The 72,089-nt window shown below is 40.5% G+C and overlaps 3 protein-coding genes and 1 long non-coding RNA gene across 5 annotated transcripts; 1 reads left to right on the top strand and 3 right to left on the bottom strand.

Moving 5' to 3' along the window:
* Positions 1–14,189: 14,189 nt before the first annotated feature.
* LOC138899567 (uncharacterized) lies at positions 14,190–14,778 on the top strand. The gene is made up of 2 exons (XR_011411276.1): positions 14,190–14,328; positions 14,534–14,778. It is a non-coding gene; the product is annotated as an uncharacterized lncRNA (long non-coding RNA).
* Positions 14,779–45,132: 30,354 nt separating this feature from the next.
* LOC104110657 (uncharacterized) lies at positions 45,133–50,734 on the bottom strand. 2 transcript variants are annotated; one of them, XM_033659831.2, is made up of 6 exons: positions 49,994–50,734; positions 49,644–49,771; positions 47,679–48,269; positions 47,214–47,478; positions 46,403–46,749; positions 45,133–46,005 (listed from the first exon to the last, which is right to left on the bottom strand). In XM_033659831.2, exons 1-6 carry the CDS (start codon positions 50,400–50,402, stop codon positions 45,358–45,360), a joined length of 2,388 nt encoding a protein of 795 aa, XP_033515722.1. In that variant the 5' UTR covers positions 50,403–50,734; the 3' UTR covers positions 45,133–45,357. The 2 variants fall into 2 exon arrangements, with proteins under 2 accessions (XP_033515722.1, XP_009618486.1); XM_009620191.4 differs by having other exon boundaries at positions 47,679–48,203.
* A 10,958-nt stretch (positions 50,735–61,692) lies between these two features.
* Positions 61,693–62,355, bottom strand: LOC138898500 (uncharacterized). Its single transcript, XM_070184569.1, has one exon. It carries the CDS (start codon positions 62,353–62,355, stop codon positions 61,693–61,695), a length of 663 nt encoding a protein of 220 aa, XP_070040670.1.
* A 96-nt stretch (positions 62,356–62,451) lies between these two features.
* On the bottom strand, positions 62,452–62,940 carry LOC138898499 (uncharacterized). The gene has a single exon (XM_070184568.1). It carries the CDS (start codon positions 62,938–62,940, stop codon positions 62,452–62,454), a length of 489 nt encoding a protein of 162 aa, XP_070040669.1.
* Positions 62,941–72,089: the final 9,149 nt, after the last annotated feature.

The following is a 72,089-nucleotide window of genomic DNA, read 5'->3' as shown; positions in this document are numbered from 1 at the left end:
ATTCATTCACCCTTGATCAAAGATTAAATAGTAATAAATTTAGGATTTAAATTCTACGGATTCAACCTTTAAGTTTCTTAGCGTTAAATTCATTGTATTGTTTATAAGTTCAAATCTATTACATGATTTTTATACATAAATTTAAGTTTGCATCGAAACTACTTAGTTCAGATGAACCAGGTGCCCCAGCACTATATTTGCCTCTTAGCCTATGGTCTCAGGTTCGAGGCCCAGAATATAATAAATCTTGGGGATTTTTACCTTCCTATACTACATATGAAACTTTATTACCCTCCCTAATCAAGTTTTAACTTAATTACATGGTATATACAATTTACCAATTATATACAAATTAGTATTAATGAGTATTCCTTTATATTAGAAATTTATTAGGAAATCGGTTATTTCTCATCCCTGCTCTCTCTCTCTCTCTCTCTCTCTCTCTCTCTCTCTCTCTCTCTCTCTCTCTCTCTTTCCCCCTCTCCCCCCCTCCCCCTCCTCCTCCTCCTCCTCCTCCTTCTCTGTTCTTGTAACGATCCGGCCGGTCATTTTGAGAGTATTAGCCCCGAACCCCTAATTATTGCTCCCTTTATTTCATTTTGTGGTTACATAACTTGCGGGAGGATTTATTTTTGATTTCGGAGTAGAATGAGACACATAATCCCTAAATTGAGAGTTTAAGTTCTAGGAATTGACCGTAGTTTGAATTGGGTGAAGACGACTCCGGAAGGTTCCAATAGCTCCGTATGGTGATTTTGATACTAGGAGCATGTTCGGATGTTGAATTGGAGGTCCGTAGGTCATTTTAGCGTCAATTGGCGGAAGTTAGAAAATTGGATAATTTTTGGAAAGATTGACCGAGAGTGGACTTTTTGATATCAGGGTCGGATTCCGATTTCAGAAGTTGGAGTAGGTCCGTAATATCAATTATGTCTTGTGTGCAAAATTTGAAGTCAATCAGACTTGATTTGATAGGCTTTGGCATCAGATGTAGAAGTTTGAAGTTTCAAAGTCCATTAGGCTTGAATCAATGTGCAATTCACGTTTTTACCATTGTTTGATGTGATTTAAAGGCTCGACTAAGTTCGTATGATATTTTACGGCTGGCTGGTATATTTGGTCGAGGTCCCGGGGGCTTCGGGTGGATTTCGGATGGCTAACGGATTAAATTTAGACTTGTGAGAATGGCAGAAGTGCACCAGTTCTGGTGCAATCGCACCTGCGCAAGATTAAATGCAGGTGCGAGCTCACAGAAGCGAGCATTTAGGCGCAGATGTAGGGCTGGAGGAAATGGCATGTGGTCGCAGGTGCGACGTAAAGGCCGCATAAGCGAACGAGTGCTTGGGAGGCCTGTCCGTAGAAGCGGACGTGTTTGCGCAGATGCGCACCCGCATGAGCGAGCTTTGAACCGCAGTAGCGGAATTGGGCAAGGAAGTTGGGACCGCAAAAGCGGCTTGGAGGCTCGCAGAAGCGAATCCACAGAAGCAGAGTGAGGGGACGCAGGAGCGGAAGAAGCCGCAGATGAGGGTGAGCGGTCGTTTCTGCGACGCCGCATAAGCGGTTAAGTTTCCGCAGAGGCGGAAGTGCTGGCAGGACACTAAAATACTAGGGTTCGCGATATTTGCTTCATTTTAAACATTTTGAGCTCGGGTTTTGGCGATTCTTGAGAGAATTTTTGGAGGGATTTCTTGAGGTAAGTCACTTGTGATCATTCTTATCCAATAACTTGTGATCATTCTTATCCAATAACATCATTTCCCCATTGAATTTTCCACCTAGTTTGTGTGTATTTAAGGTGAAATTTGGGGGGTTGAGGCTAGGGATTTGGAGAGTTTAATTTGGGGATTTGAGTGGCGATTTGGTGTTGAATTTTGGTAAATTTGGTATAGTTGGACTCATGGTCGAATGTGTGTTCGTATTTTGTAATTTTTACCCGATTCCGAGATGTGGGCCCGAGTTGACTTTTTGGGACGATTTTTCAATTCTTTGCAAAAATTATAGTTTCATTATTTAAATTAGTTTCTTATAGTTATATTTATAGTATAAAATTATTTTGGCTAGATTCAAACGGATCGGAGTTTAAAAATCGAGGGAAAGGCATTCTTAGTGACTGATTGAACTTATTTGAGGTAAGTGACTTGTCTAACCTTGTGTGGGGGAATTCCCCTTAGAATTTGGTACTGCTGTAACAATTTGTGATGTGTGAGTGTCGTGTACGCGAGGTGATGAGTGCGTACACGGGATAAATATGAAAATTCTAGTTCTTGATGAGTAGTCTTCTTTTAATTCCTTAACTTAGTTGCCTTAGCATGTATAGTTATCATGTTTAGCCTAGTATCACATGCTTACATGTCTTAACTATTACTTGCAATTTGTACAGTATGCTTAGTTGAATTACCTGCTTCCTTGATTTTGTATTCAGTCTTTAACTATAGGATTCCTTGCTGTAAATTCGTTGTTCCATAAGTTATGAATTGTGTATTTACCTTTGGGACTACAAGGCGGTACCTCGCGAGTTTTCTTATCATATATTTACTTTTGGGACTACGAGGTGGTACATCAGGAGTTTCTCCTGTTGTGTGTTTACTTTTAGGACTACGAGGCGGTACCTCCGGAGCTCCCCCTGTCGTTTATTTACATTTGGGACTACGAGGCGGTACCTCGGGAGCGCCCCCTGTTGTTTACCTCTATTTGTTGTGTTGTTACCTTCCTGAAATTTCTCATTGTTAAATTCTCAGTCGTTTTATTATATTATTATATCTTTTGCTTTGTTTCCTTTTTATTCCAGTAGAGCCCTGACCTGGCCTCGTTACTACTCTACCGAGGTTAGGCTTGGCACTTATTGGGTACTGTTGTGGAATACTCATGCTACTCTTCTGCACATCTTTTTGTGCAGATCCAGTTTCTTCTTATCAGGCTAGATACCAATGCGATAACCGTTCGTGGAGACTCCAAGGTACATCTGCCAGCGTCCGCAGATCTCGGAGTCCTCCTCTACCCTTATTATGTTGTTTTTCCTTATTCTTCTTAGACTTTGATATATAGAGACACTTAGTATTTCTCTTAGAAGCTTGTGACTTATTTCTACCGGATTTTGGGAGTTGTAATTATTTGAATCGCAGTTTCTATTTATATTTCATGTGTTGAGGTTTGAGTTTAGTTTATATTCTATTATTCCACACAAATGTTAGGCTTAACTAGACATAAAGACTAAGTATCGTCATGACATCCTACGGAAGAAAATTTGGGTTTTGACAAGTTGGTATCAGAGCACTAGGTTCATAGGTGTTATGAGTCACAAACAGGTTTAGTAGAGTCTCGCGGATCTGTATGGAGACGTATGTACTTATCTTCGGGAGGCTATGGAATAGTTTGAAAATTTTCACTTCTTTGATTCCTTGTCGTGCAAACTTGTTGACTTCGGGATTCTAAACTTCTGTCTTTCTATTCTCTCACAGATGGTGAGTACACATATAGCTGGATCAGATGACCAAACACCCGCTCCCCCTGCTAGAGCCGCGAGAGGCCGGGGACTTGGTAAAGGCCAATGGCGTCCACGTGGTGCATCCAGAGCACCCGCACAAGCTGCTACAAAGGAGCCACCAGTAGCTCCAGCTGGAGGTCAAGCACCTGAGATGCCTATTACTGCACCAGACCTCGATGAGACTCTAGCCCAGTTTCTAAGCATGTTCAGTACTTTGGCTCAGGCAAGATTGATGCCACTTGCTCCTGCCACATCTCAGGCCGAGAGAGAAGCACAGACTCCCGTCGCTGGTACCCAGAGCAGCGGGTCTAGGTCGACCAGGTTCCAAAGGTCGTACCAATGCAGCCGGTAGCTCCAGTTCAGTCCGGGGTTAGGGTAGCAGTTTCTGAGGTAGAGCAGCTCAGGCTCGAGAGATACAAGAAGTACCACCCTCCTACTTTCAGTGGCTTGGCGTCAGAGGATTCCCAGGTTTTTCTTGAGGAGTGCCACCATATCCTCCGTACTATGGGTGTTGCGGAGACTAGTGAGGTTTCTTTCACTACGTTCCAGCTTAGAGGAGCAACTTATAAGTGGTGGCGAGCTTATGAGTTAGGTAGTCCGGTTGAGGCATCTTCACTCACTTGGACTCAGTTCTCGGATATGTTCTTGAGGGACTATGTCCCTCATAGTCTCAGAGATGCATGACGCGCAGAGTTTGAGCAGTTGCACCAGGGTTCTATGACCCTGTCAGAGTATTCAGTCCTATTCAGTGATTTGGCTAGGCATGCACCAGCTTTGGTTGCTACTCTTCAAGAGTGGGTTCGTCGATTTATTGAGAGGCTCAACCCCAGTATCAGATTTAGCATGGCCCAAAAGTTGGAGATAGATATTGCGTACCAGTAGGTAGTGGGAATTGCTAGGGGGTTGGAGGGTATGCTGACCCGAGAGAGAGAGAGGAGATAGATGCCAAGAGATCTCGAGAGGCTGGCACTTATAGTGGTAATCGTGCCCCAAAGACAGCTCGTCAGGGTAGGGGTTATATGGGTCACTCTGTTCATTCAGCACTTCCAGCTGTCAGCGGTGCTCCGGCCACTCCTAGGCCCTAAGATCCCTATTATGCACTGCCAGTATCTAGTGTACCTCCTGTTCGGGGTACTTTCACCGGTCAGTCCAGCCGATCAGACCTGAACCAGTCGCAGAAGCCACGTCCCCCGAGAGCGTGTTTTGAGTATGGTGACACTCGCCATATGGTGAGGGATTGCCCCAGACTTAGGAGGGGTACACCTCCACAGATTTCTCAGGCACTGTGTCCTCCACTCGGTCCTTAGGCTATGGTTACAGCACTAGCTACCACCCCACCTGCACAGCTAACTAGAGGTGGAGGTCGGACAGGTAGAGGTCGCCCTAGAGGGGGAGGCCAGGCCAGAGAATCCAGGCTCCATTTATTCCTATGTGTCATCTTATTTTGCTTCATATTTGGGTCTATCCTATGATTCTTTGAGTTCTCCTATCTATGTGTCTACACCCACAGGTGATTCTATTATTGTTGATCGTGTGTATCAGTCGTGTTTGATTGTTCTTGGTGGTTTGGAGACCAGAGTCGATTTATTATTGCTCAGTATGGTGGATTTCGATGTTATTTGGGCATGGACTGGTTGTCTCCCTATCACGCTATCCTTGATTATCACTCCAAGACGATGGCATTGGCTATGCCAGGTCTACCGCGTCTAGAGTGGAGAGGTACCTTAGATCATGTTCCTAGTAGGGTTGTCTCATTTCTAAAGGCTCAGCGGATGGTTGAGAAGGGGTGTGATGCATATCTGTCATATATGAGAGATGTTAATGCCGATACACCTACCGTCGAGTCAGTTTCGGTAGTGAGGGATTATCTAGACATATTTCTGGCGGATCTTCCGGGCATGCCGTCCGATAGAGATATCGACTTTGGCATTGATTTGTTACCGGGCACTCAGCCCATTTTTATTTCACCCTATCATATGGCCCCAGCAGAGTTGAAAGAATTAAAGGAACAGTTACAAGAGTTGCTCGATAAGGTTTCATTCGGCCCAGTGTGTCGCCTTGGGGTGCTCCTGTCTTATTTGTAAAGAAGAATGATTGTTCTATGCGAATGTGTATTGATTATCGCCAGTTGAACAAGGTTACAATGAAGAACAGGTATCCGTTGCCAAATATAGATGGCCTATTTGATCAGCTTCAGGGTGCCAGAGTGTTCTCTAAGATCGACTTGCTTTCAGGATATCATCAGTTAAAGATTCGGGAGCCAGATATCCCGAAGACTGCTTTCAGGACTCGGTATGGTCACTACAAGTTCCTTGTGATGTCTTTTGGGCTGACCAACACCCCAACAATATTCATGCACTTGATGAACAATATATTTCAGCCATATCTTGACTCTTTTGTCATTGTGTTTATTGATGACATTTGGGTGTACTCCCGGAGTCGGGAGGATCATGAGCAGCACCCGAGGACTGTGCTTCAGACCTTGAGGGAAAAAAAGTTATATGCAAAATTTTCGAAGTATGAACTATGGCTAGATTCAGTGGCATTTTTGGGTCATGTAGTATCGAGTGAAGGGATCAAGGTAGATCCGAAGAAGATTGAAGTAGTGCAAAGTTGGCCCAGACCATCCTCAGCTACGGAGATCCAGAGGTTTCTTGGCTTGGCGGGGTATTGCCATCGATTTGTAGAGGGTTTCTCGTATATTGCAGCACCTATGACTAGATTGACCCAGAAGGGTGCTCCATTCAGGTGGACTGAAGAGTGTGAGGAGAGCTTTCAAAAGCTCAAGAGCGCTTTGACTACAACCCAGTATTAGTGTTGCCTACTAGATCAGGGTCTTATACGGTGTATTGTGATCCATCACGCATTGGTCTCGGCGCGGTGTTGATGCAGGACGGTAGGGTGATTGCCTACACATCTAGATAACTGAAGGTGCATAAGAAGAATTATCCGATCCACGACCTCGAGTTAGCAGCTATTGTTCATGCCTTGAAGATCTGGCGGCACTATTTGTATGGTGTCCCTTGTGAGGTCTTCACTGATCACCGGAGTCTACATTATCTGTTTAAACAGAAGGATCTTAACTTGCAATATCGGAGATGGTTGGAGATGTTTAAGGATTATGACATCACCATTCTCTATCATCCCGGGAAGGCCAATATGGTGGCCGATGCATTGGGTCGCAATGAGGAGAGTTTGGGCAATTTAGCATATCTACCAGTAGCAGAGAGGCCTTTAGCCTTGGATGTTCAGGCCTTTGCCGACCAGTTTGTCATATTGGATGTTTCCGAGCCGAGCAGAGTTTTGGCTTGTGTGGTTTCTCAGTCTTCTCTTTATGATCGTATCAGAGAACATCAACATGATACTCTTAGAAACTTGTGACTTATTTCTACCAGGTTTTGGGAGTTGTAATTATTTGAATCACAGTTTTTATTTATATTTCATGTGTCGAGGTTTGAGTTCAGTTTATATTATTTTATTCCGCACAAATGTTAGGCTTACCTAGACATAGAGACTAAGTGCCGTCACGACATCCTACTGAGGAAAATTTGGGTCATGACAGTTCTTTCCCCAATATTTCTTCCTTAATTTTTCTATGCTTTTTATCCTCTCTTTTTCCCCCAGGAAATCCATCAATGAATTTTAATTGTTTTAATATAGAGTTTTAACTTAGCAATTTCCTTTCATGTTTTATAATTGGTGTTCGAATTAAAATTTTCAATCAATAAATTTTGATGGTGTTTTGATTCTTCACCATTGACATCCATTAAAAAGCTTCAAATCTTTGAATTCGAATTCGGATTTTTAAAAACTATTGTTTGTTTGGATTGGTTGTTGTTGCAAATAATTGAGAATATTTTTAGAGTTTGTATCTTAATTTTGAGGGTATTTGGTGAAGATTAGACTTTATTTTAGCTGAATTGCATATTGAAACTCGAATAAATACTTACGAAATTGTATTTAAATTGTATGTAAATTGTATTTTAAGTTGTATTCTGTTGTTATTATATATTTTTATTTGAATGTTGTATGAAAGTTGATAAATAGTTGTATAATGTACGAATCATTGTATGAAATTTGTATTTAAGTTATATATACTATATTTTTACATAAAGTTATTGATATATATCAAAATTATTGTAAGAGAGAAAGTTCTAGTTGGAATTTCAAAGAGGAAGAAGAACACACCACTTACAAAATATATACAAAATACATACAAAAGACATATTTTACAAAATTTGTATGAAAATTGTATTTAAGTTGTACGATGTTGTAGTTGTATTTAACTGGGCAAAAATAATGTATAAAAGTTGTGGATAAGTTATAAATAAGTTTTATACTATATAATTAGTTACATAAAATTTATTTTTAGTTTATATGTTGCTGTAGATGGATCAAATTTGTACGATTTTTTATTTTTAATTTGTATGTTGTTATACCATTCAAATTTGTATGCTGCTATTGTCACTTAAAATATCATTTGTCGCGTGAAGTTTTTTTTATTTCACAAGTGGGTGGTAGAATAAAATGAAAATAACATTCTCGCGCGATGATATTTTTGAATAACTAAATAATATGTAATTAATGGATAAAAAAAAAAACCAAAAACCAAGAAAGAATTATATTCAATACAATTAATTATCTTTATCATTCTTTTGAATTTTACATGCATTATTCAAACATAATACAATTAATTCCTTTTGTAGGAAAAAATAATATAATTGAGAAAGCAAGAATGAAATGCAAGGACAGAGTGCTAACGATGTATTGCACAAGAACAAGCTTCCTGTTGGGAGAAAACAAATGAAAAAGCAGAAAAGAAAAGAACAAAATAACGAGGAGGAAAAATAAGTGAATATACTTATTAAAAAGAGGGGAATCTATAATGGAGAAAACGATGAGAATCAAAAAGTTTTGAACGGTTTTTGAGTATATCACAAAAACTCGAGTAAGAGTAATTCAACTCCCCAGAATTGAGGCAGAAAAATAAGAAAATTGGAGAGTTAAAAAAAGAGAGAAAATGGCGTAATTGAATCCCCTAATTTAAGCCACTAATTATGAATTGTATATAATTTATAAGTAATTATTGTTTAGTTCGGATAATATACAAAACTAGGATAATTTTGATAAATAAATTTTAAATATTGTATAGGAAGGAAAAAATCCTTAAATCTTGGTAGGGGAGGCTTGGGTCTTGTGCGAAGCCAATCCTAATTAATCGGGTCCCCAAAATGAATATTAGATACGGAAAATAGTTAAAAATACCCTTAACCTATTAGAAATGACTCAACAATGCCATTCATTCACCTTTTGGCCAAAAAATGCCATTAACATTTTTTTTAGTATCAAAATTGTCCCTTGAACTAACATTTGACTTACGTGGGGCTTTATTGCAAATCCACGTGGCACTCTCTGATTAGTCAATCTTAAGAAATAAAATAATTAGACCAAACCCACATATTCTAATAGGGTTCTTCCAGTTCGTTACTTAAATTTTTCTTTTCTTCTTCTTTTAAAGTTTATTATCACAATTTCATTTTTTGCTGCGTAAAAAAATTGATTCTTCTGGTGTAAGTATTAATTTGTCGAAGAATTTTGCCGAATTAACTTTTCATTGAGATCTCCGAGAAAATTGGTATGGATGAATGGAACTAACGGGTAGTGCCCGTCTGTAGATATTGTTGTGTTAGTTGAATGAGACATATCTTTTGTGGCATAATGCATTTTAAAGCTGCTGTTTTTTGGTTGAAAAAATCTGCATTTTAGCAACTGAAAAACTATAGTTTTTGGTGTTGAAATGCTGATTTGACGGTCATTTTTAACACCATGGAAATTTGCTTGTTGCTTGTTTAGTGTTAAAATCTATATTAAAACACTATGAAAAACGGCTATTTATTGGGCTACAATTCTAATATATTTTAGCATTTCTAAAGCTGCTATTTTAAAGTTAACTACCTGCATTTTAGGCAACTGAAAAGCTACAGTTTTTGGTGTTAAAATATAGATCTTGACACTCACTTTAACATCATGAAAGAACCAAACATTAACTCAAAACAGTAACATTGCAAACTATCACATAACCTGTAGATTGCTCTTAAAACAAAGGCTTGCAACTGCCTTACACCAGAAGAACCAACCCTTTTACAAAGCAAAAAATGAAATTTTGATGAAAAACTTGAAAAAAAAAATGAGAAAAAAAAACTGAAGTAACGAATTGAAAGAAAAAAGAGGGAGGTCAAGAACCATAGTTTCTTGAAATGTGTCGTGAAGATGAAGATGAAGAAAGGATATTGGGTTTAATAGAAATATGGGTATCATATTGGTTGGGTCTAATTAATTATATTCATTAATTTGATCAATCGAAAAGTGACACGTAGATTTTGAAAAATCCCCACAAAGCCAATAAGTTAAACATTAGTTCAAGGGGCAACTTTGATACTAAAAGAAATGTCAATGGCATTTTGGTCCAAAAGGTGGATGATGGGCATTTTTGAGTCATTTCTAATAGGTTAAGGACATTTTGACCCTTTTCCGTATCAGATATTGTTACGACCCAAAATCACGCCTGTCGTGATTGCACCTATCTCAATATTAGGCAAGTCGACAACCTCAATAAATCACAATTTCTTTTAAGTTTGAAAACATAATATTTAAATTCAATACCAAAAATCTCACCAATACCGACATAAAATACTCCCAAAACCCGGTGTCACTGAGTACATGAGCATCTATTTGATAAGAAAGTCTGATTGAAAAAAAACACTGTCTGAAAATATAGAACAGTACAAAAACTGAAAGGAATAAGAGTCAAGGTTTGCGGACGTCAAGCAACTACCTTGATAATCTCCAATAGATAAAGCTCCGAAAAACTAGCAACCGCTATGTCCGGAAGTACCTGAATATGCATACGAGATGCAGGGTATAATATCAGTAGAACCAACTCAGCAAGTAACAATACTAAATAAAGAACTCAAAGTAGTGACGAACTTCACAACTAAGTCCAATTACAGTAATTTCCAACATAAGATGGTAGGCATGCTTTCGAGTTTGACAATTACGGCCAAAACAGTAATTTCATGTCAAATTCAACTGAAATAGAAGATAATATCTCTCAGAAATTTTCAAAATAGTGATATATGACAACTGAAGTGCAACAATAATGAAATCAATGCATTCTCTCAGATCAACAGTCACTCAGTCCTCCCATTCACTCAGTACTGGGCACTCGACACTCGCACTCAGTAGGTACCTACGCTCACTGGGGTTGTGTACAAACTCCGAATGGGCTCCTTCAGCCCAAGCACTATAATCAGCACGGACAACTCACGTGCTATAGTATAATATCTGGATCCGCACGGACAACTCACATGCTGCACAGACAACTCACGTGCCATAGTATAAATATCTGGATCCGCACGGATAAATCAAGTGCTGCACGGATAACTCACGTGCCATAGTATAAATATCTCACAATCAGGCCCTCGGCCTTACTCAATCATCAATCTCTCCAGTCTCTCGGGCTCTCAGTAATCATAAAAACCAGCCCAAACAGAAATGATGCAATATATCAACAAGGAACAATAGAGACTCGGATATGATATACAAATAAACTGTGACTGAATACAAAATAATAATTTATCAGATAATTCAACATGTACACGACCTCTGTGGGTCCCTACAGTGCCAACACATAGCCTAAATATGCTTTCTAACATGATTTGTGGTTCAACTTCTCTAATACTTGGAAAATGTACAGATTATTCAACTACACAGTTTCATAGAATTTGACCTAGTCAAAATTCCTACGGTGTACACCCACACGCCCGTCACCTAGCATGTGCATCACCTCAAAATCAATCACATATCACAAAATTCGGGGTTTCATACCCTCAGGACCAAATTTAGAACTATTACTTACCTCAAACCGTGTAATTCTCTATTCTGCTATGCCTTTACCTCGCGAATAGGTCTCCAAACGCCTCGAATCTAGTCACAAATAATTCGATTAAGTCAATACCACTTATTGGAATTAATTTCATATGAAAATACTAATTTTCCAAAAAAATTTAAAATTGCACTAAAAAATCGCCCGCGGGGCCCACATCTCAAGACCTGACAAAAGTTATAAAATATAAACGCTCATTCGACCACGAGTCCAACCATACTAAATTTATCAAATTCCGACAACAACTCGAGCTTCAAATTCTCAAATCTATTTTTGGAATCCCCAAGCCTAACTCCTCAAATTACACCTCAAAAACACGTAATCTAATCGGAATACTCAATAATAATTCAATATTATTGACTAATAATGATCACAAGTGACTTACCTCAAGATTTTCCGTGAATTCTCTCTCAAAAAATGCCTCAACACGTGTTTGAAAGGTCCAAAATGACAAAAATATCGGACCCTTCTGTTTTTGTAGCCTGCCCAGCGTTTCCCCTTCTGCGGAGCACTTAACCGCATCTGCGGTCTCGCAGGTGCAAGGTCCACCCCGATTCTGCGGCTTCTTTCGCTTCTGCGGACAAGAGGTCCGCTTCTGCGGCCTCACATTTGTGGTTGCCCAAGCCACTTCTACGAAAACGCCCCTCCCCTCTTACTTCTACTTCTGCGATCAACTCGTCGCAGATGCGAGTCCGCTTCTGCAGTCGTGCGTTCGCACCTGCGACCCCTGCCTTTGCGAAGCCAATTTCGCTTCTGCGAGCTCGCACTTGCGAGCTAAATTCTGCATGTGCGATTGCACCAGAATGCCAAAATTTCCAACAGCTGTTTAAATCCAAATTTCGATCCGTTAGCCATCGAAAACTCACTCGAGGCCCTCGGGACCTCAACCAAATATATCAACAAGTCCTAAAACATCATACGAACTTAGTCGAAACCTCAAATCACATAAAACAACACTAAAACACGAATTATACTCCAATTCAAGCTTAAATGAAGCCGAAACCTATCAAATCAAGTCCGATTGACCTCAAAATTTTGCACAAAGTCATAAATGACACAACAGACCTATTCCAATTTTCAGAATTGGATTCTAACCCCAATATCAAAAAGTCAACTCCCCGGTTAAACTTTCAAACTTAAATTTTTATTTTAGCCATTTCAAGCCTAATTTAACTACGAACTTCCAAATAATTTTCCGGACACGCTCTTAAGTCCAAGATCACCATACAGAGCTATTGGAATCATCAAAACTCTATTTCGGGGTCGTTTACACATAAGTCAACATCCTGTCAACTATTTCAACTTAAGCTTTAAACCTTGGGACTAAGTGTTCCAATTCATTCCAAAAACTTACCGGGCCCGAACCAATTGCCCCGGCAAGTCACATAACAACTATAAAGCATAGATTGAACAGTAAATGGGGGAACATGATTGAAATACTCAAAACGACCAACCGAGTCATTACAGATATTGAGTGGGAAGCCCAAAAAAATTGTACTCCACTTTGCATTATCTGTTTTTTTAAAGTTTTTGCACACTTCAATCTAAAAGAGTAAAGGTAAAATTATATATCTCACTAAATTAATATTTCACTAATTAAAATAGTAAATATAAAAATAAAAATAAAAACAGTACTCCTATTATAGAAGTGTTTTATTTTTTTAGAACGACGAATATTCTAAAAAAAATTCAAGTTGCCAAAAAATGACTAATATTTGGAATCGAAACACTTGTTATTGTGGACTGATTTCATTTTTTTTTTCGATTTAGTGAAAGAAAAAACCCTCATCGAATGATCGAATTGTAGTTGTTGAGTTTCGAAATTCGAAGTTGTCCTGTCGTTATTAATTTATTGAACATTAGACATTTGAGTTAGTAGACTTATCGCCCGTTTAACCATAGATTTTGGCTTTATTTTTTTTAAAAAAATTAAAAATATTATTTGTTTATAAAATATGATCATGTTTTGGGATTTTTTTAAAAAATTTCTAAGTTTCCAAAAACTGATTTAGGGCATTTTTTGGGTGAAATTTTTTCTCCCACTCACAAAATTTCATTTTTTTTTCAAATAAAATACATGTTCAAACACAGCTTCAACTTTCAAAAATTATTTTTCAATACAATTTCAAAAACTCTTTTTTCAAATTCTATTCAAATTTATATTCAAACGCTAGCTTGATTTTTAATTTGTTTGGTAGTTGCTCGCTTTATTTACTGTACATGAGACAATAAACTAATAACACCGAGAATTCTCGTTTTTCTTATCTTAATTGCGTGTACTAAAGTCATTTTATGTTTTGGAATTTGGAGTATCAGACTTGATCATACTTTATAGAGTTTTTTAAAGAGAGAATGTAATGTTTTAAGCAACGATAAATTTGTCTTTGCGTAATTTATATATTACGGATTCTAGCCATAGAATCAGCCACTAATACTTGCATTAGAGCAGACTGTCTGCGTCACACCCCTTAGGGTGCGCCCTTCCCCGACTGACTTACTTTTTATAAAAAAAGGAATGAAACATTTTAGTCCTTCATAGCTTAGGAACGTATAGCCATGTGAGGATCACGTGAGGGGGCAATTTCGTTAAGTTTCTTAACTTGGTTACATTTACTAAATGCTCAACTTTTGCATATTTGAAGGATTATTTTTGTTAAAAGTAATATTTTAAGGAGCAAATTAATACAGATGTCATACTTAAAGGACTATTTTAACTAAAAAACGCAATATATATTAATTATGCTACCAAAAGAAATTGCTTAAAACTATCTTCCAACCCTATATCATTTGTACCTCTGAGTCCTTCATATAATTGTAGAAATGGAGATCGGAGTCCTTTTTTCTGTGTCTAAGAAAATTATAAGGAGTACTATACTCCTTCTCTTGCTTCTCTCATTTGGTATGTAATTATCAATTTAATTTTTTCCATTTTTTATTTGATTAACATTTATTTTCATAATAATAAAAGTCTCCTCATAAGAAGCCTTTTGTAAATCAAATTACTTGGCGTCATATTTAATTAGTATATATATAATATCTATTTCTGTTTATTTTTTCCTAATTTGAAATCCTCTTTTAATTTTTTTTTTTTTTTGGGTCAAAAGTGTTTGTGGCAACAGGTGATCATAAAGCTGCGCCTGAGTGCCAAGGAAAATGCGAGGATTTTCCAGATTGTGATGAATTTTGCAAAAGAATAGGATTTAGCTCAGGACAATGTATTCCACCGCTTCACCAATTCTGTTGCTGTGATCCATAGAAATAAATTTTACAGTTTTATGTGCTCCTAATAAGCATGCCTTTTCTGCTACATTTAATTGGGTTTTAGTTATATACTGAAAATTAATTTACACTATCAGTGTATAAAAATTAAACTTTTCTGCATTCAGCAAGCATTGAGCTTTGTTTTGGCCATATTTCTTCGTTGGGGAGGGAGGGGTGGAGGATTGACAAAGGGGTTGTTCTTGATTCACATTTACAAGACAAAGTATCACGAGCGGCTCAAAGCACATGTGCGACCTAAAGTCAAAATTTAATGTTAGGCCTAAATTTTAAAAAAAATGTTATGATATGTAGTATATTTTTTATTTGAAATCTACTTTTCTAGCTTTTTGAGATACAAATTTGTTAATATTTTTTTTTTATAATTGATTTTCTTTAATAATTTCTTTTCAATTGATAGTATAGCCAACCTATTCTTGAGACATTGTTAGTGTTAGGTAAGATTTTATCGTAATTTTGAAAAACTTATTTTCTTATGAGGTTTTTTTAAATATCTTTAGATCTACTATTTCTAAAAAAAATAGGCCCCCAAAATTTGGGGCCTAAGGCACAAACTTTACTTGTGATAACCTTAGAGCCTCCCCTGCAAAGTACTTGTCATAACGTTTTATCGTGTCCTTCGTAGATCGATTGATAATTGCGTATATAAGGTTTTATATAACTATCCATAAAAATCGTGGTAAATCATATGATAATTGGAAGTCGGAAATGATGGCATTAAGGTTTCACGTTTGATGTGATTTGTGTCATTTCACTTTCAAGAATAAAGCAAAAAAAAATTAAGAAAAAAGTATACAAGTTTCAGAATATTATAGAAGATTCTAAATTCGTGCTTCTACCTCTACTTGACACGGGGTGGGGGAGATCGTTCTTATCTACTCATTCTTAACCTTTTTTTCTCTATTTAATATAAACTTTACAAACTCTGTTGAGCAAATTATCAGTTATAATAAGAGTTCCGCTATAGTAAGGATGCTTGACGGAGAGAAATTGAATTCTGATTTCTTATGTTGGCATCAACAATCTCGAGAGTTCTACAGTTGGGGCTAAATCGAAGTCTGATGAGAAAATTGGGGCTAACTTGAAGTCTGTCGAGGGATCTAAGACCGAAGATTAAAGACTTGCGTATTAGGCCACATGCTAAAGAGTATTTATGTATTGGGCCACAAGGTCTGCTGGTTCAACATAACCCAACACATAAATAGAAGAAGACAAGCCATTTAGTTCAAATACAAACTAGCTTTAATACAACTTTATATTCCTGAATATACCTATAACGGTATATAAAAAATTGTACATAGTACGTAGTACATATAATTGTATTTTGTTTATATTAGACAGCCAATACATAAGAGACAGATATAAGTTTAATTTTCTATCCTTATCTATTGAATACTTATATAAATATCCCTGTACAGATTAAATGGAATACATAGAAAAATTCTCAAAATTTTGTAGCTCATTAGCTCTACATGGTATCAGAGCAGTAACTCTAAGATCGATCCTATTGCCTTCCTCTTCATCAGTTTCTCTTTTTTTCTTCATTTTCATTCGTCAATCTTCAATGGGTTCTACACCTGAATCTACTGAGGCCACTTCAACAAACATCACCATTTCTGGGAATAATGGAGGTGGAATAAAGGACTCAAGCCATCCCTACTTTCTTCACCACTTTGATTCACCAGGCATGAACTTGGTAAACACAAGCTTTGATGGTAGAAGCTATGGAGGTTGGCGCAGTGTCACGACCCAAAACCTAACCCGTCGTGATGGCGCCTATCGTGATACTAGGCAAGCCGACCTTTCCAAAACACTTTTAGAATTTAACAGAAATAATTTAAGATATTTAAAATAACCGGAGTTTTTCATAAAAAATGGGGGTAAAACCCAAATAAAACATAAGTGCGGAAAAATAGCCCGACATCAGGGTGTCACTAAGTCATGAGCATCTAATAACCAATCTCGAAACAGAGTCTACTACAGTCTGTGCCAAATGCCAATACAAGAGAGAAAAAATAACAAGAAAGGAGAAACAAGGACTGCGGACGCCGGCAGCTACCTCGTAAGTCTCCGATAATCAGCTCGTGCATGAACTTAGCGACCGCCAGAACCGTACTCACCTGTATCTGCACATGAAATGCAGGGTATAGCATGAGTACAACCAACTCAGCAAGTAACAAAATTAAATAAGGAATTGAGAAGCAGTGACGAGCTATAAAAATACAGTTCATATCAAAAGTTTTCAGTAAAGAGTGAACATGCTTTCAAATCCAGTGGTATAAGTCAAATTAGTTCAAGCCCAAGTAAAAATGATATGAATCTTCCAGAATTTCACAACAACATCGGACAACAACTAAGTGCAACAATAAATAAAAGCAAGTAAAGCCTCTTAAGGCAACAATCACTCAACTCATCTCATCAGCTCATACTCTCGGCTCTCAACCCTCAATACACCCTCTCAATAGGTACCTGCTCTCACTGGGGGTGTACAGACTCCGGAGGGGCTCCTTCAGCCTAAGCGCTAAATTGCTGCGGCGCGCAGTCCGATCCAATATTGTTGCGGCGTACAACCCAATCCAATATTATTGCGGCGTGCAACCCGATCTAATAATATATATAGCCCGAAGGCTTGTTGCGGCGTGCAACCCGATCCAATATTATTGCGGTGTGCAACCCGATCCAATATACCTCACAGCTCGCAGCTCGGTACTCATGCCCTATCTCAGTCACTAACCTCTCCAGCTCCTCGGGCTCACAGAATTTCATAATAATTAGCCCAAACAGAGAATACAACAAGTTTCAACAAGAAATGAGAGGGAACAGAGACATAACACACAAGTAAGACTGTGACTGAGTACAAGACAATAATTACCAGTCAATTCAACAAGTATTCGACCATTGCGGGTCTCAATAGTGATATCATATGGCCTAAGCATGGTTTCTAAGATGAAAGACAATCAATTGCTTAAAGACAAGGAAATACAAGTAATAACAATGGCTATTCGACTTTACAGCCTTACGGGACGGACCAAGTCACAATCCCTCGCGATACACGCTCACACGCCCGTCACCTCCAAATATTCACATCATACAAATTCTCGGGGTTTCATATCCTCAAAATCAGATTTAAGACTGTTACTTACCTCAACCGCGCATAAATCCAACTCCGAAATGCCCTTGCCTCTCGAATCGGCCTCCAAATGCCCCGAATCTAGTGACAAATATTACGAGATAATCAATATTGCCTAAAAGGATCAATTCCACAAGAAAACTACTAAAATATAGTCTAAAATCAGAAATCGGCTCAACCCGGCCCCCCGGACCCACGTTTCGAAACCTGACGAAAGTTACAAAACCCGAAAGACCATTCACTCACGAGTCTAACCATACCAAAATCCGACCTCAATTGCCCCTCCAAAACCCCAAAATTCACTTTTCAATTCCCAAGCCCTAATCTCCCAAATCTCACATCAAACACTTACAAACTAGATGTAAAATCAGTGGAAAAATATTATTATTGACGATAAAAAGGCACAAGGAACTTACCTCAGTGATTACTCCAAAATCTCTCTCGAAATCCCCAAAATCCGAGCTCAAAATGATGAAAATGGTAAAAAATCTTGAAGTGTTCTATTTATAGGTTCTGCCCAGACTTATCGCACCTGCGGCTCCATTTCCGCATCTGCGAGCAACGCCCCACTTCTGCGGAAAAATCCCTAAACTCAGCCTCCGCTCCTGCGATCCAATGACCGCATCTGCGATCTTTGCGGGTGCGGGAAATACATCGCACCTGCGGTCCAATCTCGCACCTGCGCCCCTAAATCCGCTTCTGCGACCATCGCAGGTGCGGGAATGCCATCGCACCTGCGTCCTCTACCCTGATCCTCCTTAGCCGCATATGCGGCTCCTCCTTCGCTTCTGCGGGCTCACACCTGCAGTTCCCACTCCGCAGGTGCGGTTACACCAGTAGCAGCAGCTTCAGCTGTAATTCTTTAACTCCCATCAAGCCGTTAGCCACCTAAAATCACCTCGAGGTCTCCAGGACCTCAACCAATCATACCAACAAGTCATATAACTCTATGCGAACTTAGTCGAACCTTCGAATCACTCAAGACAACATCAAAATACCAATTACACCCGGATTCAAGCCTAAAGAACTTCTAAACTTTCAAATTCCACAAACTACGACGAAACCTACCAAACCACGTCCGATTGACCTCAAATTTTACACACAACTCAAAAATGACACCACGAACCTATTCCAACTTCCAAAAATCTAATCCGACCCAGATATCAAAATTTTCACTGCCGGCCAAAATTGCCAAAATTTCATCTTTCGCCAATTCAAGCCTAATTCTACTATAGACCTCCAAATCACATTCCGGAAGCGTTCCTAAGTTCAAAATCACCTAACAGAGCTAACTGAACCATCAAAATTCAAATCCGAGGTCGTTTTCCCACAAGTTGACGTCCGGTCCAATTTTCCAACTTAAGCTTCCAATTTAGAGACTAAGTGTCTCAATTCACTCCAAAATCACTCCGTACCCGAACCAACTAACCCGGTAAGACATGATACAACTGTAAAGCAAAAAAGAAGCAGAAATAGGGGAAATAGGGCTATAACTCTCGAAACGATCGGCCGGGTCGTTACATCCTCCCCCTTTTGAACAAACGTTCATCCTCAAACGGGTCTAGAAACATACCTGGAGTCTCAAATAGTTGTGGATATCTGCTCTGCATCTCCCGCTCGGTCTCCCAAGTGGCCTTCTCTACAGGCTGACCTCTCCACTACACCTTCACTGAAGCTATATCCTTTGACCTCAACTTCCGAACCTGCCGCTCCAAAATGGCCACCGGCTCACCATCGTAAGTCATATCACCATCCAACTAAACCGTGTTGTAATCTAAAACATGGGATGAATCGCCGATGTACTTTCGGAGTATATAAACATGAAATACTGGATTCACACTCGACAATCTAGGTGGCAAGGCAAGCTTGTAACCCACCTCCCCGATCCTCTGAAGTACCTCAAAAGGCCCAATGAACCGAAGGCTCAACTTGCCCCTCTTCCCAAACCTTATAACACCCTTCATGGGTGATACCTTCAGCAGAACTTTCTCCCCAACCATGAAAGACACATCACAGACCTTCCTGTTCTCAAAGCTCTTCTGCCTAGACTGTGCTGTGCGAAGCCGCTCCTAAATCAATTTCACCTTGTCTAATGTGTCCTGGACCAAGTATGTACCCAAGAGCCTAGCCTCACCGGCTCAAACCATCCCACCGGAGATCTACACTGCCTCCCATATAAAGCCTCGTACTAAGCCATCTGAATGCTCGACTGATAACTGTTATTATATGCAAACTCCGCGAGCGGCAGAAACTGGTCCCCTGAACCCCCAAAATCAATGACACAAGCACTTAACATGTCCTCCAATATCTGGATAGTGCGCTCGGACTGTCCGTCCGTCTGAGGGTGCAAGGTTGTGCTCAACTCAACTTGAGTACCCAACTCTCGCTGCACGACCCTCCAAAACTGCGATGTAAACTGTGTGCCTCTATTTGAAATGATGGAAACTGGGACACCATAAAGGCGAACAATCTCTCGGATGTAAATCTCAGCCAACCGCTCTGAAGAGTAAGTAGTACCAACTGGAACGAAGTGCACGGACTTGGTCAGTCGATCCACAATCACCCAAATAGCATCGAACTTCCTCAAAGTCTGTGGGAGCCCAACTATGAAATCCAAGGTGATCCGCTCCCACTTCCACTCTGGGATCTCTGACCTTTGAAGCAAGCCACCCGGTCTTTGATGCTCATACTTAACCTGCTGACAGTTGAGACACCGAGCCACAAACCCAACTATATCCTTCTTTATCCTTCTCCACCAATAGTGTTGTCTTAAATCTTGGTACATCTTCGCGGCACCCGGATGAATGGAATACCGCGAGCTGTGGGCCTCCTTAAGAATCAACTCCCGAAGCCCATCCACATTGGGCATGCATATCCAGCCCTACATCCTCAACACGCCGTCATCACCAATGGTCACATCTCTAGCATCACCTCGCCGAACCCTGTCCTGGAGGACGAGTAGATGGGGGTCATCATATTAACACCCCCTGATATGATCATACAGAGAAGACCTAGAGACCACGCAAGCCAATACCCGACTCAACTCCGAAATATCCAATCTGACAATCTGGCTTGCTAAGGCCTGAACAACCAATGCCGAGGTTCTCTCTGCTGCTGGAAGATATGATAAACTCCCTAAACTCTCCGCCAGGCGATTCAAGGCATCGGTCACTACATTGGCCTTCCCAGGATGGTACAGAATGGTGATATCATAGTCCTTGAGAAGCTCCAACCACCTCCGTTGACGCAAGTTAAGATCCTTTTGCTTAAACAGATGCTACAAACTCCGATGATCAGTGTAGATCTCACAATGAACCCCGTACAGATAGTGCCGCCAAATCTTCAGGGCGTGAACAATAGCTGCTAACTCAAGATCATGGATAGGATAGTTATTCTCATGGGTCTTCAACTGGTGCGAAGCATAAGCAATCACTCTACCCTTCTGCATCAGAACACACCCAATACCGATACACGAGGCATCACAATACACTATGTAAAAACCAGAAGCTGATGGTAGAGCTAGAACTGAAGCCGTGATCAAAGCAGTCTTGAGCTTCTGAAAGCTCTACTCGCACTCATCCGACCACCAGAATGGAGCACCCTTTTAGGTCAATTTGGTCAAGGGCGATGCAAAAGATGAAAAACCCTCCACAAAACAACGGTAATAGCCCGCCAAACCCAGAAAGCTCCTAATCTCCGTGGCTAAGGACGATCTGGGCCAACTCTGCATCATCTCTATCTTCTTTGGATCCACCTGAATACCCTCGCTGGACACCACGTGCCCCAAGACCGCCACTGAACCAAGACAAAACTCACACTTGGAGAACTTTGCATAAAGCTTCTCCTTCCTCAATCTTTGTAACACAATCCTCAGATGCTGGGCATGCTCCTCCTGGCTACGAGAGTACACCAGGATATCATCAATGAATACAATAACGAATGAGTCTAAATAAGGCAGAAACACACTGTTCATCAAATGCATGAACGCTGCTGGGGCGTTAGTCGGCCCACAAGACATCACAAGGAACTCATAATGGCCATATCGGGTCCTGAAAGCTGTCTTAGGAATATCCGAATCTTGAATCTTTAGCTGGTGATACCCTGACCTCAAATCAATCTTGGAGAACACCCTCTCCCCCTGAAGCTGGTCAAATAGATCATCAATATGTGGCAAAGGATACTTGTTCTTGACTGTAACCTTGTTCAACTGCCTGTAGTCAATGCACATCCTCATAGAATCATCTTTCTTCTTTACAAATAGAACCGGCACACCCCAAAGTGACATGCTAGGCCGAATAAACCCCTTATCAAGGAGTTCCTAAAGCTGTCCGTTCAACTCTTTCAACTCCACCGGCGCCATACGATACGGTTGAATAGAAATGCACCAAATCAATACCGAAGTTAATATCCCTATCAGGCGGCATGCCCGACAGGTCTGCAGGAAACACATCCGGAAAATCACGCACCACCAGAACAGAATCAATGGCAGGAGTCTCTGCACTAAATCCCTTACAAAAGCCAAATAGGATAGACAACCTTTCTTAACCATCCGCTGAGCCTTCAAGTATGAAATTACTCTACTGGAAGCATAGTCTATAGAACAGCTCCACTCAACCCTCGGCAACCCCAGCATGGCCAACGTCACAGTTTTAGCGTGACAATCTAGAACAACATAACATGGAGACAACCAATCCATACCCAATATCACATCAAAATCGACCATACTGAGCAGCAAAAGATCCACTATGGTCTTTAGACCCCCAATAGTCACCACACATGACTGATATACGCGATCCACAATAATATTATCACCCACATGAGTAGATACATAAACAGATGAAACTAAAGACTCTTGGGTCATATCCAGAAAATGAGTGAAATACGAGGAAACATATGCATAAGTGGAATCAGGGTCAAATAATACAGAGGTATCTCTGTGGCAAACTGAGAAAATACCTGTAATCACAGCATCTGAAGCAATGACATATGGTCTGGCAGGGAGGGCATAGAAACGGGCATGGCCACCCCCTGATATGCCTCCCCCCTCGGGTGACCCCTAGCTGACTGGGATCCACCCCGGGCTGGTTGAGCGGGTAATGGAAGGGATGGTGCTGACGACATAGACTAGCTCCTCTGCGGAGCTGGACCTCCCACTATACGGGGACACTCTCTCCTCATGTGACCAAACTCCCCACACCCATAACAACTCCCCGGTGCTGGTGCATGGGACTGAAGGGAGCCCCGAGCACCGGGATAACTGGCATAAGGACGTGGCATAGACGAACCCTGACCAGATGGAGCACGGGACAAACTCTGCGCTGGGAGGGTACCGGGAGATAAACAGCCCTGCTGATAACTGTGAGAACCATGGCCAGATGATGCACCACGGTGACCTGGACGAGCCGTCTGGGCATGTCTGAAAAGACGGCCTCTACCGTGCTGGAACTGACCCCTAGAAGGAGCACCGCTAAATCCTCCCTGTCCACGAGGCCTCTTGGCCTCCCTCTCAACCCTCTCCTAACTGCGAACCATCTCAATCTGACGAGCAATGTCGATAACCTCATCAAAAGTAGCACCGGACACTCTCTCTCTAGTCATAAGCAATCACAGCTGATAAGTGAGGCCATCTATAAACCTGCTGATTCTCTCCCTGTCTGTGGGAACCAACCAGATAACATGACGGGCCAACTCCGAGAATGGCATCTCATACTGCGTCATAGACATATCACCCTGACAAAGCTGCTCAAACTGTCTGCGCAGCTCCTTTTTGCGGGACTGAGGCACGAACTTCTCCAGAAAGATAACGGAGAACTGCTGCTAGGTAAGGGGTGCTTCACCGACCGGCCTATGCCTCTCGTAAGCCTCCCCCCAACTGAATGCAGCCCCAGAGAATTGAAAGGTAGTTAACGAGACCCCACTGATCTTCAAAATACCTGCTGTACGGAGTATCCTCTGACACCTGTCCAAGAAACCCTGTGCATCCTCTCCCTCCGCACCACTGAAAGATTGAGGCTGGAGTCTCCCAAACCTCTCAAATCTACGTTACTAATCCTCAGGCATAGCAGGAACCACATAGTCCTGAGCAGTTGCAACCGACTGGGCTGGTGGTGCCCCCGATGTCTGGAATCCCTACACCACCTGCTCTAGTGTGCGGGCAGCGGAAGTCTGAGTGCCTCCCCCAGCCTGAGAAGTGGCTGCTGCGGCCGAAACAGAGACCGCCTGAGCAAGACTGGTACACGCGGTCAGAATCTTAGCTAAGGCCTCCTGATGGCCTGGAATCGCAATAGGCACAGGTGGTGCCTGGGCTGGTGCATCAACAACTGGAATCTGGTCCTGATCTGGGGCTACTGGTGGATCTGCAGGTACTGCCCCAGCTGCTCCACGAGCTGCACCTCTGCCCCTACCGCGACCTTTACCGTGACCTCGTCCCCTCGCGGCCCTGGCTGGTGGTACTGGTGGCTGTCCATCCTGCCCAGTAGTACGAATCCTCACCATTTGTGAGAGACTGAAACAACAGAATTTTAGTTACTAGAATCAACAAATTTGCACGACAAGAATTCAAGAACGTGGAGTTTCTTAAGGGTTCTAAAGCCTCTTGAAGATAAGTACAGATGTCTCCTTACCGATCCGCAAGACTCTACTAAACCTGCTCATGACTCGTGAGACCTATGTAATGTAGGCTCTGATACCAACTTATCACGACCCAAAACCTAACCCGTCGTGATGGTACATATCATGATACTAGGCAAGCCGACCCTTCCAAAACACTTTCAGAATTTAACAGAAATGATTTAAGACATTTAAATTAACCGAAGTTTTTCATAAAAATGGGGGTAAAAGCCAAATAAAATATAAGTGCAGAAAAATAGCCCGACATCGGGGTGTCACTAAGTCATGAGCATCTAATTACTAATCTCAAAATAGAGTCTACTACGGTCTATGCCAAATGCTAATACAAGAGAGAAAAGATAATAAGAAAGGAGAAACAAGAACTACGGACACCGACAGCTACCTCGTAAGTCTCCGATAATCCTCCCATGCACGAACTCAGGGTGTATCATGAGTACAACTAACTCAGTAAGTAACAGAATTAAATAAGGAATTGAGAAGCAGTGACGAGCTATAAAAATACAGTTCATATCAAAAGTTTTCAGTAAAGAGTGAACATGCTTTAAAATCCAGTGGTATAAGTCAAATCAGTTCGAGCCCAAGTAAAACAGATATGAATCTTCCAGAATTTCACAACAACATCGGACAACAATAAATAAAAGCAAGTAAAGCCTCTCAAGGCAGCAGTCACTCAACTCATCTCATCAGCTCATACTCTCGGCTCTCAGCCCTTAATACACACTTTCAATAGGTACATGTGCTCACTGGGGGTGTACAGACTCCAGAGGGCTCCTTCAGCGCAAGCGCTAAATTGTTGCGGCGCGCAGCCCGATCCAATATTATTGCGACGTGCAACCCGATCCAATATTATTGAGGCATGCAACCCGATCCAATATTGTTGCGGCATGCAACCCGATCCAATATTATTACGGCGTGCAACCCGATCCGATATATATATATATATATATATATATATATATATATATATATATAGCCCGAAGTCTTGTTGCGGCGTGCAACCCGATCCAATATTGTTGCGGCGTGTAACCCGATCCAATATACCTCACAGCTCGCGGCTCGCGGCTCGCAGCTCGACACTCAGGCCCTATCTCAGTCACTAACCTCTCTAGCCCCTCAAGCTCACAGAATTTCATAATAATTATCCCAAACTGAGAATTCAACAAGTTTCAACAAGAAATGAGAGGGAACAGAGACATAACACACAAGTAAGACTGTGACTGAGTACAAGACAACAATTAGCTGTCAATTCAATAAGTATTCAAACATTGCGGGTCCCAACAGTGATATCATATGGCCTAAGCATGGTTTCTAACATGAAAGGCAGTCAATTGCTCAAAGACAAGGAAAACAAGTAATAACAATTGCTATTCGACTTTACAGCCTCACGGGATGGACCAAGTCACAATCCCTCGCGGTGCACGCTCACACATCCCTCACCTAGCATGTGCGTCACCTCTAAATATCACATCATACAAATTCTTGGGGTTTCATACCCTTAAAACCAGATTTAAGACTGTTACTTACCTCAACCGCGTAGAAATCCTACTCCGAAATGCCCTTGCCTCTCGAATCGGCCTCCAAATGCCCCGAATTTAGTCACAGACATTACGAGATAATCAAAATTTGCTAAAAGGTTCAATTCCACAAGAAAACTACTAAAATATAGTCCAAAATCCGAAATCGGCTCAACCCACCCCCGGGCCCATGTTTCAAAACCCGACGAAAGTTACAAAACCCGAAAGCCCATTCACTCACGAGTCTAACCATACCAAATTTATTAGAATCCGACCTCAATTGCCCCTCTAAAACTCCAAAATTCACTCTCCAATTCCCAAGCTCTAATCTCCCAAATCTCACATCAGTTGGAAAATACCATTATTGAAGATAAAAAGGCACAAGGAACTTACCTTAGTGATTACTCCGAAATCTCTCTCGAAATCCCCAAAATTCGAGCTCAAAATGATAAAAATGGTAAAAAATCTCGGAGTGTTCTATTTATAGGTTGTGCCCAGACTTATCGTACCTGCGGCTCCATTTCTGCATCTACGGAGCCGCATTTGCGGGCCACGCCCCGCTTCTGCGGAAATATCCCTAAACTCAACCTCTGCTCCTGCGATCTAGTGACCGCATCCGCGGTCTTTGCTAGTGCGGGAAATACATCGCACCTGCGGTCCAAACTCGCACCTATGCCCCTAAATCTGCTTCTGCGACCATCGCAGGTGCGAGAATGCCATCACACCTGCTTCCTCTGCCCAGATCCTCCTTAGTCGTATCTGCGGCTCCTCCTTCACTTATGCGGGCTCGCACCTGCAGTTCCCACTCCGCAGGTGCGGTTATACAAGTAGCAGCAGCTTCAACTGCCATTCTTCAACTCCCATCAAGCCGTTAACCACCCGAAATCAACACGAGGCCTCCGGGACCTCAACCAATCATACCAACAAGTCATATAATCCCATGCAAACTTAGTCGAACCTTCGAATCACTCAAGACAACATCAAAATACCAATTACACCCGAATTTAAGCCTAAAGAACTTCTAAACTTCTAAATTCCACAAACTACGCCGAAACCTACCAAACCACGTCCGATTGACCTCGAATTTTACACACAAGTCAAAAATGACACCACAAACCTATTCCAGCTTCTAGAAATCCAATCCAACCAAGATATCAAAATTTCCATTGTCGGCCAAAATCGCCAAAATTCTATCTTTCGCCAATTCAAGCCTAATTCTACTACGGACCTCAAAATCACATTCCGGACTCCTAAGTCCAAAATTACCTAACGGAGCTAACAGAACCATAAAAATTCAAATCCGAGGTCGTTTTCCCACAAGTCGACGTCCGGTCGACTTTTTCAACTTAAGTTTCCAATTAAGAGATTAAGTGTCTCAATTCACTACAAAATCACTCCGGACCCGAACCAACTAATCTGGCAAGACATAATACAGCTGTAAAGCACAAAAGAAGCAGAAATGGAGGAAATAGGGCTATAACTCTCGAAATGACCGGCCGGGTCATTACACGCAGATCCAACCTTATAGCTCTTTTTACGAAAAACAAGGTAGGCTTCATTGATGGAACTTGCCTTGCACCAAGCTCAGAAACACCTGACTTCAAGATATGGAGTAGGTGTAATGACATGGTGATATCTTAGCTATTGAACTCTTTTTCAAGAGAAATAGTTGATAGTGTCATATACTCTCAAACAGCCAAAGATCCATGGGATGATTTGGAAGACATATTTGGTCAGTCAAATGGTGCAAAGATATATCATTTACAGAAGGAATTGAGTGATTTAATCCAAGGGTCAAGTGACATAGCAGGCTATTTCACTAAGATAAAGAGGTTGTGGGATGAACTGAATACCATGAACACTCATGTCAAGTGCTTATGGGATTGCAGTTGTGGAGGAAAAGTCAAGATGGCCAAGTCACTTCAGGATGAGAGGTTGATTAAGTTTCTCATGGGGTTGAATGACACTTATGCTTCTGTGAAGAGCAGTATCTTGATGCTGTTACCCCTTCCAACTTTGGATCATGCTTATTCACTATTGATGCAAAATGAAAAGCAGAGGGAAGTCTGTAGCGACCCAACATGTCGTTTTGCTTTCTAGAACCTCGTTCCCCTAAATAAGAATCCTCGTATATGCTTTTACTATTTTATAACTTGAGGGGATGGTGAGTTAGGGATTTGGAAGGGTTCGGGTTGAAATCGGAACACTTAGTTCCTTAGTTGACTTTAAAAAGGCTAAGTTTGACTTCGGTCAATATTTTGAGAAAACGACCCCGAAATCGGGATTTGACGGTTCCAATAGGTTCGTATGATGATTTCGGACTTGGGCATATGTTCGAATCGGGTTTTGGACGACCCGGAAATATTTCGGCGTTTAATAGTGAAAGTTAACTATTTGAAGGTTTTAAAGTTATTTAAATTTGGGTTGGAGTAGGTTTTGGAGTAATTGAGGCCCGCTCGGAATTTCGGGCCTGGAAATAGTTCCGTATGGTAATTTAAGACTTGCACGCAAAATTTAGTGTCATTCCGAGTAGTTTAAGTATGTTTCTGCGCGTTCGGAGAAGTTTGAAGAATTTGAAATTTCTAAGTTGAATAGATTTGGGTTGAGGTATGATTCTTAGTTTTGATGTTGTTTTACGGGTTCTGAGGGTTCGAGCGAGTCCGTTTTATGATTTCAAACATGTTGGTATGTTAGGGCGCGTCCCCAGGGGCCTCAGGAGTTAATCGGACGAGGCTCGAACCAAGTTAGAACTTAGGGGCAACAGCTGAAGCTCCCAGCTTTTGGTGTAACCGCATTTGCGCATGGAAAACCGCAGGTGGGAGCTCGTAGAATCGAGCCACAAGCAACAGAAGCGGCCAAGAAGGGGGCTGCCAGTGACCGCAGAAATGGGTAAATGGACCGCACATGCGAAGGCGCATGTGCGAGGAAGGAAGAACAGAAGCGGATAGAGGTCGTAGGTGCGACGCACGCACCGCAGAAGCGAGCCGCTGGTCGCATAAGCGAAGGAGCCGGCTAGGGGAAGGACCGCAACTGCGAGGCCCTTTCCGCAAATGCGGAGCTGCAGATGCGGAAACCACAAAAGGCAGAACACTTTATTTAATACAGGACTTGGGCATTTTTGCTCATTTCTTACACATCTTGGGGGCAATTTTGGAGCTGGTTAGAGAGGGATTTTCATCAACCAATTGAGGTAAGTAATTTCTACCGCATGTGGTTAAGTACATAGTTTATGGGTAGATCATAACATGTGTATTAGTGAAAAATTATGGGTTGGATGAAAAATCTAGGGTTTTGGTAAAAATGGTATTTAACCACGAAAAAGTTATAAAATTTAGTAAAAATCATATATTTGAGTTCCCGAGGTTATGGGTAACGACTTTCTTCAAAAATATGCGGAATCCGGGTATGTGGGCCTGGGGGAGTGAATTTTAGGAATTCTTCAATTGGGGTTGGGTAATCACTTTAATAATTGGGATATGAACTTTTGAGCTTGTATTGACTGGTTTATATAACATTTGGCTAGTTTCAAGTCGTTTAGCACTGAATTGAGGGTTTAAGCATAATCTTGGACCGGAAAGTAGGCTTTGAGACGAGGTAAGTCTCTTTTCTAACCTTATAAGAGAGAACTAACCCCATAGGTGAATTTAATTAATATGTGCTTCTATTTATGGGGGGCTACGTACGCACGAGGTGACGAGAGTCCGTACGTAGCTACTAATTATGCTTATGTCCGAGTAGTTTTAGGTTTACACCATACTTTGTTGATACCGTTAATTGATTATGCTTACTAATTGTCTTGTATAGAGAAGAGGTTGAGGATTTCAATATTTTAAAAAGTTTCCAGTTAAATTTCTTATTTTGGAAAGAGTTGAGGGATATTATGATAATTTGTGAAATCTATGTTCAACCGCGTCGCAAATATATTCCACGAGCGGGGTAAATTTCCACTACTTTAATGGGAGCGAGTCTTTCGCTTCTGCAGGTTAATAGATGCATCTATGGTTCGTGCCGTTCGACCCTCGGTAATGCACACAGTATATATATATATATATATATATATATATATATATGTGTGTGTGTGTGTGTGTGTGTGTGTGTGTGTGTGTGTGTGTGTGTGTTATGGGATCGGGTCGTACGTCCTCGGCATAATTCGTGCGTATTAATACTGGGAGCTCATGTATATTTGATATTGCTTCATTGGCTTGAGAGGCTAAATGATTAAATAAGGGAAATTGATTTGGTACTTACTATCGGTGAAAGGATTGTTTATTTATTTCTTGCTTCCGAGTTCTATTGTCATTTATATATTCCATGTTTAATTAGAATTTTATACATTTTATTGTTACCCCATAGTAAGTGTCGAAGTTGACCCCTCGTCACTAATTCTTCGAGGTTAGACTAGATACTTACTGGGTACATGTAGTTTATGTACTCACGCTATACTTCTGTACTGAATGTGCAGGATCTGAGGCAGGTGCATCTGGATATCAGTCCGGCACGCATCCTTAACTACTACGAGACTTTGCGGTGAGCTGCCTCCCGAGCCTGTTCCGTAGCAGCCGTAGTCTTCCTTTGCTTTATTTTCTATCTATTTCGTTTCAGACAGTAGTGTAGTACTCTTTTGTATATTCTACTAGTAGCTCATATACTTGTGATACCAGGTCTTGAAGATTTATGCTAGTAGACACTTGTTGGCTTTGGGTTGTTTTACTTATCTCACTTGCTTTAAAAATTTTGATCTCGCATTCTTATTAAACTCTTACTTCTTAGTTATGCATAAACTAAAAATCAACTATTTCAAATCTTTAAAAGTGAGGATCACATAGTTAGTTCACGGTTGGCTTGCCTAGAGGTAACGTTGGGTGCCATCACGACCTGTAAGAGAAATTAGGTCGTGAGAAAATGGTATCAGAGCACTAGGTTCACATAGGTCTCACAAGTTATGAGTAGGCCTAATAGAGTCTTGCGGTTCGGTGAGAAGACGTCTGTACTTATCTTCGAGAGGCTATAGGGTGTTAGGAAACTACTCTTTTTTCATCTCATATCATGCAGTTGATGTTATACTAAGTGTATTTCTCTTATTCTCTCACAGATGGTGAGAACGCGCACGACGGATGTTCCAAACCTGGAAGGAGCTGTTCCCCCTATTGCCAGAGGCTGAGGTAGAGGCCGGGGGAGGGCACTGGCCCGAGGTAGGGGACGAGGACATCCCAGAGTGGCCCCAGCTATACCACCAGTAGATTCAACAGAGGATCCTATTATCGAGGAGCAGGGTGAGATGCCTATAGTAGAGCTAGCCCCGGTGGATTTCATGTCCGCACTGGGATTTCAGGAGGTTATGGGCCGTATGCTACGGTTCATGGATACTATGACCCATGCTCATTTATTTCTAGCAGACCCAGCCACATCTTAGGCGGGAGGGGGAGCACAAATCCCTACTGTTCAGGCTCCTGGGCATGCAACTATCGTATATCAGACCCCGAGCACACTACCCGTAGGCGGAGCCTAGCCAGTGGTAGCAGCCATACTTGAGCCCAGACCAGCTGCAGTCGGTGAGCCACAGAAGTTATTGGACAGATGGACTAGGCTACACCCTCCTGTCTTCGGGGGTGAGCGACATGAGGATCCCAGGACTTCATTGATCGGTGCAGTGACAGACTGCACATCAAGTATATTAGAGTCCCACGAGGTGGATTTCATTACTTTCCAGCTAGAGGGCAGGGCCCGTAGATGGTGGCAGTCACATCGTCTCGGCATACCAGCATGTTCTCCTCCCATGACTTGGGATCAGTTTACACGCATTTTATTGGATAGGTATATTCCACCCTCCCAGAGGGAAGAGTTGTGGTATCCGTTGGAGCAGCTCCGACAGGACCAGATGTCAGTGACCGATTATGAGGCGAGGTACTCTGAATTGTTTCTCCATGCACTTATGATACTTCCTGCTAAAACAGAGAGGGTGTGGAGGTTCGTTGCAGAGTTGCACTCCGGTATTCGGGCCACTATGGCCCGATAGGTTGAGATGGGGACCTCTTACCAGCTGGTTGTGGAGATAGCTCGGAGGATTGAGGGTTATCATCAATAGGACTGAGAGCAGATACCACGGGACAAATGGTTCTGTCATTCAGGAGGATTCAGTGGTTCTCCATCTGGGGGCAGAGGTTAGGGGTGGGCATAAAATCTGAAAAACCGAATTTCGAATCGGACAAAATTAATTAGGTATTTCAGTTTCAGTTTTTTCGATATTTTGGTATAATTCGGTATTATATTTTTGGTATTTCGGTATAACGGTACAGTCCTCGATATTAGGATCTTGAAATTTTGGTATGCCGAAATTCTGAATTTTTAAAGAATTTTATGTTGGACCTATACTGCCCAACCCAACCCAATATGTTGTATATCTAATTCACTACACTGCCCTAGTGCCCAACGCCCCAGCCCAACCTAATAAGGCTCAACAGAAACCTCTTTAGTCTTTCACTATAGGGAATTAGGGACTAGGGAATTAGAAAAGGAGAAACAGAAACGGAGAAACCTAACCTAAGAGAATAGAGATCGACTGTTGTGACTGTGAGAGAGAACTCATAGAAGTGAGAACCTCGGCGCGATAGAGACAAGTCAGATGACGTCACGGCGACTTCACGACCTCGGCGCCGACGACTCTACTGCTGGTTTCCTCATTTTTTACCTTTATTCTTCAATCTTCAACAGGTTCATAACTTTTCATTCTTCAATTGAGGGAGGCCCTCTCTATTTTTATTGCACTGTGTTTAATTCTGCTGCTACTGTTAGAGTCTGCTGCTACTGTTGCACTATTAAGACTAAGTTAATTCTGTTGCTACTGTGGCACTGTTAGAGTCTCTATTTTTTGTTTAATTCTGCTGCACTGTGTGAGTTAGGCAAAATTATGAATTGTGCAATATGCACTTTGAATTGTGCAATGTGCATTGTGAAGATGTTGCACTCCTTAGTCCTTAATCATTGTGCAATGTGTGAGTTAGGCAGAATTGTGAATTGTGCAATGTGCACTTTGAATTCTGCTGCACTGTGTGAGTTAAGCTTTGAATTGTGCAATATGCACTTTGAATTGGCAGCTTTGAAGTTTGAATTGTACACTATGAAGATGTTGCACTCCTTAGTCCTTAATCGTTGTGCACAATGCACTGTTGCACAGAATTGTGCACTTGTTAATCGTTGTGCACTGTTGTCACTCGTTAGTGTTGCTTATTTAGTGATTATTAAACCAAAACCGTACCGAACCAAAATAAAAAATACTGAACCGTGATGAAATAATTTGGTACGGTATTTGGTATACTCAATTGATAAACCAAATACCGAACCGAAATTCTTAAATACCGAACCGAAATACCGAATGCCCACCCCTAGCAGAGGTCAGTTTGGGAGAGGTCAGCCGAGCAGGCCTACATATTCAGCACCGCCGGCTCCTCGGGGTGCTCCAGTTTGACTCTATTTCAGCGCCATGCCAGAGAGTTCCTACCACCCACCAGCTATCCAGGGTTCTTCCAGTGGGTATTCAGGCCATCAGGGTCAGACCTTAGGGCAGCAGTCCACCGCTCTGAGGGGTTGTTACGAGTGCAGAGATCCTGGCCATATGAAGAGATTTTATGCCAGACTTCGGGGCAAGGCAGTGCAGTAGGGTCTAGGGGTGTTTAAAATCGAACCGAAACCGAAAATCGAACCGCAAAAGTGGCTTAATGGCTTATTTGTATCGGGTTATCGGATTAACGGGTAGAGAACAGATTGAAATTTTATTATTAATGGCTTATCAGTTTGGGGGCGGATTAATCAATTTTCTTACCGGATAAACTGTTAACACGTTAAGAATTTTTATATTTATATATTTTTATGTTATATGTATATTAAATATCCCTTCCATTTATCTACTATTAGAAACCCTAAAATCTAATTTCTAATTTCCCTTACCAGCAGTCACTAGTTAGAAGTGAACTCAGATCTCAAAACACAGCCCTCTCGTGTCGCCGCTCACTCTCTACTCTCTACTCTTTGAAGGTTGAGGCAACACAACAACAACAACCTAGCCGCTCTCGCCTCCCATTCTCTTCTCTAAGAATAAAGTCACCTCTTCGTTTCCTCCATACGGGTATAGCCTGAGCTTGCTGTTACTGATATTAGATAAGATATTGGATGCTGTTGTGTTTATCTCTTTGATGAAATTTTAAGAATGGTTTTTGCGGTGTGTATTATATGTATGATTGGTGAATAAACCATTTGCTTATATAAAGGTGAAAGCCAAGACAAGTCTGGACTCATTTTGACGGATGTAATTGCCATATTAGGAAGTGCTATGTTAGCTAAAGAATGTGCAAACTGTAGAGCCATAAGCTTGACTGTATTTAGCTAATTTTGAGGAGCTTACTGCCTTGCTCCTTAGTGTGTGAAGGTTCAAGTATGTTTGTCCATTATTGGTTGTCTTTTGTGATACTATCAGTATGTTGGAAAAGTTTAATATATCATGTTGTGCAGCTATGGTATCACCCTATCATTGTATCAGTGTGTTGCCAAAATAGGCCTATGTAATACAGATTAAAATAGGCCGATAAATCGCCCGATAATAGCTAAACCAATACCAATCCGCCCAATATCTTATCGGGTGGCTAGCGGATTAATACATTTAAAAGACGATAACCGATAAGCCGAACTGTTAAGCGTAAATAACCGCCCGATCCACCCGATAAGCAGCCCTAGTAAGGTCAACATCCCATTATTACAACACCAATAGCCGCACCAGCCGTCCGGCCACCCAGAGGCGGAGGGCAGGTGGGTAGGGGCCGTCCTAGAGGTGGAGGCCAGACAAGTGGCACTCCAGCTAGGTTTTTTGCTTTCCCGGACAGGCCAGATACAGTGGCCTCAGATGCCATGATCACAAGTATTATTTCTGTCTGCGGTAGAGATGCTTCGGCATTATTTGATCCAGGGTGTACCTATTCATATGTGTCGTCTTTGTTTGCTCGTTTCCTGGATGTTCCTCACGTGTCCTTGGACACTCATGTTTATGTGTCCACTCTGGTAGGCAATTTTGTTATTGTGGATCAGGTCTATCGGTCCTGCATTGTTACATTCTGTGGTTATGAGACTAGAGCGGATCTTCTTCTACTCGATATGACCGACATTGAGGTTATCCTGGGCATGGACTGATTATCTCAATATCATGCCATCTTTGAGTGCCAAGCCAAGACTGTTACCTTGGCGATACCAGAGTTGCCAAGATTGGAGTGAGAGGGCTCATCTGTCAGCATACTTAGTCAGATCATCTCTTTTATGAAGGCTCGACACATGGTCGAGAAGGCTTCTTTAGCTTATGTTCGGGATACTACCGCAGAGACTTCGACGATTGGTTTAAAACCCGTTGTCCGGGAGTTCTCTGATGTGTTTCCTTCTGATCTTCCAGGCATGCCACCAGATCGTGATATCGATTTCTACATTGATTTAGCTCCAGGTACCCAGCCCATATCCATCACATCGTGCCGTATGGCTCCAAAAGAATTGAAGGAGTTGAAGGAACAACTTGAGTAGTTGCTAGCAAAGAGGTTTGTCAGGCCGAGTGTATCACCTTAGAGTGCACCAATGTTATTTGTGAAGAAGAAGGATGGGACTATGCGGATGTGCATTGATTACCGCCAATTGAACAAAGTTACCATTAAGAAAAAGTACCCGTTACCACGAATTGATGATTTGCTTGACCAGTTGCAGGGTGCCAGGGTGTTCTCTAAGACCGACATGAGATCGGGGTACCATCAGTTGAAGATTCGGGATTCGGATGTTCCAAAGACTGTTTTCCGGACTAGATATGGACATTATGAGTTTCTAGTGATGTATTTCGGTTTGACTAACGTACCATCAACGTTTATGGATTTGATGAACAGGGTGTTCAGGACTTATATTGATTCATTCGTCATTGTCTTCATTGATGACATTTTGCTCTACTCGCGCAGTATGGAGGAACACGAGCAGGACTTGAGAGTGGTGCTTCAGACCTTACGGGAACATAAGCTATATGCTAAGTTCTCCAAGTGTGAGTTTTGGCTAGATTCTGTACTATTCTTGGGGCATGTTGTATCCGACGAGGGTATTAAAGTGGATCCCAAGAAGATTGAGTCAGTTCAGAGTTGGCCTCGTCCTGCTACGACGACTGAGATCAGGAGCTTCTTGGGGTTAGCAGGTTATTATTGCCGATTCGTAAATGGCTTCTCATCTATTGCAACACCTTTGAATAGGTTGACCCAGAAGGGTGCTCCATTCCTTTGGTCCGACGATTGTGAGGTGAGCTTCCAGAAGCTCAAGACAGCTCTGACTACTGCACTAGTTCTAGTGTTTCCTTCCGGTTCGGGGATGTATAGAGTGTATTGCGATGCTTCACACGTTGGCTTGGGTTGTGTATTGATGTAGGAGGGGAGAGTTATTTCATATGCTTCACGTCAGCTGAAGCCCCATGAGACGAATTATCCTGTACACGATTTGGAGTTAGCCGCTATTGTTCATGCTCTTAAGATCTGGAGGCACTATCTTTATGGGGTGTCCTCTGAGGTTTACACTGATCATCGCAGCTTGCAACATTTGTTCAAGCAAAGGGATCTCAGTTTGAGGCAGCGCAGGTAGCTTGAGTTACTAAAGGACTATGACATTACTATTCTCTATCATTCGGGCAAGGCGAATGTAGTTGCGGATGCCTTGAGCAGAAATGCGGAGAGTATGGGTAGCTTGGCATTTATTTCAGCAGAGTAGAGGCCATTAGCTTGGGATGTTCAGTCCTTGGCTAACAGACTTATGATGTTGGATATTTTAGAGCCTAGCCGAGTTCTTGCATGCGTCGTTGCCCTATCTTTACTATTGGATAAGATCAAGGCTCGACAGTTTTATGATCCGCACTTGTTGGTTCTTAGGGAGACGGTGCTACAGGGTGGTGCCAAGGAGGTTACTATCGGTGAGGATGGTGTTCTGCGACTCCAGGGTCATCTATGTGTTCCTAACATCGATGGCTTGAGGGAGAAGTTTCTGGAGGAGGCACACACTTCACGGTATTCTATTCATCCAGGTGCTACGAAGATGTATCGTGACCTGAGGCAGCATTATTGGTGGCGACGGATGAAGAAAGACATAGTTGAGTATGTTGCGAGGTGTCTAAATTTCCATCAGGTTAAGTATGAGCACCAGAGGCCAGGTGGCCAACTCCAACAAATGACTATACTTGAGTGGAAATGGGAGCGCATTACTATGGACTTCGTAGTTGGGTTGCCGCATACCTTGCGGAAGTTTGATGCGGTTTGGGTCATTGTCGACAGGTTGACTAAGTCGGCACACTTCATTCCGGTGGTGACCACGTATACTTCGGAGAGGTTGGCTCAATATATATATATATATATATATATATATATATATATATATATATATATATATATATATATATATATATATATATATATATATCCAGGAGATAGTTCGGTTGCACGGTGTGCCTGTTTCCATCATATCAGATAGAGGCCCTCAGTTTACTTCAAATTTCTAGAAAGCAGTACAAAGTGAGTTGGGGACCCGTGTAGAGTTCAGCACAACCTTTCATCCACAGACCGACGGGCAGTCAGAGCGGACAGTTTAGATCTTGGAGGACATGCTCAGGGCATGTGTGATTGACTTTGGAGGGCAGTGGTATCGATTCATGCCTTTGGCTGAGTTTTCTTACAACAAGAGTTATCAGTCCAGCATCGAGATGGCTCCATTTGAGGATTTATACGGTCGACGATGTCATTCTCCCATCGGATGATTTGAGCCCGGTGAGGCTAAGTTATATGGTACCTATTTGGTGAAGGATACCTTAGAAAAGGTAACATTGATTCAGGAGCGACTTCGCACAGCACAATCCAGATAGAAGAGTTACGCGAATCAAAAGGCGCGAGATTTATCATTCATGGTAGGCGAGAAGGTTCTCTTGAAAGTCTCACCGATGAAGGGGATCATGAGGTTCAGGAAGAAGGGCAAGTTGAGCCCAAGGTTTATAGATCCATTCGAGGTGTTGAGACGAGTTAGGAAGGTTGCTTACGAGCTTGCTTTGCCTTCCAGCCTATCAGGAGTTCATCCGGTGTTTCACGTGTTTATGCTCTGGAGGTATCATGCCTACAGGTCACATGTGTTAGACTTCAGCACGATTCAGTTAGATGAGAGCCTGGGATACGAGCAGGAGCCAATTGCCATTGTTGATAAGCAGGATCACCAGTTGAGGTCCAAGAGAATTTTCGTGGTAAAGGTTCAATGGAGGGGCCAACCAGTCAAGGAGGCGACTTGGGACTCCGAGAAGGACATGCAGAGCAGATATCCACACTTATTCAGCACTCCAGGTATGATTTTAGACCCGTTCGAGGACAAATATTTATTTAAGAGGTGGAGAATGTAACGACCCGACCGGTCGTTTTACTTTCTAGAACCCCGTTCCTCTAAATAAGGCTCCCTGTATGTGCTTTTACTATTTTATGACTTATGGGGATGGTGAGTTCGGGATTTGGAAGGGTTCAGGTTGAAATCGGAGCACTTGGTGTTCCTTATTTGACTTTAAAAAGGCTAAGTTTGACTTCGGTCAATATTTTGAGAAAATAACTCCGGAATAGGAATTTGACGGTTCTAATAGGTTCGTATGATAATTTTGGAATTAGGCGTATGTTCGAATCGGGTTTTGGACGACCCGAAAACGTATAAGTGTTTAATAGTAAAAGTTAACTATTTGAAGGTTTTAAAGTTATTTAAATTTGGTTTGGAGTAGGTTTTGGAGTAATTGAGGTACGTTCGAAGTTCTGGGTCTGGGAATAGTTCCGTATGGTGATTTAAAACTTGCACGTAAAATTTGGTATCATTCCGAGTAGTTTAAGTATATTTCGGCACGTTCGGAGAAGTTTGAAGAATTGAAAATTTCTAAGTTGAATTAATTTGGTTTGAGGTATGATTCTTAGTTTTGATGTTGTTTTATACGTTGCGAGTCCGTTTTATGATTTCAAACTTGTTCATATGTTAGGACGCGACCCCGAGGGCCTCAAGAGTTAATCGGATGAGGCTCAGACCAAGTTAGAACTTGGGGGGCAACAACTAAAGCTCCCATCTTCTGGTGTAACCGCTCCTGCGCATGGACAGCCGCAGGTGCGAGCTCACAGAAGCGAGCCACGAGCCGCAGAAGTGGCCAAGAAGGGGGCTTCCAGTGACCGCAGAATCAGGGAAATGGACCGCACCTGCGAAAGCGCAGGTGCGAGAAAGGCAGCGCAGAAGCGGATAGAGGTCGCAGGTGCGACGCCCGCACTGTAGAAGCAAGCCACTGGTCGTAGAAGCGAAGGAGCCAGCTAGGAAAAGGACCGTATCTGCGAGGTCCTTTCCGCAGATGCGGAGCTGCAGATGCGGTGGTTGAGCTTCAGATGCGGAAAGCACAAAAGGCAGAACACTTTATTTAATACGGGACTTAGTCATTTTTGCTCATTTCTCACACATCTTGGGGGCGATTTTGGATCTGGTTAGAGAGGGATTATCATCAACCAATTAAGGTAAGTAATTTCTATCGCATGTGAGTTAAATGCATAGTTTATGGGTAGATCATAACATGTGTATTAGTAAAAAATCATGGGTTGGATAAAAAACCTAGGGTTTTGGTAAAAATGGTATTTAACCTCGAAAATGGTTATGTAATTTAGTGAAAATCATATATTTGAGTTCCTGAGGTTATGGGTAACGACTTTCTTCAAAAATATGCGGAATCCGGGTATGTGGGCCTGGGGGAGTGAATTTTAGGAATTCTTCAATTGGGGTTGGGTAATCACTTTAATAATTGGGATATGAACTTTCGAGCTTGTATTGACTATTTTATATAACATTTGACTAGTTTCAAGTCGTTTGGCACCAAATTGAGGGTTTAAGCACAATCTTGGACCGGAAAGTAGGCTTTGAGACGAGGTAAGTCTCTTTTCTAACCTTGTAAGAGGGAATTAACCTCATAGGTGAATTTAATTAATATATGCTTCTATTTGTGGGGGACTACATACGCACAAGTTGATGCGAGTCAGTACGTAGCCACTAATTATGCTTATGTCTGGGTAGTTTTAGGCTTTGTTGACACCGTTAATTGATTATGCTTACTAATTGTCTTGTATAGATCCGAGGTTGAGGATTTTAATATTTTAAAAAGTTTCTATTTAAATTTCTTATTTTGGAAAGAGTTGAGGGATATTATGATAATTTGAGAAATCTATGTTCAACCGTGTCACAAGTATATTCCGCGAGCGGGATAAATTTCCACTACTCTCATGGAAGCGGGCCATTCGCCTCGGCAGGTTAATAGATATATCTATAGTTCGTGCCGTTAGACCCTCGACAGTGCACACAGTATATGTATATGTGTTATGGGATCGGGCCGTACATCCTCGGTATAATTCGTGCATATTAATACTGGGAGGTTAGGTATATTTGATGCTTCATTGGCTTGCGAGGCTAAATGGTTAAATAAGGGAAATTTATTTGGTACTTACTATTGGTTAAAGGATTGTTTATTTATTTCTTGCTTCCGAGTTCTATTGTCATTTGTATATTCCATGTTTAATTAGAATTTTATACATTTTATTTTTGGCCCATAGTAAGTGTCGAAGTCGACCCCTCGTCATTACTTCTTCGAGGTTAGACTAGATACTTACTGGGTACATGTTGTTTATGTACTCACGCTACACTTCTGCACTGAATGTGCAGGATCTGAGGCAGGTGCATCTGAATATCAGTCCGGCGCGCATCCTTGACTACTACGAGACTTTGCAGTGAGCTGCCTCCCAAGCCTATTCCGCAGCAGCCGACTTCTTCCTTTGCTTTATTTTTTGTCTATTTTGTTTCGGACAACGGTGTAGTACTCTTTTGTATATTCTACTAGTAGCTCATATACTTGTGACACCAGGTCTTGGAGATTTATGCTAGTAGACACTTGTTGTCTTTGGGTTGTTTTACTTATCTCACTTGCTTTAAAAATTTTGATCTCGCATTCTTATTAAACTCTTACTTATTATTTATGCATAAACTAAAAATCAACTATTTCAAATCTTTAAAAGTGAGAATTACAGAGTTAGTTCACGGTTGGCTTGCCTAGCGGTAACGTTGGGCGCCATCACGGCCTATAAGAGAAATTGGGTCGTGACAAGGTCTATGTGAAATCTCAGTTTCCTGGAGACTTTTCATCCTTTATGGCTGCAAATCAGAATCACAAAGGTCAAAAGTTTGGAAATTCTTACTTCAAGGGAAAGAAGAACAACTTGGTTTGTTCCTATTGCAAAAAAATAGGGCATTCAGTGGATAAGTGCTACAGGATCATTAGTTTTCCAACAGATTCAAATTCATCAAGCCAAGGAAGTTTCAGGGACCTGTTAAGACCAATGCAACATACTCATTAAGTGAAATAAAGGAACAAAATGCTATTGAAACAGTGGATGTTAACAACCAGCTCATACATGAACATGTTTCTCAACTTGTTCAATTGCTTCAGCAGGTGAAGGGTGGACAACCAGTGTGTTCAAATTCAGATGTTAGTGCTAATGTTGCCAATTGTGCTGGTATAGCTCCAAAAACTTTTTCTAAAAACTCTCATTTTAAATTAACTTCATGGATCTTGGATTCAGGAGCCTCTAAGCATATGTCTTCAGATCCTTCAATTTTCTCAACTATTAGACCTCTTCCTAGACCTTTAATGGTAAATCTGCCTAACTTTTGTAGAATCAAATTCACACACATTGGAGATGTATCTATAGCTCACAATCTGACTCTTCATAATGCCCTTTATGTGCCTGTATTCAAATACAATTTGCTGTCAGTTCATAAGATATACAAACAGTATAATTATCTTCTAATTTTTTCTGCCTATGGATATATGATACATGTCCCTTCAGTGAGGATCCCTCAGGGTCTTGGTGATGCTAAAGGGGGAATCTACTTTCTAGGATTTTCAAGCCATATGTCTAGGAAATCAGAACAGAGTGGAGTTTCATTACCTAAAGCAAGATTGTCTAATCATGCTGGTTATTTTTCAGTTTCTTTTCCTGTAAAAGTTAATTCCAATGTAAGGCTGTGGCATCTTAGGCTAGGTTACATGCCATTTTCTGCAATGAAAAATATTAGTGTTCAATCTATTTCATCTTCTGTATCTAATATCAATTATCCATGCAGTATTTTTCCTTTAGCTAGGCAAACAAGACTTTCCACTAAAAACTTCTTTGAATTAATTCACATTGACACATGGGGACCCTATAAAACAACTACTTATTATGGATACATGCATTTCTTCACCATAGTGGATGACTACAGTAGAGGAACTTGGACTTTCCTTCTAAGCACTAAAAACAATGCATTTTTTGTGTTAAAGAACTTCTTGTTTATGGTAGAAAGACAATTCAACACAAAAGTCAAAGTCATCAGATTAGATAATGCATTAGAATTAGGAACTTCTTCTACTGCTTGTGATTTATTTCTTTCTCAAGGCATCATTCACCAAACTTTATGTGTTGCTTACCCCCAACAAAATAGAATTGTAGAGAGGAAGCATAGACACCTGTTAGAAACATCCAGAGCTTTGCTACATCAATCCAATCTTCCCATCTCCTACCGGGGAGAATGTTTGCTCACTGCCACATTTTTAATCAATAGGTTTCCATCTAAAATTATTCAAAACAAGACACCCTATGAAATTTTGTTTGGGAAAGTACCAAACTATGATTTTCTTAAGTCTTTTGGTTGTTTGTATTATGCTTCTACCCTTTCACATAACAGAGATAAGTTAGGACCTAGGGCCATTGCTTGTATCTTTATAGGTTATCCTTATGGGAAGAAAGGATACAAACTCTTAGATATCAATTTAAGAAAAGTTTTTGTTTCTAGGGATGTATAATTTCATGAATCTGTCTATCCTTTTTCTTCTCAATCAAACTCTCTTCCTTTATTTCCTAGTTCTATTCCCATCACCGACATGCCTGATCACACTTCTGATGCTACTAATTGTACACCTAGTGATGGAATTCCTAGTTTACCCTCTATTCCAAGTTCTGCTCCCAATACTGAATCTCCCATTTTTTCTACATAAGATCCATATTGCTCATAGTATAATGCATCTCCAATGCCTCTAAAAAGATGTGACAGACCACATACTAGGCCAACTTACTTGAATGATTATGTGTGCAATAGTGTGCTTCTCAATAATTTATCTAATTCTTGTTTTAATCAACCCACCCAACCACCCATTTTCCCTTTTTCTGGTCTTTCAGTTCCTAATCAACACCTTATTAACTCTATTTCAAATATAGTTAAGCCTACCATTTTTTCCCAAGCTAACATGCATCCAGCTTTGCAACAAGCCATGGAACTTGAATTCAAAGCACTGGAAACCAACCAACCATGGAAGTAGTTGAGCTTCCACCAGGAAAAAAGGCTCTCCCTTATAAGTGGTCGTATAAAGTGAAACATAATGCATATAGAAGTGTAGAAAGATTGAAGGCACGACTGGTTATTAGAGGTGATGTTCAAAGGGAAGAGATTGATTTCAACGAAACCTTTTCCTCTGTTGTTAAGATGACGACTATAAGATGCCTTCTAGCTGTTGCAGTCAAGAAAGGGTAAAAAATTTCACAACTAGATATATACAATGCATTCTTGCATGAGGAACTACAAGAAGAAGTATACGTGAAGTTCCCAGCAGGAATGACACCACCCAGTCCTAACCATGTTTGTTTACTTCGCAAATCACTTTATGGTTTGAGGCAAGTCTCACGCCAGTGGTATGCAAGGCTTACAACAACCTTAAACTTCAAAAGTTTTTCTTCCTTTCTTAACGACTACTCTTTTTTTTTTTATAAGAAATTAGGGGACTCAATATCAATTTTAGCATTTTATGTTGACGACATACTTCTCATTGGAAATAACGAAGGAGATTTAGCTCAATTGAAAAGTTCCCTTCATCATGAATTTCAAATCAAAGATCTAGGTGAATTACATTATCTTTTGGGACTTGAAACTCTACGTGAGACCCAAGGTTTAATTATCAGTCAAAGGAAATTCACCTTAGAGGTTCTCGATGAGTTTGATTGCGTCCATTTGCCCTCTGTCTTATCTCCTCTGGATCCTTCATGTAAGCTCAACAGTGAATCTGGGGAGCTCCTTTCAGATCCTTCTGTGTATCGTGGGCTTCTTGGATAGTTGAACTATTTAACTCACACACAACCAGATCTTTCCTATCCAGTGTAATACCTAAGTCAATTTATGCAACAGCCTCGGTTGCCACACTTCAATGGAGCCCTTCGAGTGGTCAGATATCTTAGATCAAATCCCGGACAAGGACTTTTCATGTCTGATGATCCTTCTTTAAAACTTCTAGCATTTTGCGACACAGATTAGGGGTCTTGCGTCGATTCTCGGAAATCGATCAGTGGGTATTTTGTGACTCTAGGAGGCTCACCAATTTCATGGAAATCTAAGAAGTAAGCTTCAGTTTCTTTGTCCTCTACAGAAGCGGAATATCGATCTATGAGACGAGTAGTTGTCGAAGTCACTTGGTTAACTAGGCTTCTCATAGATTTGTCAGTTTCTCCGACTCTCTTTGTTCCAATTCACTCTGACTCACAAGCTACAATTCCCATCGCTCGTAATCCGGTATTTCCCGAAAAAAGAAAGCATGTTGAGCTTGATTGTCACTTTGTGTGGCAACAATTCCTTTCTGGTTTAATCTCCTTATCTTTTGTGCCCTCGTCTTCACAACTCGCCGATATCTTCACAAAATTGCTTTCTGGGCCTTCTCACCACTTGATTCTCAGCAAGTTGGGGATCGCTACACTCCCCTCCAACTTGGGGGGTGGGGGTGGGGTGGGTGGGGGTGTTGGCATCAACAATCTCAAGAGTTCTACATTTGGGGCTAAATCAAAGTGTGATGAGGGAATTTGGGCTAACTTGAAGTTTGTCGAGGGATCTAGACTGAAGACTAAAGACTTGTGTATTGGGCCACATGCTAAAGAGTGTTTATGTATTGGGTCACATGCTAAAGAGAGTATATGTATTGGGCCACAAGGTCTGCTGGCTCAACATAGCCCAACACATAAATAGAAGAAGACAAGCCATTTAGTTCAAATACAAAATAGCTGTAATATAGCTATAGGTTCCTGAATATACCTTAATTTTCTGTCCTTATCTATTGAATACATGTACAAATATCCTTGTACAGGTTAAATGGAATACATTGAAAAATTCTCAAGATTTTGTAGCTCCACTATCTCTACATCCTATATTAGAAAGAAACATGGAGTATTTGAATTTGAAAAAATAGAATTGTACGCTGAGTTGGTTTCTGGCCAATCTACATAAAGAGAGATTGTATTGCAGCCCATTGATCAACTAAGTTATTCAACTTAGCACTAGCTATTGTCATCACCAACTGTTTTTCTTTGGTTCTACTCGCTTTCTCTTTCGCCAAAGAAACCAAGTGCTTCTTCTGCTCGGTTTTTTCACGCCTCTGTTCAGCTATTCCTTCCTGCTCTTTTTGCACTACCTCAAATTGTGCCATCAGTTCTTTTTTCTTGCTTTGAAGTTCGTCATATCTAACCTTTAGACTCTCTTCATCTTTAGCTGAGGTCGCTAGTAAAGTTCTATTTCTCTCCAAGTCTTCAAAGAACTTTTGACTGCATACTTGGGATTGAGAATACTCTCTCCAGCTATGCACAAGTGTAGAAAAATCAAACTTGAGTTCAACTATCTGTTTCGCTTGTTCTACTGAAAAAAAAGAGAGGTTTTCAGCTAGGATGCACAATGTTTCTTTCATATAAATCTCTTTCTCAGGATTGATCAGATCCTTCAGAGGCAATGCAATCAAGTTGTCGAAAAGAAGCTTTGTGTTTTGTGAAGTGTTTTCGTTGCACGATATTGAGTTCAACTGCTCTATTGATATTGCCTCAAGATAAGCTTGAACTCCCATACGAGTAGAAACCATATCATCCACGACATAACCCTGATAGAAAGTAGAAAGTACACTCACATCTTTCTATAATAGTAATTCTATATAATAGCTATTCGTTATAAAAGTCAAGTTTTTCTTGGAACCAATTTTCATATTATGTTACTATATAATATATGTCTTTTTAACAACACTTCACTATAATAGCCAAAAAAGTATCGGAACAAACGATGTTGTTATAGAGAGTTTTGACCGTATATACAACTATTCTTGAAGCATAATTGGAGAGATGGTTATATAAAAGAAACTTGGTGCTGGAACTTCCTGTGTTTTCAAGAAACTTATATTATATCTTTTCTTCTATATTTTCCATCTCTAGATAAAGTAGAGCCAAGAAAAGGTAAATTGTTGAAATGATGGCTGAGAAAAGGAAAAAGATAAGTATGCTCACGGTGATTGAGTTGAGGCAAGATGAATCTTTAGTAGCACAATCTACTGCCTGCCTTTTGGGAGTACGGTTCTGTATTTCAGAAGGTTGTTCTTCGAAATGATTAATCGCCTCTATATTATCTGCTGCTTCTTTTTCCTTCCCTTTTCTCTTTGGCCTGGAAATACAAGTGGTTTCCCTGTCCTCACATGGCATACCATTTTGTAGTAGTTGAGATGTTCTCACCTTAGCAATTAATGGTGCATCGCACTTGCGAGCAGAGAAGAGACACTTGTCTTTATTTCTTTTAGCAGTTGGCCACCGGTCAATGCCAAACTTCCTGCATATTCTCTTAAATGTAGAGACACTAACTGCAGGAATCAAGAATTTTAGATAAGAAGATAATAGCAGTAAAATATTGAAAAATGCTTATTTCCTAGATGATGGGTGTACTGTCCACTTTCGGCCTATGCGTACACGGCTTTAAAATGCGTCATTAGGGTCTAAGACTTGTTTGCTTATATACCCGGCATCTCTCCCGTGTTTTGTCGATATGAGATTCGCCTAGGGTATCACATACACCCCTTAAGGACTCAGGGTCATCGCTGAGGTTTGCCCCACCGTTCATGCAGAGTGACTCTGATACAATATGTAACAATCCAACCCATCCGTTTTGGGCCTAGGCCTGCACGACTTTAAAATGCGTCATAATGATCTAAGGCTTGTTTGCTTATATAGTCAACATCTCTCTCGTGTTTTGTCGATGTGAGATTCGCCTGGATTAGATCCTATATGTGTAAACAAGATTCTACAAAAATTAGAACTCAGAGCTTACCTTGTAGGCTTTCAGCAGCCTCTTCACGTTTCTTGCCATAATTCTGTTGAAGGTCTTCTAAACTTATCATATCAGCAGCAGTCCACATTGTGCTTGACTTCTTTCTTTTCTTTTGAATGTTTGTTTGACTTTCTGCAACAACCTCTTGGCTTTCATGACTATAAATTGCATCGTCCTCGAATGCTTCCAATAACATCTGTCGTTCATTTGATGAACTTTGAACTACTGCAGAATCTAGACATGGAGACAAGCCATATTGCTTTTGCTGCAAACAATATGAACTGTTAAGACTTATACTAGTAAATATTTTCTGCTTTAAGGTGGTTGGAAATGTAAATTCTAGACAAAGCATAATAGACATAACAAATTTTTCTTCTGAAGAAAGGAATTTAGGCTAGTAAACACATATATAGAACTAGCAAAACCATAAGAAAAGAGCAAGAATTCAGCAGAGTAAAGGCTAACCTTGTTAGTACCAGGGCTTCTTTGATCTTTGGAAGTTAAGTGAGCTCTCTGTGGACAATATACAATCTCAAAGAATTCAACAGGTGATTGTTCAGTGGGTACCAACAAGCTCAAAGACAAAATCCCGTGAAAATGGTAATCTTGCGAATGACCAGGTGAAGAATGAGGGTCTGTGCGATAGGAGAACTTGACACTTGAAAAAGAAACGTCGACAACACGTCCTAGAATTGAAAAGTTTTCTTGCACTTCACCATATAGGTATAAACTATAGACTACTGAAGCCACCCTACATGGGGATAATTTAATGTTTCCCCCAAAAGGAATGAAGGATTGAATAGACTGAGAGCTATTTTCTCTGCAATGATCAAGGAAAAGTTCATTCTCACACTCACAAACAACAAAAGATTTGACATTTTGGCTTTTAGTCATTCTGGAAGAATAGGCTTGAGAAATGGCATAATGCATAGTGGATCTCATCAGGTTTTGTAATGAAAAGGCAAGTTTTACTTCCATCTGTAAATGCGGCTGCAGTAAAGGAAAATCCAAATTAGCAGTTCCTGGTAGTCCGGTGTAATAAGCTCCCGCTATGCGCTGGCCCGAGAAGGTAAAATGTTTATAAGCGGTTTCAGAAAAACATTATTCTCAGAGGAAACAACATTTCATCATTTAACAAAGAGTCAATTAAAGAGATAACAGAGCAATTAAAATGTGTGCAACAGTTATTAGACATAAGAAAACATTTCATCACAGTTTTAGCTGTGCATGCAGGTTTCTTACTATATTTGGGGATTCAAATCCAAAATTAGATAAGCAGAAAACTTGAATTGTATTTATACCATGTTTGGTTATGGATATCAATAAATTTTGTACCAAATTTATGGGATTATCTATCCCATATAAAAGATGGGATAGCTAATACCACTGCAGATAAAGTGATGTGAAATACAACTATGCAAGCTACTAACAAATCCATTGTTGCAAATACTCCAACAAATGTACTTCTCTTCATTTTTGGTTTTACTCATTGAGCTAACTGCAATATCTTTTGGTATTATTATAAAATGCAACTTCTTCGTTGAATCAGTCAATTGCGTAAATGATAAATGATTTTGTATGTCATCTCTTATCAAATGTTTCTATAAAGAACGGCACTTTGGACCGTTTATTCCTTTGGTTCAATTATTTTTTTTTTTTTTTTTTTTTGTAGACTAAACTAGATGGAAATGAAGATTTTAAGATGTCCAGGTGAGGTGCTTTTAATTTGCCGAAGGCATTAACATAAACATCTTGCAATAAATCTTGTGTACAGCCGGTTCTATTTGTTCTTAATAATACTAGCAATAGGAAGATGCTATTGTGAGCAGTATGAATATATAAGCTGAAACATTATGAGCTAGCTAAATAGGATTAGTATATGTTTTCAAAACTTATGCTTTTTTTTTTTTATTTTTTTATTTTGTGACTCAACACATTGTTTACTACTCCTACTATTTTGAGTTTTAAACTTTATACTCACTGATATATATACAAATGTCTCATATGCATAAACATTATTAACGTTGCATTAAATTAATTAAGTTGTTATCATCAACAAAATAATCTAAAATGCGACATTATCGTAAGGAAAATAAGAAACCTGTTATATGAGTCATAGTCTAATTTCAACTCTAAAATAATCTAAAATGCGAAAATAACATTCCTTCTCGTATTTTCTAGTAAACTAGACGAACCACTGTACAAGAAACCTGTTATATGAGTATGAGTCATAGTCTATTAAAAAAGATGAATGAAAAAAATAATCACAAGAATTGATGTTCCTTTAGAGCATTCAGATTCAGAATGTGAATCTTGAAAATAATTCAAGAACCCTTAATTTACATGAATTAATTAATGTACCTTTAGAGGTTATGCAGAAGTGAATTAATTAATTGTGGTAGTAATGTTTAACTGGGGATATATAAATACCTGCCCCGTCACTACGAGGTTCAGCTCATCCGTAAGAAGTGAGTACTCATCATCTATGAGGAACATCAGTCGCAGTTTCGACGATAGAAAAACCTTTAGTAACTGGAATAGATCTGAGACGTCAACAACTGATAAACAAATAGAGATCTATTTTAGTCCTTTTAAAGTAGACACAAGTCCAGAGCATTGCACCCAACAAATGCAGATCTATATCAATATGTGCAATATCAAGTGAATATGATATAGTGAGCTCAAACACAGTACTAACCAAGTTAAACAAATGTAAAACTGAGCAAATTAGACTACAACATTGAGGGGAAAAAAATAATATATAACAGAAATACTCATACCCTTTGTTAAGGAAAAGAAGTCGAATCCATTATGTCGATGAATGGTTACTTGATAAGCTCTCTTTGACAAATCCAAGTAAAACAAATCAACACGTTGTGGATCGAGAACATGGCCATTAGCAAAGCAAAACAGTTTCCTTGACACTACTTGATCAGCTGCAGCTTTGCCAAAAGAATCATGGATAATTTCAACATTTTCATTATATGTCGAATTAGCTGGGAAGTTGATGTAACCTGGCAAATTATTACTACTACTACTCGGAATATCAAAATTACTTCCAGCGGGGATTTCAGAATAACATTCAGCTTGCCAAAATCCAACGTCTTGTGTTGGAATTGGAATCCCATAATTGGAATTGGAATTATACTCTTCAGTTCCAAACTCCAAAGTCTTGTGTTGTTCACACATTCTGTGCTGAGTACTGAGTACTGAGTAATGATGTTGTTTGTTGTTTTCCTCTGCCGACGACTTTGAGACTTTGAGTAATCAACGGAGTATATAACAAACCTATAAAAGAGAGAAAATAAATTCAATTGAGGTGCAAATGCACATTAACTCTGGTTTTATAATAAAAGTATAGGCTCAAGCTCAACTTGGTCCTTATTGTTTTTCAATTTTCAACAGTACACACGAAAGGTTCAACCTGGTCCTCCATATTTATATTTCTTTTTCTTTCAGCGTTTGTGAGGGTTCAAAACTTTTTATTTTCTTTCTCTAAGGTTTAACTTGATCCTCATGTCTTTACTTTCTTTTTCTTCTTAGTTATGTTAAAGGTTCGATTTTGTTCTTTATATTTCTATTTTCATATTTGTCTATTGTTACACAGAAAGTTCAGGTTGGTCCTTTGTACTTTTCTCTTATCGTTTGAAAAGTTCAACTATCCTATGTAATATCGCAAAATTTATGATGTGTTTGTTTTGAACAGAAAACCGGAAAATGTTTTCCTATTTTTCGCTGTTTGGTTGCATAAAATAGTTTGAAAAATATTTTCCTAGATATCACATTTTTCTGAAATTGGAGAAAAATGACTTTCCTAGAAAAAGTTCGGAAAACATTTTCCAAAAACTCCACCTACCCTCACATCTATCCCACTCTCGCACAATTTTTTTTTCCTGTATTTTCTATTTTCTATTTTCTGTTTTTTCGTTTTTCTGCACCACCCACCCAACCCCCCAACCCCCCGCAATTTTTTTATTTTTTTAATTTTATATTTTTAGTTCTGGTTTATTTTTTTTTTTCACTTTACAAGTTCGAAATTTTACGAGTTCCAAAATTATGAGTTAAGAGGTTTATGTGTTTGGAAGTTTGCGGGTTTAGAAATTATAGAGTTTACGGGTTCGAAAGTTTAGCGGTTCGAAAGTTTATAAAATTTGTGGGTTCGGAAGGTTGTTGGTTCGAAAGTTTATGACTTCATTTTTATTGTATCTAAATTATAATTTATGAATACTTTTGACTCTTGAGAAGTTATTTTCCTTAATTTGCATACCAAACACCAAAAAATGAGTAAGATTATTACTTTATTTTCTTGGAAAAATATTTTCTGTTTTCTTGAAAAAATATTTTCCGTTATACCAAACACACCCTTAATGGGTGAAATGCCATTTTCCTTTTTCGGCTTTATCAACTATTTTCGCCCACGCATTTCCATTCCCCTCTCTATGCACTTTCTTCGTCCCCAAAAACATGATATATTTCAGATTTCTAGAGTTAATAAATGAGGTATTTTCTTATCATGATTTTTTTCGTATGTCTTTCAAAAATTTTGAATGCTAACTTATATTACTATTTTTAATGTAATTTTAAAATATATTAAATTTTATTCAAAAAAATTAAAGATTACATGTTCGAATTTACGGTCAAAATTAAGAAGTTTGACTCATATATATATTTGCCCGGATGATTTCCCTATAATTTAAGTAATGTTATATTTCATTTTAAATTTTATATTAAATTTATTTAAAATATTAGTATTATGTAGAGTAGTCCTTCTATAATTTTTTTTCATATCATCTGTACATCAAGTTTAAATTCTGAATGCGTTAGTATTATACTAACATGGTGCTCGAAGTCTCACCGTGGTAGGTGGTATCAGCACTTTGTTCTTCAATTTTCAACATCACGTGTGAAAGGTTCAGCTTGGCCCTTCATATTTTTATTTCTTTTTTGTTATGTTTGAAGGTTCAACTTGGTCCTTGGCATTTTTCGTTTTCTTTTTTTTTTTCTTTCCTTTTTTCTTAAACGTTTACATGCGAGGATTCAACCTTTTTTTCTCTCTATCTGGTATGTCTAAAGTTTAACTTCATCCTTCGTGTAGTCACTTTCCTTGTTCTTCATTGTTACGTGAAAGGTTCGACATTGGCCTACATATTTTAACTCATTTTTCTTTCTATTGTTATATTGACGGTTCAGCTTAGTCCTTTATATTTTGATCTTATCGTTTAAAATCGATTTTCTAGTTATCCTAATGAATAGTACACTTTTAAAGACTACTCTTTTTTGGTCCTTAGTTTCATAATACAGTAGTCTACAACACTATTCTAATTAACAATAACATCTATTTTACAAATCAGTGATGCTTGGACTGGTAGGATGTACCTGGATCCGCTAAAAAAAATGTGTAAAAGTGTAGCAATAGTACACCACAACGGTACCCAATAAGTGCCAAGCCCAGCCTCGATAGAGTGGTGATGAGGTTAGGTCAGAACCCTATTAGAACAAATAAGCAGATTGTACAACAGTATGGCAGTGTAGCAATGAAAATAACGAAATTTAAACAACAAATATCATGTAAAGGCTAGCTACACGGAACTAAAGCAAGTAGAACAACACGGAGAAAAACAACAATTAATATGCAAAGGAAACAAACAACCAAAGTCAAATACAACAGATAGAGATTGGATCAAAATGGTCACTACTGAGGTACCGCCTCGTAGTCCCAAATCAAAATAATAACTTACAGTCTTTCTTTATATCACCGCGGGAGCCTTTACATTTAGTTTTGAAAAATTATTTTTTTCGAAATAGCATTCCGCATTTTAGCCCACCTTATCACACCGCATGACTTCTAGTAGTTTCCCTACTAGCCACGCGTATCAAGCCCACCTTGTCTCACCACATGCGTTTCAACACCCAGACCTTATACCACCGCATGCGTATCAATATCACAACGTATCACAAATCGTACCTCAAGTGCCCAATATCACAACTTGCGAGAGAAACCAAACAATAATAGAATTTCACAATAAGGAGCCCACGGCTCAACCACAATGTACAGAAAGTCTCAACAATAACAACCGGAGAGTAACTCAATAGAATAATATTTTACAACTTAACACGTTGCCTCAATAGGAATCACGACCTTTGCAACTCGATATCAATTTCAACAACAAGATATTCCAAGAATAGCAATTTCAAGTAAAAAATTCAACAGTTAAATAATGAATACGGAATAAAGGAAACAAGAACTTCAACTAAACATGTAGAGCAATTAGCAAGTAAGAGACAAGTCAAGTAGACATGTGAATTTAGACTAAAAATGATGACTATAACATGTTAAGGTAACTCAATTAAGGCACGGAAGAAATTTACATATCTAAAAGTCGATAATTTTTACATTTAGCCCATGTACACACTCCTCACCTTGCGTACATGGCTTTTACACATCACAATTATCACAAACAATACCAATCCTAAGGGGTAATTCTCCCACACAAGGTTAGGCAAACCACTTATCTCAAACCATGCTAAATAAATCCACTAGAAGGTATTTCCCTCGATTATTCAACTCCAAACGACTCGAATCTAGCCAAAATAATTTCATACTATAAATATAACTATAGGAAACTAATTCAAACAATGAAATTACGATCTTTGCGAAGAATTAAAAAGCCAACCCAAAAAGTCAACTCGGGCCCGCGTCTCGGAAGCTGATCAAAATTATAAAATCCGAACACCCATTCGATATCGAGTCCAACTATACAAGAATTACTCAAATCTGATCTCAATTCGCCTTTCAAAACTCAAAAATTTAGTCTAAGGAGTTTATACCATTTTCTCCCATTTTTTCAACTCAAACCACTAATTACATGATAAAAATAATGATAGATTCGAGTAATTTAACCAAAATCGAGTTAGGAATTCTTACCCCAACAATCTCTCTGAAAATCTCCTAAAAATTTGCCTCACACCGAGCTCTCTAAGTCCAAAATGTGAAATATAAAATAAACCCTCGATTTCAAACTTAAGTGATATGCTGTCCAGTGATTTACACATCGCGATCGAGGAAATCCCTTCGCGATCGCATAAGACAAATTCTGCCTAGCTCCATTTTACTCTTTGCGTTCGCGTGAAACCAATCGTGAACGCGATAAACACGTTGCCTCAACTTCGCGACCGCATCCCAGGCCACGCGATCACGTAACACAAACTGCCTCAGCCCCCACCCCACCATTTCTTCTACGCGAACGCGACCACCTTCACGCGTTGGCGATTCACTGAAAGCCAACCTTCTGCGATGACATACCTCCTTACGCGATCGCATAGAGCAAATTTTCCCCCGTGCTAAACTACTCTTTGCGATTGCGTTAATCCATTCGCGATCGCGTATAAGAAAACCAGAAGCATCAGATTTAGCAACCTTCAAGGTTCCGAAATGCACCGAACATGATCCGAATTACACCCGAGGCGGCCTCAACAAAGCATACCAACAAGTTCTAAAACATCATATGAACACGGTCGAAGCGTCAAATCACATCAAACAACACTATAATCATGAATCGCACATCGATTCAAGCCTAAAGAACTTATGAACTTCTGAGTTCCAAAACTAATATCAATTTATACCAAAACAACTTCGATTGAACTCAAATTTTGCACACAAGTCATAAATGACATTACAAACCTATTCCATCTTTCGGAATCGGGATCCGACCTCGATATCAATAAAGTAAACTCCTGGTCAAACTTTTCAAAATCTTCTTACTTCCCAACTTTTGCCAATTCACGCCGAAATGACCTACGGACCTCCAAATCAACATCCGAGCACGCTCCTAAGACCAAAATCACTACACGAAGCTATTGGAAACATCAAAAATCCATTCCGGAGTCGTCTTCACACAAGTCAAACTACAACCAACTTATACAAATTAAACCTCCAACTTAGGAACTATGTGTCCCATTTCACTCCAAAACTTTCCCGAAAGCAACCACCTCAGCAAGTCACATAACCACAATATAACATAGAGGAGGCAATAAATAGGGGATCGGGGCTAAAATACTTAAAATGACCGACTAGGTCGTTACATCCTCCCCCTCTTAAAACAAACGTTCGTCCTCAAATGAGTATAGAGACATACCTGAAGTGGTGAAAAGATGAGGATAACGGCTACGCATATCATGCTCGGTCTCCCAAATTGCCTCCTCGACTGGTTGACCCCTCCACTGAACCTTCATTGAACTAATGTTCTTCGACCTCAACTTTCGAACCTGCCTGTCCAAAATGGCCACCGACTCCTCAACATAAGAAAGATCCTTGTCCAACTGGACTGAGCTAAAATCCTACACATGAGACGGATCATCGTGATACTTCCAGAGCATAGAAACATGGAATACTGGATGAAATGTAGCTAGACTGGGTGGTAGTGCAAGTTTGTAGGCCACCTCTCCAATCCTCTCAAGAATCTCAAATGGTCCGATATACCTAGGGCTCAACTTTCCCTTCTTACCGAACCTCATAACACCCTTCATGGGTGAAACCTGGAGCAGGACCTGCTCCTCAACCACGAATGCAACGTTGTGAACCTTCCGATCCGCATAACTCTTCTGTCTAGATTGGGCTATACGAAGTCGATCTTGAATCAATTTAACCTTTTCTAAAGCATCCTGAACCAAGTTGGTACCCAGCAGCCTAGCCTATCTCGGCTCAAACTAACCCACCGGAGACCGACACCGTCTACCATACAAAGCCTCATATGGAGCCATCTGAATACTCGACTGGTAGCCCGCAAGCAGCAAAAACTGATCCCAAGAACCCCCAAACTCCATCACGCATGCACGGATCATATCCTCAAATATCTGAATAGTGCGCTCAGACTGTCCGTCCGCCTGAGGGTGAAATATTATACTCAACTCAATCCGTGTGCCTAACTTCTACTGTACGGCCCTCCAAAATCGTGATATAAACTGTGTACCCTGGTCAGAGATGATGGATACTGTCATGTCATGAAGCCTAACACTCTCGCAAATATAAACTCGAGCCAGCAACTCAGAAGAATAAGTAGTCACCACAAGAATGAAATGAGCTGACTTGGTCAACCTATCCATAGTCACCCAAACTGCATCAAAATTCCTCTGAGTCTGTGGGAGCCCAACAACAAAATCCATAGTAGCCCGCTCCCATTTCCACTCTGAAATGTCTACCTTCTGAAGCAATTCACTTGGTCGCTGATGCTCACACTTCACCTGCTGACAATTTAGGCACCGAGCTACATACTCTACTATATCCTTCATTCTCCTCCACCAATAGTGCTGCCTCAAGTCCTGATACATTTTCACGACACCCAGATGAATGGAGTACCGCGATGCAATATCTCCTATTAAATAAAGGATAGTTAAGGAAGTTGCAACAAAAAAAAAAACAATAATTAGAAAAATAAAAGAAAAGAAAGAAAGAGTACGTTAAATGGGCTTAGCCCATCTGGTTTAAGTGAAACAACAACAACAACAACAACCCAGTATAATCCCACTAGTGGGATCTAGGGAGGGTAGTGTGTACGCGGACCTTACCCCTACCCTGAGGTAGAGAGGCTGTTTCCAATAGACCTTCAGCATCCTTCCCTCCAAGAACTCCCACCTTGCTCTTGGGGTGACTCGAACTCACAACCTCTTGGTTGGAAGTGGAGGGCGCTTACCATCAGAGCAACCCACCTTGTCTGTTTAAGTGAAAGAAGCCAAAAGGAATATCAGAAAAAAGAAAATCCCTTAGAAAGAAGAAACAAAGCATCAAACAGGAAAAACCAAAAAGAAAGAAAGTTTCGGGTGTTTCTTTAGCGCCGAAGATCGTGTTTCATCTAATCTTTAGCATACAATTCCTTGGGTTTCAGCAATACACTCCAGGTAATTATATGTATTTCTTCCTCTTTTAAGACAATGGAATTTTATATACATAATTCTGATAGGGCTGAGTAGATATAATTTCGAAATTGAATTAAGAATTTGAAAGATAAAGTTAAGAAAATTGGGAGAAATTCATGAGACTTTTCCGTGAATTAACTGGGTATATCATATGAATAGGTTGTATTTAATAAATTTTGAAGTATGCTTAACTACCAGTAGCGTGAGTAAGTATAAATTGATGAATTAAGAGTCAAACATGAAACCCAAGGGTTGGGAATTCTAAATTAGCTAAAACAAGAATATTAACTCAAGATCGATGTTGATATGGTTATAGATTGATTGAAGAAAGTCATACGGATCGCTATCGGTGATGATTTTGGTATTTCGACACGAGTACTGTGAGTAGTAATCTTACCACAATTTGTGTTTTCATAACTTGCATGATTTACACATAATTTTTAATATGAATATATTACCGATTTTTTTGAGTTGCATGTGGGACAAGTCTTTTACTCGATATGATACCGAAATAGTTATTTTAGATGATTACCGTTATTTTAAATATTCTTGTTAGCACTAGATATGTTTTACCGTTACTTGAATTTACTGTTATCGAAATGAAATTACATGATTTGATAAGAACCGAAATATTCTATATTATTTTAAAATATTTTTCTATGAGTATATATGGATTATAGAGACAAGTATAAATGGGAGTAGACTTTGAAAGATCCCGTAGCTAACGGCGAGTTCGTTAGACCTGGTACACCTTGCAATTACCGATTACCGTTACAGCCCTTGCTAGTGGGAAGGTAGAACTAGCATACAATTACTGATTTCCCTCGAGTAGGGACTGCCGTTATATTTGACTTCTTGCGAAGAAGTCCACAGTTATACCAATTACATGATCCGTTCATTAAAACCTCCCAAATATGAATATTGATGTTATACAATGGTTACCGAGCTTATTACTGAATTGCCAATTGTATTAAATTACAAGAAAAATATGATGAGACTGGAATTTTTTAATTGTTTCTGAAAGGGTATTTTTATGATATTTTCTGTTTAATATACTAGCATGTTTTCTGACTTCTCCCCAATAAAAATGGTTGTGGTTAAGTGTTATTACTCACTGAGCTAGCGACTCATTCCCCACTATTTATTTTTTTACAAAGACAACAGTTGACGTAGGCGAGGATTTTGTTAATTAGAGCGCATAAGTTGATACTTCTTGGTGAGCCCCGCACTCGTTAGCGTGGGCGAAGAGTTTTATTTATTTTCCATAGTCTTTACTTTTGAACTCTTAGAGTTGCTCCATCGTTATCTTATTAGTGTCGTGAGTATTCATTTGTTGATATGGACTAGTTACTAGTAGTAATTACACTTTCTTTCCGTATTTTTAAAGTTGGTTTTGGTTTTATTATGTTGAGGAGGTTGGTAATATTGGTGGAAACCCATTTGTGGTTAGTTGATGAAGATTGTGGCTGATTTAGGTGAATATTGGTTGGTTGTTACATGTTTATGAGACAGAAATTTTTTTGGATAGTCCAAAAATAGGGGAAACTCTATCTGTTTTTCTGTACAATACTGATAAGTCTTACTTGGGAGCACTTGCTCCTAAGCATCTGTCACGATTTTAAATTGGGTCGTGACAAAGTTGGTATCGGAGCTTAGGCTTTAAGTCCCGAGTCATGGAGCAATGTTTAGTAGAGTTTGGTTCATGGGTATGTAGGCGCCCATACTTATGATCTTGAGGTTACTGAATATCTAGGAATGTTTTCCCTTCTTTCATTCTTGATCGTGCGTTGAGATAACTTGAGATTGACTTTGGAGTATTTCTTTCGCAGATGGCTAGGACTCGCACACCTTCATCTGCTGGACGTGGTGCTGGACGTGGTACTACCCGAGGTGGTGGTCAAGTTAGGGCTCATCAGACTAGAAGACAGGCTGCTCCTCAACCTGAAGCTAGGAACATGGGTCAACCCCAAGCTACTATGCTATATCAAGTGCAAGAACATGGGGTTCAGGACGCTCCATCACCAATGCCAACTGTTGTACCTACTGTTACCTTACCTGCAGACGCAGTGGCAAGGTTATTGAATGTGTTAGAGGAATTGGTGCCTGCCCAGGGTGGAAGTTCAGCTCCTCAGGCTACTTTACAAACTCAAGTACCTGCACAGACTTAAGACTTTCGGGAATAAGGAGCTATCCCTGCAAGAGTTCCTGAAATTGAAATCACCAAAATTCACAGGTTCTGATAATTCGCATGTCCTCAAAGTTTCCTGGATGGAACACTCAAGGCATTACGTGCTCTAGGATGTTCTAATAAGAGAGCCGTGGAGCTCGCAACATACAAACTAGAGGGTATGGCCAACACATGGTATAAAACTGTATTGCTAGGAAGGCCAGGAGGAGCATCACCACTGACATAGGACGAGTTCACTAAGTTGTTCATGGATCATTTCCTTCCAGACAGCCTGAGGCAAAAATATGCTAGATACTTTGAGAGATTAATTCAGACTCCAGATATGGATGTGTCAACTTATAACACCAAATTTTGTAATCTAGCTAGATATGCTCCTTACTTAGTGCCTACCCAAGAAGCTCGATTTTAGAGGTTTGTTGATGGGTTGGTTGGTCGTCTATACACTGCAGTATCCACATAGATGAAGACTTTGTCCTACTCTGATGCAGTCAATCTCACTAGAAATATTGAAAACAAGGGACGTGACGAGCGTGCAACCAGTGATTTACGTAAGAAGGCTAAGACATGGGGATCTTTCAATGGTAGTTTTGATGTGGTTATAGATTGATTGAAGAAAGTCGTACAGATTGCTATCGGTGACGAGTTTGGTATTTCGACACGAGTACTGTGAGCCTCCTGGAGAACCAACTCACACAAACCATCTACATTGGGCACACATAGCCTGCCTTGCATCCGTAATACACCGTCCTCCCCAATAGTGACCTCCTTGGCATCGCCGCGTTGAACCGTGTCCTTGAGGACAAGTAGATGGGGGTCGTCATATTAACGCTCTCCGATACAATCATATAGAGAAGACCGATCAACCATACAAGCCAAAACATGACTCGGCTCTGAAACATCCAATCTAACAAACTGGTTGGCCAAGGCCTGAACATCCAATGCTAATGGCCTCTCCGCTACCGGTAGATAAGCTAAACTGCCAAGCTCTCTGCCTTGTGACTCAAGGCATCAGCCACCACATTGGCCTTTCCGGGATGATATAGAATGGTGATATCATAGTCCTTAAGCAACTCTAACCACCTCCGCTGATGCAAGTTAAGATCTTTCTGTTTGAACAAATGTTGTAGACTCCAGGGGTCGGTATAGACCTCACAAGGGACACCGTACAAATAGTGCTGCCAAATCTTCAAGGCATGAACAATAGATTCTAATTCAAGGTTGTGGACAAGGTAGCTCTTCTTATGCACCTTCAACTGTCTAGACGCGTAGGCAATCACCCTACCATCCTGCATCAACACCGCACCGAGGCCACCACATGACGCATTACGGTACACAGTGTAAGACCCCGAACCTGTAGGCAATCCCAATACTAGAGCTGTAGTCAAAGCAGTCTTGAGATTTTGAAATCTCTCCTCACACTCCTCGGTCCACCTGAACGGAGCACCCTTCTGGGTCAATCTGGTCCTAGGTGCAACAATAGATGAGAAACCCTCTATGAATCTATGATAATACCCTGCCAAACTAAGAAAACTCCGGATCTCAGTAGCTGAAGATGGTCTGGTCCAACTCTGCACTGCTTCAATCTTCTTCGGATCCACCTTGATTCCATCGCTCGACACTACATGACCAAAAAATGTAATCAAATCAAGCTAAAACTCACACTTTGAAAATCTTACATACAACTTCTTCTCGCAAGGTCTGAAGCACGGTCCTCAAGTGCTGCTCATGATGCTCCTGGATCTGGAAGTACACCAGAATGTCATCAACAAACACAATGATGAATGATTTAAGATAAGGCTGGAATACACTGTTCATCAAGTGCATGAATGTTGTTGGGGTGTTGGTCCGCCCAAAAGACATCACAAGGAACTCAAAATGACCATACCGAGTCCTGAAGGCAGTCTTCAAGATATCTGGCTCCCGAATCTTCAACTGATGATAGCCTGAATGTAAGTCAATCTTGGAGAACACTGTGGCACCCTATAACGGATCAAATAGGTCATCAATGTGTGGCAATGGATACCTGTTCTTTACTGTAACCTTGTTCAACTGGCGATTATCAATACACATGCACATAGAACCATCCTTCTTCTTTACAAATATGATTGGGGCACCCCAAGGCGACATACTGGGCCAAATGAAGCTCTTATCAAGCAACTCTTGTAACCGCTCCTTTAATTCTTTCAACTCTACTGGGGCCATACGATATGGTGGAATAGAAATGGGCTGGATGCCCGGTAACAAATCAATGCCAAATTCGATATCTTTGTCGGGCGGCATGCCCATAAAATCTGCTGGAAATACGTTTGGATAATCCCTCACTATCAGAACTGATTTAATGGTCGGAGTATTAACACTGACATCCCTCATGAAGGCTAGTTAAGCATTACACCCTTTCTCAACCATACAATGAGCCTTTAGAAATGAGATGATCCTACAAGGAATGTAATCTAATGCACCCCTCCACTCTATCCGTGGTAGACCTGGCATAGCCAGCGTCACAGTCTTGGCGTGATAGTCGAGAATAGAATGATAAGGCGACAACCAGTTCATGCCCAAAATAATATCAAAATCTACCATACTGAACAATAATAGATCGGATCTGGTCTCAAAACCACCAAGAACAACTAAACACCACCGATACATACAATCAACAACAATAGAATCTCCCACAGGTGTGGACACATAGACATGAGAACTCAAAGAATCACATGATACACCCAAATATGGAGCAAAGTAAGATGATACATAGGAATAAGTAGAGCCTGGATCAAATAAGACTGATGCATATCTATGACAAACCGGGACAATACTTGTGATGACTGAGTCGGATGCAACTACCTCCGTCCTAGTAGGAAGAGCATAATATCTAGCTTGGCCTCCCCATCTAGGGTGACCTTTACCTGCCCGAATTCCACCTCTAGCTGGCTGTGAAGTGGAGTGGAAACTGGTGCGGTAATCATGGCCTGAGGACCCGGTGGAATACGCGGAGACTGAGTAGTCCGTGGATATGCACCCCTCATGAGTCTGGGGCAACGCCATATGACGAGTGTCACCACACTCAAAACAAGCTCTCGGAGGATGTGGCTGCTGTGACTGGCTCGGGCCTGATCGGCTGGACTGACCGCTGAAAGAACCTCATGCAGGAGGTGCATTAGACAATGGCGGTGCATAATGGGGAACTTGAGGCCTAAGAGTGGCAGGAATATCGCTGGAAGCTGGAAGTGCTGAATAAGCATGGTGGCTCACATAGCCACTACCATGACGGGCTGCAACTGGGGCACGGGCACCACTGTATGTGCCAGAATCTTGAGGCCTCTTGGCCTCCCTCTCCTCTCTATCCCGAGCCCACATATCCTCAAATCTCCTAGCGATCTCCACTACCTGCTGGTATTTGATGTCCATCTCCAGCTCTCCGGCCATGCTGAATCTGATACCAGGGTTGAGCCCCTTGATAAATCGACAGACTCGCTCTCTAACAGTAGAAACCAAGGTTGGTGCATGCCCGGACAAAACACTGAACTGGACTGCATACTCCGATACGGTCATAGAACCCTGGCGCAACTGCTCAAACTCTATGCGCCATGTATCCCTAAGACTTTGGGGAACAAACTCCCTCAAGAACATAACTGAGAACTAAGCCTAGGTGAGTGAAGCTGTTTCGGCCGGACTACCCAACTCATACGCTCGCACCACTGATAAGCTGCTCCCTTAAGATGAAATGTAGTGAAAACAACCACACTAGACTCCACAATACCCATAGTACAAAGGATACGGTGGCACTCCTCAAGAAAGACCTGGGCATCCTCTAACGCCAAACAGCTGAAAGTAGGGGGTGATACTTTTTGTACCTCTTGAGCCTGAGCTGCTCTCCCTTAGATGCTACTGCCCTAACCTCGTGCTGAACTGGGGCGACTGGCTATACTGGTATGACCTTTGGGACCTGATCAACCTGGACCCGCTACTATGGGGTACGGGCGGCGGGAGTCTGTGCTCCTCCCCCGGCCTGAGATGTGACAGGAGCAAGTGGGATCAACCCTGCTTGAGCTAGAGTGCGAAACATGCACAGAAACTGGGTGAGGGTTTCCTGAAGTGCAGGGGAAGTAACAGGCATCTCAAGTTCTTGCTCTCCAACTAGAGCTACTGGTGGCTCCTCTGTAGCAGCTCGATCAGGGGCTCTCGCTACACCACGTGGACGTCCTCGGTCTCTACCCCGGCCCCAACCTCTCGCGACTCTAACAGGGGCGCGGGTGTCAGGTCATCCGATTCGGTTGTGCATGTCCTCACCATCCGTGAGAGAATAGAAAGATAGAAATTTAGAATCCCTAAGTCAACAATTTTGCATGATAAAGAATCAAAGAAGTGAGGATTTTCCTAATAGTTCCATAGCCTCCCGAAGATAAGTACAGTCATCTCTGTACCGATCCGCGATACTCTACTAAACCTGCTTGTGACTCATAACACCCATGAACCTAGAGCTCTGATACCAACTTGTCACAACCCCAATTTTTCTCTATAGGATATCGTGACGACACCTAGTCTCTAAGACTTGGTAAGCCTAACATCATGCGGAATAATTAAAACAATAATTAAAAGTCTCAAAACTTCAACAACTACATAAAATAAAATTTGTAACTCAACATGTACAACTCCCAAACCTGGTGAAATATAAATCAGAAGCTCTGAGTAATAGTACTGAACAATCATATACATCACTGTCTATAATAGGGTAAAGAAATAAGGAAATCAGGATAGAAGGGGGACACCGAGGCCTGTGGACGCTGGCAGGTATAACTTGAAGTCTCCACGCTCGGACTCAAATCAATGATGCCTGGACTGGTACAGTGTACCTGGATCTACACAAAAGGATGTGCATAAGCGTAGCATGAGTACACCACAATGGTACCCAGTAAATGCTAAGCCTAACCTCGGTATAGTAGGGACGAGGTCAGGTCAGGGCTCTATTGGAACAAATAAGCAGACTGTACAAGAGTATGGTAGTGTAGCAATGAAAATAATGAAATTTAAACAACAAATATCATGTAAAGGCTAGCTACACGGAACTAAAGCAAGTAAAACAACACGAAGAAAAACAATAATTAATATGTAAAGGAAACGAACAACCAAAGTCAAATACAACAAATAGAGAAAGGATCAAAAGGTTCACTACCGAGGTACCGCCTCGTAGTCCCAAATCATAAGAATAACTCATAAACTTTCCTTATATCACCGCGGTAGCCTTTACATTTAGTTAAAAAATTTTTTCCCGAAATAGCATCCCTCATTTTAGCCCACCTTATCACACTGCATGACTTCTAGTAGTTCCCCTACTAGCCACGCGTATAAAGCCCACCTTATCTCACCGCATGCGTTTCAAAACCCAGGCCTTATACCACCACATGCGTATCAATATCACAACGTATCACAAATCGCACCTCAAGTGCCCAATATCACAACTTGCCAGAGAAACCAAACAATAACAGAATTTCACAATAAAGAGCCCACGGCTCAACCACAATATACACAAAATCTCAACAATAACAACCGAAGAGTAACTCAATAGAATAATATTTCACAACTTAAAACGTTGCCTCAATAGGAATCACGGCCTTTGCAACTCGATACCAATTTCAACAACAAGATATTCGAAGAATAGCAATTTCAAGTAAAAAATTCAAAAGTTAAATAATGAATACAAAATAAAGAAAACAAGAACTTCAACTAAACATTTAGAGAAATTAGCAAGTAAGAGATAAGACAAGTAGACATGTGAATTTATACTAAAAATGATGACTATAACATGTTAAGGTAACTCAATTAAGGCATGAAAGGAATTTAGATATATAAAAATCAGTAATTTTCACATTTAGCCCGTATACACACTCGTCACCTTGCGTACACGACTTTTACACACCACAATTATCACAAACAACACCAATCCTAAGAGATAATTTCCCCACACAAGGTTAGGGAAGCCACTTACCTCAAACCACGCTAAATCAATCCACTAGAAGGTCTTTCCCTCGATTATCTAACTTTGAACGACTCGAATCTAGCCAAAATAATTTCATACTATAAATATAACTATAGGAAACTTATTCAAACAATGAAATTACGATATTTGCGAAGAATTAAAAAGTCAACCCAATAAGTCAATCCGGGCCCGCATCACGGAACCCGACCAAAATTACAAAATTCGAACACCAATTCGATATCGAGTCTAACCATACAAGAATTACTCAAATCCGACCTCAATTCACCTTTCCAAACTCAAAATTTTAGCCTAAGGAGTTTATACCATTTTCCCCCAAAGTTTTTACTCAAACCACTAATTACATGATAAAAACAACGACATATTCGAATAATTTAACCAAAATCGAGTTAGGAATTCTTACCCCAACAATCTCTCTGAAAATCTCCCGAATATTTGCCTCACATCGAGCTCTCTAAGTCCAAAATGTGAAATATAAAATGAACCCTCAATTTCAAACTTAAGTTCTGCTGCCTAGTGATTTACACATCACGATCGCGGAAATCCCTTCGCGATCGCGTAAGACAAATTCGGCCCAGCTCCATTTTACTCTTCGCGTTCGCGTGAAACCAATCGCGAACGCGATAAACAAGTTGCCTCAACTTCGCGACCGCATCCCAAGCCACGCGATCGCATAGCACAAGCTGCCTCAGCCCCCAACCTACTATTTCTTCTACGCGAACGCGACTACCTTCACGCTTTCGCGATTCACTGAAAGCCAACTTTCTACGATCGCTTACCTCCTTCCGCGATCCATAGAGCAAATTTTCCCCCGTGCTAAACTACTCTTCGCGATTGCGTTAATACACTCGCGATCACGTATAAGGAAACCAGAAGTACCAGATTCAGCAACCTTCAAGGTTCCGAAATGCGCCGAACATGATCCTAATTACACCCGAGGCGACCTCAACAAAATATACCAACAAGTCCTAAAACATCATACAAACAAGCTCGAAGCGTCAAATCACATCAAACAACACTAGAATCACGAATCATATATCGATTCAAGCCTAAAGAACTTATAAACTTTCGAATTCCAAAAATAATGCCGATTCATACCAAAACAATTTCGATTGAACTTAAATTTTGCACATAAGTCATAAATGACATTACATACCTATTCTATCTTCCGGAATCAGGATCCGACCCCGATATCAATAATGTCAATTCCTGGTCAAACTTTTCAAAATCTTCCTACTTCCCAACTTTCGCCAATTCATGCTGAAACGACCTACGGACCTCCAAATCAATATCCGGACACGCTCCTAAGACCAAAATCACTACACCGAGCTATTGGAACAATCAAAAATCTATTCCGGAGTTGTCTTTATATAAATCAAACTACGGTCAACTTATGCAACTTAAACCTCCAACTTAGGGACTATGTGTCCCATTTCACTCCGAAACTCCCCCGAACCCAACCACCCCGACAAGTCACATAACCATAATATAACATAGAGGAGGCAATAAATAGGGGATTGAGGCTAAAATACGCAAAACGACTGCCAGGATAAGAGGCAGCTACAACCGGGACACAGGTACATCTTCAATCCAGCTCCCATTGAACACAACAACATCAGCAACCAACATCTCCACGCAAGGTACAGAAGTGTAGTATGAGTACAACTAACCCCATGTACTCAATAAGTAACAAACCTAACCTTAGGTTGAAAGTAGTGACGAGCTATCAAAAGGTCGGGTCCAATACCAATATCCTACAACAGTTCATAACATCATAATACAAGTAATAAAAGATATATCTCAGAAGTAAAATGCTCAGCTCATTCACAGTTCCAGAAAATAGTCATGCGTATCAATTAACTTAGTGAAAACCCAAATCTTTTACCGAAAATGCCAAAAATACGAGTAAGTTTGAAAATTGTAATTTTTCCAAATATCCTTTCCACAATAAATAAGATGTTTCCATTTCTTTCCAGATAACAAGTGCGAAAATACCTCTCTATGCCAAATATCAATGTGTGTAAAAAGTCATGGATGACGTAATACCGTACAACATGAGGAAAAATGCATCTTTATGCATGTATCTCATGTGTGCATGCCAAGGTCATGTATCTCAGAGATGAATCATGTACTCACACTCTCAGAATACTCAATCTCACTGTCTCACACTTTCTACTCATCATGCTCAATCACTCGGTACTGTATATGGCCCATACGACCCAAGTAAGATCCATCCCGAAATATATATATCACTGACCATCGGTCACTCAGTACCGAGGAAGGCCAATCCTGCCCCATGGAGAAGATCCATCTCCAGGTATATAAATGCTTCGGACAATATCTATGTCCAGGGAGGATCCCTCCCTATATAATATCAACCGCGCTCACTGGGGGTGTGCAGACTCCGGAGGGGCTCCTTTCAGCCCAAGTGCTATAACTGCATGGACAACTCACGTGCTGCACGGACAACTCATGTGCCATAATATCAATATCTGGAATTGCATGGACAACTCATGTGCTGCACGGACAATTCACGTGTCATAGTGACAACATCCTCACAAACAGGCCCCCGACCTCACTCAGTTATCAATCTCTCCAATCTCACTCACGGGCTCACAATGCCATGAAACTAGCCCGACAACAATGATATTATGTATCAATAAATAACTGAGACTGAGAAATGATATGAATGCATGAATATGGCTGAGTACGAAATATCACTAAAAACGGTAAAATAATAGCAAGAAACGACCACTATGGGTCCTAGCAGTATCGTCATAAAGCCTAAACATGGTATCTAGCATGATTAACAACTCAATTACTTTATCACATGGTAAAAATACGGACATCAATAAAGTAGGACCACTATACAGTGCCATGGAAACAACTGAGACCCAATTCATATGGTAGGACCACTATACAGTGCCATGGAAACAACTGAGACCCAATTCATATGGTGCAGGCCTACACGCCCGTCACCTAGTATGTGCATCACCTCAACACAAATCACATAACATGTATTTCGGGGTTTCATACCCTTAGCTCCAAGATTAGAAGAGTTACTTACCTCGAACAAGCCAATACCAATGCCGAGCAAGCCAAGCGGTGCTCCAAAGATGCCATCCCACGCATTCCGACCTCCGAACGGCTCGAAACTAACCCAAAATAACTCAAATACATCAAACAATGCTAAAGGAACCAATACCGATCGGAAAAAATCAAATCTTGAATCAATAGCCCAAAATCGGCCAAAATCCCAACCCGGACTAGCACCTCAGAACCCAAAAAAATTTACAAAATCCTACAACTCATTTAATTAAAAGTCCAACCATACTACTTTCACTCAAATCCGACTCCTATTCGATGTTCAAAATTCAAAAATTCATATTACGAAACTTTAGGCCAAAACCCCTAATTTTCTTTTTAAAATTCACAATCCAATTACCAAAAATAAAGGTAGATTCATGGAACAAGATTAAAACCAAGTGTAGAATACTTACCCCAATCCTTGTGATGAAAATTGCTCCAAAAGTCGCCATAACTGTGCTCCAAAATCCGAAAATGGGTGAAGAATCACAAACCCTCGAACTTAAAGGGTTCTGTCCAGTCAATCCGCACCTGCGAACAAGAGGCCGTATCTGCAACCCTCACTTCTGCGGGAACAATCTCGCTTCTGCGCGAACAGCTTGGCCATCCATGATTGCTTCTGCGCAGCCTAGGACCGCACTTGCGGTTGCGCTTCTGCGCGCATTGGCTGCTTCTGCACATATGCGCCCCGACTTCCGCTTCTGCGGGCCTCCTCATCCAACTCTCATGTCGCATTTGCGACACCTTTGCCGCACCTGCGACCATCGCACCTGCGAGCCCATTTCCGCAGGTGCGAGAACACCAGAACAAGTAGCCTTCAACAATGCAATATGCAATGAAATTGATCCGAACCTCGTCCGAAACTCACCCGAGCCATTCGGGACCCCGTCCAAATATACCGACAAGTCCCATAACAGAACACAGACCTACTCGAGGCCTCAAAACACTCATGTCTTCAACTCTCATTGATGCACTTTATACCAATATCTAATTTTGTCGAAACACTTGTCTTCAACCTTCAATTGTTGGAGCACTTCTCTCCAACTCCCAATTATTTATTCATTTCTCATCAACCTTTACTAGTTAAAGCACTTCTCTTCAATCTTCATTTGTTGGAGCACTTCTCTCCAACTTTCAATTATTTATGTTTGTTTTTTTTAACTTTTAGAGAAGATTTTTTCCTCTTCTGCCATATTTGCTTGGTTCTCTTTTAACTTGCAATACTTTTCCATCCTTCTTAGCATATTTTCTTTACATGCATATATTTTGGTCCCACATTTGTCAACATAATTATTGACCAGATGGGCGACACACATTGACTAGTGTCGCCGCTAGCAGTGAAAGTGACTTAATTCTCTACCAATATCGTAGAGGCTCTGATACCAATATGAAGGAAATATATTTTACTTAATATCTTAATAATTTATGTAATTTTTACACTTCTCCATAAATCTCTACGCATGACAATAACTACTAATACTCTTATTTATATTAGTACATAATCTCTTTTAACTTGAAACACGAAAATCTATTCCTATATTAGTTTGACTATAAATCCTAATTAAACATAAATTAAACAAACTTGCAAATAAAAAATTCGAAATAATTTTTATTTCTTATTATAACTTTGAATTAGTTTTCCAGCACAAGGTCTTCGCCATTGCCATATCAAAAGAACTGCACAAAAAGGAGATGGAAGATAATACCAATATATATATATAAAATCTGTATCTAATTTTTCTAAACAGGAAAAAGAGTAGTTATTTATGGGATTATATGATCTTCCTTAATAACTTCAAGAAGCTAATCAAAATCTAATTTTGAAAGGCGCCTAATCGCAAAAATAATTTCCTATTTGGAGAATTTGAATTACAAGTCATAAATTATGTAATGGGCGGCTTTCCAGCCATACACTCCATCAATAGCCCTTGCCAGCGTCCAGCCGCAGGTAAATGCCAACAGCGCCCCTCGGCGGGCGCACGTTTTCAGCGCAATCGACCCATGCCCTGCGGCCAGTGCCATGCGCATAGACCCTTATGCTAAAGACAAGGTTGCCGCCAACAGACTTGTTTTTACCTTGTAGGAATCTAAGTCCTTTTTATTGTAAATATAGAGTAGTTTTACTTTTTGTATTTCCATTATGATTCTCTAGCTTATTTATGTCAAGTCCTATAATTATTTTTTTAAACATTATTATGGGGGATCAAGTAGTCAAACTTTCAAGCAAGCAAATAATTCTCTGTATTGGTGTCTTTCCCCCTCGACACCTTGTTACCTTTATGTAATAGCTTTCATTAATGCAATCAAATTTTCTTTCATTCTCATTCTCTTTTCTCTTCTCTCAATTGTTCTTGACATTGGTTTCCTCGTACGATACTTACAGTCTCGTCTAGCGTACGGAGGGGACCCCAGTTGACGGACAGTAACCACATGGACATCAGTTACTTAGCCTTACGTCGCCCTTCCAGGATATTTCAGGAAAGCGCCACGTAACAGTTGGTATCAGAGCCTAGGCTCGACATCGGATGAGAGAACACATTGTCATTTCCACCATTTCTGACCATGGTAAATTATGGGGACCATATTGTGGCCCTTGAAGAGATAGTTAGCTTATTACGACCCATCGCGAGTACGATACCTGATCTAAGAACCAACCTAGTACAAAGGTTGGATGACCTGGACTGCAGGATACAACAAGCCGAATGAGATATAGCAAACATCAGTCGCGACTCTGAAGGAGACCGGCAAACGGCAGCCACAGAGACAACCGAAATTTTTAGTAAATTTGAGGGCTCCAATAGGAGCGGACAGAGGATTTAGCCCATAGGACACAAGAGGTAGATATGATGACTGTCATGCAACAAACTATAGACAACTTGACGGACCAACTCAATATTGTCAATGCTACATTACAAGGCCTACTCTGAGGAGGCGGAAATCACATCGGGGGTGCTGTGAACCTCGCCCCTGTGCCATAAAAGCTGAATATTCCTTAACCAAATCCCTACAATGGTTGTCTCCACCTAATAAAAGAAAAAATACTAAAAGTTCTATACTACGCTTCCATAAATGATGTTCGCCTCCGGTCTTCAATTACATGCACCACGAGGCATTTTTCGGATTACAAAATATTTACAAGTTCTTCGGGGTTTTCCTCGGATAACATAATTAACTAAAAGGGACAACATCTCGCCTTAAAATCTAAAATAAATGTCCTAAAATTTGCCTACCCAAGTGTGATCTGCCTAAACATGATACTAGCAAACGATGGAATAAGAAAATAAAAAAAAAAGTAAATAAAAAAAAAACTAATAAAAAGTCACTTCATGCTCATGTATTTAGACCAAGCCCAACTCCTAAAATATGTAGACAAATTAATACTAATGGACCAAGTCTTCCCCCAGATCTCACGGCCCAACAATCATTCAGACAAATGTTAGCAAAGATAACAATCAACACTCAAGCATACATAAGAACAGGATAAAATATAATAATATAATAGAATAAAATAAAGCAAAATAAAATGAAATGGCGGATCAATGATAGGAGCCTCAATATACCCATTATCACCTCTATGCGTGTTCACCTAACTAGCTCAGATAACTTTACAATCCTTGCTCTTCTAGAAATGACTTCATTAGCAAAATAGAATCAAACCAACGGGACTAGCCCATTAAGCATCACTGATTTCTCCAAA

This window comes from Nicotiana tomentosiformis, chromosome 9, assembly GCF_000390325.3.
Source record: "Nicotiana tomentosiformis chromosome 9, ASM39032v3, whole genome shotgun sequence".
Classification (NCBI taxonomy): Eukaryota; Viridiplantae; Streptophyta; class Magnoliopsida; order Solanales; family Solanaceae; genus Nicotiana; species Nicotiana tomentosiformis.
The sequence above is the reverse complement of the archived record's forward strand: the minus strand, read 5'-3'. Positions and strand labels throughout refer to the sequence as shown.

Bases quoted from the DNA above. Each gene is read 5' to 3' on its own strand.
- LOC138898499 (XM_070184568.1), bottom strand. From the start codon at position 62,940: ATGTTCTTGAGGGAGTTTGTTCCCCAAAGTCTTAGGGATACATGGCGC.
- LOC138898500 (XM_070184569.1), bottom strand. From the start codon at position 62,355: ATGGCGTTGCCCCAGACTCATGAGGGGTGCATATCCACGGACTACTCA.
- LOC104110657 (XM_033659831.2), bottom strand. From the start codon at position 50,402: ATGTGTGAACAACACAAGACTTTGGAGTTTGGAACTGAAGAGTATAAT. The intron at 49,772-49,993 runs GTATGAGTATTT...TTTGTTTATCAG, and splicing joins CTTCTTTTCCTTAACAAAGG to TTGTTGACGTCTCAGATCTA. The intron at 47,479-47,678 runs GTTAGCCTTTAC...TATTGTTTGCAG, and splicing joins GAAGCCCTGGTACTAACAAG to CAAAAGCAATATGGCTTGTC.